Source organism: Topomyia yanbarensis, chromosome 2 (assembly GCF_030247195.1).
Source record: "Topomyia yanbarensis strain Yona2022 chromosome 2, ASM3024719v1, whole genome shotgun sequence".
NCBI classification, from domain to species: domain Eukaryota; kingdom Metazoa; phylum Arthropoda; class Insecta; order Diptera; family Culicidae; genus Topomyia; species Topomyia yanbarensis.
Genome location: NC_080671.1, coordinates 293,153,625 through 293,224,149, shown reverse-complemented (window position 1 = coordinate 293,224,149; position 70,525 = coordinate 293,153,625). Strand labels below are relative to the sequence as shown.

The window sequence follows — 70,525 nt, the reverse complement described above, 5'->3', positions numbered from 1 at the left end:
AATTTCTGCATAATTTGTTTCGGAATTTTGGACTGCAGTTTTTGAATTTTCTAGTTGTTTAATTGTTCGATTTTTCAGTTGTACTTATTAACATTAGTAACAGTTATACAATGCTCTGCCAAGTGATGTTATGCAGCAAAGTTAGTGTGATGCAGCTTGGCCACACAGCTGAGGCCAAGTTTCCGCTGGAGAACGTGTTTGTAAATCATCCGTCGGAAGTGCAATCAAATCTGTGATCCACTCGTTCGTCTGGTTTATTCAAACATAGGTTATGGCTAGTTTAAAGCCGACTAAGCGGACGTGAAGATGTATAACGCACATAAATGCAATGTAACGTTGCTACAGATGTAGTTAGTACTTTGATATTTTGTATAAATGATATGCTTAGGCACAATCACAGTGCGTTTTTGTGAATACCAAGTTACTGCAATTTGATTCGGAATCCTGAATAAATGCAATATGGAATCCAGTTGAAAGGCAACAACCGATTTCGAAACCTACTGAGTCAGAATAGGTTATTGCATTTGAGCTAAGTTGAAATCCTTATTGAATTCATTCAAGATACCGAACCGGTTTCGGAATCGGTTTGACTGAGTATATTTGAGTAAACCGAAGGCGTTAGTATAAAGGTGCGCAAAGAGTGTGCAGAGAGTGAAGCCAAAAAAGTCTACTTATCGAGCAAAATTGCTACAAAGACGGATTCCAATTGTGCACGATAGGTAGATTTTTTTGACTTCACTCTTTGCGCAATTGTTCTCTATAAACTACGGAGTAAACCGGACAAATAAGTGAATCACAGGTTGGTTTGCACATCCGCCGGCGGGTTTGATAACACCTCTTCAGGTGGTACCTCAGCGGCTTTGTGCAACTTGGTATCCTTCGCTGCGACTATGTGGTCCAGCCACACAACGCTAGTTTTGCTGCATAACATCACTGGCAGAGCACTACGTCACTGTTACCAGTGTTATTAAGCACAACTGAGGAATTATAAATTCAATAATTTGTAAATTCAAAAACTGAACGAAATTCTAAAACGGGATAAATTATGTACATTATAAAAATCAGAAATACAAGACGTTGACAAATTTATAGTTTTTTGAAAATGAATGACACAAGTAACAAAAATATATAAATTGCTTGCTAAAAATATCTAAAATTCAAGATATCTGTAATCAAAAATTTAAAAATTTTGAGAATAGAGAATTCCAATAACAACAAGAAACATCCAGAAAAATTAAAAAAATTGAATATTCCAAAATTAAACAATGTTTTAATTAAAAAAGTCTAAAATTCAAAAATCAAATCTTCAAAAATTCAGGAAAGTTGAAGAATTCAAATGTTAAAAATTCAAAACTTTAAACTTCAAAAATCGAAATGTTCATAAAGTAAGACCCAAAAATTCAGGAACACAATGATACAAAAATTCATGTAATGCAATTCAAGTATTACAAATTCAATAGTTCTAAAATACAAAGATGCCAAAATTCCAAATCAAATTAATACAACCACAATAAAAATACAAATACAAAAAGAAAAAATAAAAATACAGAATTACTAAAATTCAAAAGCACTAAAATACAAAAAAAAATGAAAAGCCCTTTTAGCACAAAATTCTCAAATTCAAAAGATCAAAAATTGAAGACATCAGAAATTCGAATATTCGAAAATTCAAGAATTCGAAGATTTTTAAAATCCAAAAATTGAAAAAGAAATAAAAATTCAAAGATCCGGTAATTCAAAGGTTCAGAAATTCAAAAACTCGAAAAATCAATTATTAAAACATGCAAAAAATTGAAAATTCTGGTTTCAAAAATTCAATAACTCCAATATTCAATTATTAAAAATTCGAAGAGCAAAGAATTCAAAAATTCTGTAATTCAGAAATTCAAACATTCAAATATTAAAAAATATCAAGAATTCAGCAATTAAAAAATTCTTGTATTCTAAAATTAAAAACTTCTGCAATTCAACGCAACAACAACATAAAAATTTACTAACGCAAAAACACAAAAATACAACAAAAACAAAATACAAAAATCTATAAATGCAAAAATTCAAAGGATCAATAAATTTAAAATTCAAGATAACAAAATACTAAATATTCAGAAATTGAAAAATTCATAAATTCGAGTATTTAAAACTTCAAAAAGTCAAAGATTCAAAAATTCAAGAATATGAAAATTTTAGAAATATCAATAACCAAAAATTCAATATTTCGAAAATGCAACCATTCAAAAATTCTAATGTTTAAAATTAAAAACCTCGAAAATTTATAAAAATCCGATATTGAAAAATTCTTAAGTTCAAAAATTCAAATTTCAGAAAAAAAACAAAATATATAAATCCAGAAATTCAAAAACACAATAATGCAAACATTCTGAAGTACAAAAATACTAAAATTCTAAGAACATAAAAATTTCAAAAATACAAGAATCCATAAGCACAAAAAATATTAAAATACAGGGTACAAGCACAGAGAACAGACATATAAGCTAGAACAAACTTTCCCGAAAAACCTGTGTAAACATTTAAATGAAAATACGTTGAAAATCACCATCGCATTCAGGTTCGCATGCGTGAGTCACTGTTGTATCCAAGTTTGCATACAAGTCCCGTATAGCGCTTGTTGGCTGATCGAAGCGCCGACCAGTGGCAAGTTGCTACTTGCTGTTGTCATTTCAAAGCGACAGTTTAATTTCTTACACAAGTTGAAAACTTTACTTGTATGTCAGTTCTCAGTGGTACAAGTACAAAAATACAAAAAGTACAAAAATGCTAAAAGTACAAAAATATTCAAATACAGAAATACAACAATCCAACAATACTAAATTACTAAAATTCAGAAATGAAACAATACAGAAATACAAAAAACCCATACAAAAATATAAATAAAAAAATAGAAAAACTCAAAAATATCATAATACAAAAATACTGAAACACAAAAATACAAAAGCACAAAAATACGAAAATGTAGAAATACAACAGATAGATAGATACTACAATTAAAAAAAATCAAAAATTCGAAAGTACGAAAATATTGTGTATTTACTCGAAAGCTGAAAGCAAATATGTATTTGGCTGAAAGTAAGCGTTCGAATACAGGGGATGTGTGAATGGTGTCTGGCTGTTTCGCGCTGTATGAGGTATTGAATCATTACAATTCACATATATGTCTGCAGAAAAAGCAATACTTTCAAAATGCTTACAATGAAATTTAATGTGAATATAATTTATTTCCTAGAATAATGCTTTTATTGATAATGCTTCTCATAATTGCCGGGATTGCCCCCCCCCGTGCGGTAGAAGTCAAACCAAAACAATCATCACTCACTGGCGGCTGTTTCATTCATTTCGTATAGTCTAATTCATGCGTGGTTGTGTTAGTGCGACAGTTGAGGTTAAATGTTGTTGGACCTTGGGGGTTGAGGTTAAGTTAGCTGAAGGATAACATACTCATTCCACGCCTTTATGCATTATATCTGTGTGCAATTCACAGACAGTGAATGACTCGATTAATTTTTGACAAACTGGTTGACAATGAAGTGTCAGCGACTATTCTCGCGACTACTCAACCGAACGAATACTTTAACCGTCCGTGTTCAGATAGAGATTAAACGCACAATACAAAGATTCAAAAATACAGGAATACTAGAATACAAAAAATGCAAAATACAAAAATACTAGAATACTATACCACAAAAATACAAAAACACAATAATATAAAAATACGAGAACACAAAAATACAAGAGCATAAAAATATAAAAATACAAAAAATTCAATAATACAAAAAAACTAAAGTACAAAAAATACAAGAATACAAAAATACTCAAATACAGAAATACAACAATCCAACAATACAAAAATACCAAAATACAAATATATATATAGATACGAAAGTGCTGAAAAAGGCAAATACAAAAGTTTTAAAATACAAAAATAAGAAAATGTAAAAATACAAGAATGCAATAATAGAACACATACAAAAACACAAAGATACAAAATCACAAAAATATAAAAACTCTAAATCACAAAAATATCAAAATACAAAAAACAAAAGAGTAAAAAAACGAAAATACAAATATACGAAAATACAAAAACACGATATAACTAAAAAATGCAAAAATACCAGAATACAAAAATACTGAAACACAAAAAAACGAAATGCAAAAATACGAAAATATGAAAATACAAAAATTCAATAATGCAAAAATACCAGATTACAACAATACAAAAATGCTAAAAATCCAAGAATAAAATAATGCAAAAATACTCAAATACAGAAATACAACAATACATCAATTTAATAATACAAAAATAACAAAATACCAAAATACGAATATATTAAAATACAAAACTACGAATACGAAAATATAAAACTTAAAAAATACAAGAATAGAAAAATTCAACATACTGAAACCCAAAAATACAAGAACACAAAGATACAAAGACACAAGAATATAAAAATACAAAATCACAAAACTATAAAACACAAAAATTCAAATATACAAAAATACAAAAACACAAAATTTCATAAATGCAAAAGTTCAAAGGATCAATAAATAAAAAATCAAGAGATGAAAATATCAAATATTAAAAAATCCATAAATTAAATTATTTAGGAATTCAAAAAGTTAGATTCAAAAATTCAATATTTAAAAACGCTTTTAATCCACCTAACAGTGTGATGAGACATTTCTTATAACTCTTATCACTCTCTTCGGATATTATATCGTTTGAGAACATTTAGAACTATATGCTTCGCGATGTTTTTGATAACACATACTACATGGGATTGTGGCAGGACTCAGAGAATCGCTCAAATCAGCATAGGACAACATCAGTGCTAGAAATCTCAAACCAAATCAATAGGAAAGCGAAAAAATGGCCCATAAAATAGACATACCATCGAATTATTGTTAATGCCCTGTTAATAAAATATCTAAATTGTGGTGGGAAAACTGAATTTTCCTAAAAAGGTTATTTATTAATCATTCGCATGTATGAAAAAAAGCCTTATGTTTACATTTGTGAGTATCGCCCTTTTCACAAAAAAGCGTTGAAATGAAATCGCAGCTCCTGATATCACGCTATCTCTGAAGTGCATGCGTGCATAGTTCCAAATTTTACTTCGACATCGACTTTTTCTAAAGGTGACTTCCCAGTAGTATCCTTGATTTGAATTATTATCGCTAATCCTAATGCCAAAGAACAAATAAAAACCTCTCGAAAACGAACCGTTTGGGAAAACCATCATCATTACTGAAATTTTCATTTTCACGAAACTTTTCGATAACCTTCCGTGCACTGGGTGCACTGTGCTCTGAAAATCTAGCGAAATCGTCTTAGGGCACCAGCGGGTCTAATTCAGAGCTATCTGCGCGGCGAATTAAATCTGTAAAGAACACTAAAAATTAATTTCTATTCCATAATTTTCAGTTCAGCAATTCGAGAGATCGTGCTCACCGAAAGCCATGAAAAATAGACTACGTTGTTAAGCGATGGTCACTATTTATTAAAAAATCACGGTTAAATAAAAAATTAAACTATTAAAATATTTCAAATAGTTTATAATTTTCACAAACATATTAGGAAAAATTGTTTAATAAGCTTTCGTAATATTGTGTAGGAAAAAAGCTGAAAACTTTAGTATTTTCTCTATCTGCAACATATAAACCCTCAAGTATACCAAATAATTGATATACGAATTGGAATAGGTTCGCCAAATTTTGGAAGAAGTCTATAAAATAACCCCTTGACAGCTGCCTAAAAATTGTTGTAGTTCGATGCAATAAAAAAATCATATTTGGCAATTCATATTTGGCTGATAAAATTGGGGTGTCAATGTATTATAATAGATATTCAGCATTAGAAGAAGTTTCTTTCGAGTGTAGAACGACTTTGTTTCTACCAGAGTTTTTAATAGTAGAGTTGCGTAAAGAGGATTGGCAACATTGGACCAATCATTGGTCTTTTTTAAATTTTGGCAACCTTTTATTTTTAGTTAAATTTCAAATGACTTCACCCGAACGCTTCAGTTAGAAGTTAACTTTGCGCATTTAAAAATTTAAAATTAAGTGTTTAGTTGTATTTTGTAAAAATCAGTACGATAAATAACATCGTATAAAGAATTTAAGCTTTTTCCGGTTCTCAACTGATCCGCAACTAAGAACGAAATGCATTGATTTTTGCCGCTTGCCGTCTGATTGGGGTGTGACAAAAAACAGTCGAATTTGCAGCGTAAGATAAATTTGAAACAGGTACATAAGTGGAATGCATACACAAATTTGTCAAAATTTTAGCTGCACTTTAACTATGAGAAATACCTTCATATTTCCACTGTCGGTGGAAGAGCTGTTCCGGTGTTTAAAATAGTGCCAAATTTGAATATCAGTGAACATATATTTTTTAATAATTGTCATTAAGCAAAATATTAACATTATTTAAATGTTAATATTACATCATTGAATTTTTTCTCATAATTATAATCACATAATAACGATACTCCCCACGCATTCGAGCATTGTTATTCTTCGTGTCCGATAGGTAGACGTTTTGAGTGTCCAATAGGTAGATTTGCTTCAGTCTTTGCGCAACTGTTCTCCACTCAACCAAAATATCACTTACATTTCATATGCAAAAACATGTAAATATTTTCCATAATACTTTTCACATGAATGTTATTATTTTCACACATAATCTGTTCTCTCTTCCGCCGTATAAAAACCAGTATTGATTACAGATATATCTTACGTGAGGTTCAGTTACTTGCCATCGGAATGCCACATATTTTCTATTTGAAACTTATATACCTTTTATATGATATTCAGATGATTGTTAACTGAATGTATAATAGCAATCGTGTTACATGAAGTGGGTTTATCTGATATTCATGTGATTGTTAGTTGCTTGTATAATAGTATTCAAATGCTTTGGTAGGTAATGTATAGCTTGGTTTAATAAATGTGCGGATAATCCTAGTAAAGTTCAGTTGGAAATTGAGCCGGTATTCTGACTGGCTCTAGTTAATAACCGATTCCAGTGACAAAACAATCACTGGAACCAGGTACTAACTGGAGCCAGCCAGAACTTTGGCATTTTCCGGCTGGACTTACTGGCCTGTGTTGATTATTGATTTGTAATGCATTCTATACCATCTTGGAATCTTCAACCTGGAGCAGAGATAGCGGATATATATGTATTTCTAACGTCTTCACATTTGATTAGAAAAATCAAAAGTCCGGGAGCAATGTATTCACCGCCGTGCTGTGCCTTGACGGCATGTTGAATGTGTCTGATTTTTTCACATTGTATGTTCCCGTAATAATAATGTGTTTTACACATAACGCTAGAAGCATGTGATAGACACATAACGTGTATGTGGGGCACGGTTGAAAGTTATTCATTTTGTATTTGAAATTCATCGGTGATTGTATAAGTTTTATTTGATGCATATGAATCTGATGTGCATAATCGTTTTTAAAATTTGGGTGTTTTTTCACATGAAACGTATGTGATTTTTTGGCTCAGTGTTTATAAACTGTGGTTTCTACACTCAAAAAATAAATAACGTTACTTTTACATGAAAACATATGTGAATCTCATCCACCACACTTTTCACGTACATTATATAGGATAGACCGATATATCAGTACCTGGCTCATCAAATAATATTTATCTAGCTCACCAGGTCAAAGTTACGTGTTTTTCATATACCTGGGAAAGGGAATTCACGTATTAATTACATGAAGTCAAACATATTATGCATGTTTGTGTTTCAGTAATTATTACGTGAATCTCCGTTGCGCAGTATACAGAAGACATGTAAGTTCTATTTGATGAGCCAGATAAATTTTATCTTTGAAACAGATAGTTTAATTTGCATGGTACTAATATATAACAATAAAAGTATTTTTAATTTTCAAACACTAAGATGTCTATATTTATTTCTTTGATTATTTTACAATTTATTATAACGCATGCTTTTAAACTTGAACTTTAACATTAAATACTGTGCTATGGAACATACCGCACTAAAAAGTAATTGATCCGTAACTTTGGACCGAGAATTTGGCCATTCGCCCAATGGATCCCTGAAATTAAAGTAAATGGAATATCAGATTTATCTATCATGCAAATAAATTCAACAATACAAACCTTTCGAAGAACACAACACCAACCCAGCAAGTTGTCGGTTCACGGTTGATTTTTTCGTACATGAAATTCATATAAGCTGGATTATCAAAGATTGACGTCAGTTAAAACTTATATGCTATTCACATAGCCGCTACATAGTTGTTAGATGTGATTTATATGAATCACGTAATCTATGTCGAAATTGAAAACATTTGTATTTATGTGAATAATCACATGAATTCAAAGTGATTTATTTTTTGAGTGTACTTACTTGAAGTCAGCGGCGTAGCCAAAAATTCGGTTTGGAGGGGGTTTGGTGAAAATCGATCTTATTGTCCAAACGGCATAATTCTGAAACCATAAATTTTAAAGTTTTAAAATTATGCAGAATTATTTTCCAGAAAATAGTAACAAGGTTCGTGTCTTTAGCGAATTTGTTGAGACTTTATTGTAGTCATGAATATTAACCTGAGAAAATTCACCATAAATACTTCTTGGACGATATACCGTCAAAATTATTTTATCAAATGATGCGCTGTTTAACGTTTATATAACTCATTGAAGATACTAAACCTCCGAAATTGGCGGTTTCAAAATGATGCTATCTTGACCTTAAATTACTGTTTTTAAACATTTGACCTATACATATAATTGGTCATACAACAAAAATCAAATGCTCATCAAAATTGATCAGAACCTGCTAGAGTCGAATGGAAATCGTCATTTTTCATAAATTTCTCTCTACATACGGAAAGTGTCATCCTCGTTATTAATCATATTACGTTTTCGTCTCAACTCGACGCATTCCCAAAATATAAACCTGTTTTAATCCACCTAGTGGTGCAATTGTGCTTTTCTCATTTGTCCTGACTACGATTCCATGGCTGGTTATGTTCAATACAATGGTGGAAATGAATATTACATGTTAAGTACGATTTGCACATACATACAATCGATCGACAGCCACGATCTTGAGATACTATGTGATATTGAAACATCGCTTGAAACCAGCGGCGGATCATGGAGAAAGATCCGGGAGGTCCAGGTCTTGCCGAAAATTTTCAACTTGTTAAGAAATTTTAAACTAGTTTTAATTTTAAAGTAGCAACCCCTCACTGCATACCCCCCCTCGGGCCGGTATAATTGAAGATTTTTAGAGTGATTGCATAACCTTTCTATATGAGAAAGGCAAAAATGTACCAAAGTCTAAAAAAGTCAATTTTTGTCAAACATCTCAATGTTTCATGCATTTTAAAGTCATTTGGCATCAAAAATACAAATTTGGTTTTGAAATTTTTTCATTTCAGTTTATATGGGAATTTGCTGCGTGATTGCACTCTTCAACTCGTAACCCCGGAACCGGAAGTCCAATCAATAAAAAATTCAATAACAGCCGATGGGAAGGTTGTAACTTTCATTTGAGACTAACTTTGTGCAAATCGGTCCAGCCATCTCTGAGAAACACATACACACATACATACACAGATATTTTCTGATCTCGACGAACTCAGTCGATTGGCATATGACACTCGGCCCTCCAGGTCGGGTTAGATTGACGAATTTTAGAGTGAATGAGAAAGGCAAAAACATTTTTAGCAAATGTTGAAAGTTATGCATTTTTTTGGTGAGCAGTTCTATGTTTCATTAAATCAATTTTAACTTCGCTTCCTATTAAATAAAGACCCTTATTACAATACATCTCTACAAAAACGAGCTCAATTTGAAAATAAATCTGAGGATTATGATTGATTACAGAACTCTGGAATTTTCTATTGGAATGTTTTCAGGCAGGAATTTGATATTGATGCAATTGGACAACTGTGAAATCAAAACCAATAGATCAGTTACATATCAGGACCGCATTCCGACAATTTATCAAACGTCCTCATGATGTCTACAACAACAGGTTATCAATCTACGGATCAGATAATTGTTATTATAATATTGAATTAAATCAGTCAGCATCAATAAATTTTCAACTTCAATCCAATTTTTTTCGGTGTGGTGGGGGGGGGGGGGGGGTGTTGTATGGTGGTAAAAACCCCAAAACCTTCTCGTGGCTACGCCGTTGCTTGTAGTTATTTATTTCGCTTTTCATTTTCCGATATTTTTCAGATCGATCCGATGGTAATAAGTTAGAAAAATTGCAGTCAGAAGGTTCGTACAAATGAACATTTTTGCACTGATAAGTTATCAAGTTCCTTCCAGACAACTTGGAAGTGTTCGGTGATTATTTCTAGCGGTTGTAGATAGAAAAATGAAATACAAAATTCGTTTTATTGAAATAATGTTTGGCTTATTTCAATGGATTATTACTATATTGAACAATAAATAGGCGACAAAGAGTAATCCACAACAACAAGCCATAACTTTTAAAGTATTCAAAATAGATATTTGAAGTCTTCAGTAAAGTTATTCGTAAAAGTAAGAGCTACAAATTTGCTGAAGACATCATTTCGATATAATCATTTCCAAGAAAATTTGTGACTATATCTCACTCATAGGGGGATTAATCAGCAAAAGCACAATACCAAAAGAAAGGGAATATTGCCCTCATTAAATTCTTCAAAGATACTATTGACCTAAAATAAGCCGTTTTGGCGTTAATAATAGATTACATGTTTTTGGTCATATTTCTGGCAATGGGAAATGATAAAAACTTTTCGTCCGCATTTGATGTTAAATATCTCTTTTGATAATAGTTCGATTTAAACAATCTATAGCTTGTTCGAAAGGTATTCGTTGAAGCTATCTAAAAACATATAAATTGTTAATCTATATTGTCAATTTCGGCAGATAATTAAAAAAAAACTGCAAAAAACGCCATTTTTACGCAATCAAACAGTCATATCTTGGAAACTAAACATCAGAATCAAAAACAAATTAATAGCGTTCATACTGTTTTTTAGTTCTTTCATTTAAAATTGGATTGGATAAGATCGGTTCAGCCATTGCTGAGAAACACGAATGAGAATTTGTCCGTTACATACACACACACAGACACACACACACACACAGACATTGTCCCAAATCGTCGAGCTGAGTCGATTGGTATATAAGACTCGGTCCTCCGGGCCTCGGAAAAAATCTTGAAAGTTTGAGCGAATTCTATACAATTCTTTTATAAGAAATGTAAAAATTCATGAATTTTAGAATTTTAGAAATTTCAAAAATTCAATAATTCGAAAGTTCTAACATTCAACAATTTAAAAAATTGAATATAGAAAAATTTCAAAATTCAAAAATGAAAATTTCAGAAATTCACCACTATACAATACAATAAAAATAAAAATTTAAATTTCAAATGATTCAGAAATGCAGAAATACAAAAATGCAAAAATTAAAAATTCAAAAATATGAAGAAACAATAATACAAAAACACAAAAATGCTATAATACAGACAAAAAAATCCAAAATTACAAAAATACAATAACAAAAATGCAATAATTCGTAAAGGTAGAAATACAGAAATACAAAATTTAAAAATACAAAAGTACACACACACACACACAAGTAAACACAAAAATATAATAATACAAAAATAGGAAAACACAAAAATGCAATAAAACCTGTTAATCCACCTAGTGGTGTAATTGTGTCTTTCTCATTTATCAAAGCTGGTTACGTTCAGTATAATATTGAGGAAATGGCTATTACATTCTTATTGCACTTGGTAAGTATATATGAGTGCACGACTGCTACGAACCTGATGAGCAACATGTCGACGCTGACACACTTGAGATAAACAAAAATATAATATTTAATTAGCGAGCTGTTAAGCGAGTTCAATGTTGTCTTCACATATTTTGAAATGCGCAGTGGTGGGAAAGGGTAGGGGCATAATTAGTGGGAGGGGAGGATGCGTTAGGAAAAACCTAACATATTTGGGGTGAAGGGATTGCGGGTGTGATGTTGGTCAAAGAGAGTGGGAGGGGGTGAAGGTAAGAGAGTTGGAAAGGGGTATGAGAGGGTGGAGGGGTACATGGGGGGGGGGTGCAACTTCATACTATGTCTTCCATTTGAGACTAGGTTAGTGAAAATTGGTTCAGTCATCACCGAAGTGGCTTTAGTTCTGAAATATGTCCGGAACCCGGGACTTCCGGAATTATCGATAGTGGACAATATATTCCAAGAATCTAGGCCAGCGAATCGAAGTATTTTGATGTTCATTTCAATAGATTTTTAAACTATGAGGTGTTACGATTGTACCGGTTTATATGAGAAATTCCTTTGCAACCGCAATAACCAAACTGTAACTCCGGAACCAAAAATCAGGACTGAATGAAATTCAATGGCAGTCAATGGAAGTATTATGTCTTTAATTTGAAATCAAGTTTGTAAAAATCGGTTAAGAGTTCGCTGGAAAATAGGGGGATATTAGCTTAGGAACTTGGCGAGCTCCCCGGGGGCATCAATAACCGTCATAGGTGACCAATGTGGTCAAAACTACTTTGATTGCACTATGCTATATTTCACCCTAAGGAGGAAAATTTGGTAAAAACCAAAATTTCTCACTAGGGTGAAAATTTGTTGGTATAAACCAGTCTTTGTACAGGAGGGCACAAATCCTTATTTCATACTATGTTGCGTTTCGGCTTCGCCTCATCAGAAACCGACACTAACGTATTGTCGGAATAGATTAGCGCCGGCTTGACGCAAATCCCTTAAAACTAAAACACACTATGTGTTTCAGCAGAAGTTCTGTTTATGCCGATGAGACACAAGTGAAGCCGAAACTTGTCTTGGCTTAGCAGGCCTATGCGAAAGCACTATGCTATATTTCACCCTAAGGAGGAAAATTTGGTAAAAACCAAAATTTCTCACTAGGGTGAAAATTTGTTGGTATAAACCAGTCTTTGTACAGGAGGGCACAAATCCTTATTTCATACTATGTTGCGTTTCGGCTTCGCCTCATCAGAAACCGACACTAACGTATTGTCGGAATAGATTAGCGCCGGCTTGACGCAAATCCCTTAAAACTAAAACACACTATGTGTTTCAATCAAACGACTGATCAAACGTGATGTCCCGTTAGAGCAGAAGTTCTGTTTATGCCGATGAGACACAAGTGAAGCCGAAACTTGTCTTGGCTTAGCAGGCCTATGCGAAAGCACTATGCTATATTTCACCCTAAGGAGGAAAATTTGGTAAAAACCAAAATTTCTCACTAGGGTGAAAATTTGTTGGTATAAACCAGTCTTTGTACAGGAGGGCACAAATCCTTATTTCATACTATGTTGCGTTTCGGCTTCGCCTCATCAGAAACCGACACTAACGTATTGTCGGAATAGATTAGCGCCGGCTTCGATTGGTTATTGATATAGAACCGCAAATCCAAGTAATGTTGAACCTATTTGAATATGTATTATATCATTCGGGCATCATGGTGTTACCAGTTTATAAGGGAATTTGCTGTGTGACCGTACTCTTCAATTCGTAACTCCGGAACCGGAAGTCGGATCAACTAAAATTTATATAAAGCTTATGGGAGCATTATACCGTTTATTTGAAACTAATTTTATGTAAATCGGTTTAGCCATCTCTGAGAAAATTAAGTTAAATTATTTGACACACACATATATACACACACGCAGACATTTTGCTATCTCGAACTGAATCGAATGGTATAAGAGACTCGGCCCTGCTGGCCTCGTTTAATGGGTCGCAATTCCGACCGATTGCATAACCTTTCTATATAAGAAAAGCAAAAAGGTGCGAAATCAGCAAAGTCCCAAAAAGTCTATTTCTCTCAAAAACATTTTTTTCGGTGTAACATAAAATCTCGACGTTTCATGAATTTTACGGACATAAAAGGAAATACGAATTAAATTTCTGAAATTACATGGGGTCCCCCTTCGAAATAAAGATGTAAAAATTCAAAAATACAACAATGCAGATAACTAAAACACAAAAATGCAAGAATATAAAAATACATAAATACAAAAATACAGAAATCCAAAAATACTTGAACACAAAAATATACAAATACAAAAATACAGCAATACAAAAATTCAATAATGCAAAAATACAACAATACAAAAATTTGAAAATACAAAAATGCAAAAATAGAAAAATATAAAAATGCAAGAATACAAAAATACAAATATACTAATATACAAAAATATAAAAATACCAAAATACAAAAATGCAAAAATACGAAAACACAAACATACAAAAATGTAGAAATACAAAAATACAAAAATGCGAGAATACCATAATACAAAATGGTAAAGTACACAAATACAAAAACACAATTATGTGTTATTAATTACAAAAATATAAAAGATACGAAAATGCAAAAGTGCAAGAAAACAAAAAATTTAGAAATACAAAAATATAAATTGATAAAAAGTACAAAAATTCAAGAGATAAAAATTTAGAAAAAGCAAAATTTTCAAAAAAACCAAAAATTTAAAATCAAAGAGCTTAAAAATTCAACAACTCTGAATACAAATAGTCAAAAATACGCAAAAAAATTGAAAATTTCCAAAATTCAACAGCTCGAAATACCAGAAATTGAAGCTTTTAAAAATTTTAATACTCAAAAAAATTTAAAATGATGGATTTAAAAATTCCTTACATTATTATATTTTCAAATTCTTGAATTTTTAAACTTTTAAATATTTTTTTCTTAAATTTTTAAATTCCTGATAAAATGTTCACAAATTTTTAAATTTTTAAATGCTTAGATTTTCAAGATTTGAAGCGTTTAAATTTTTAAATTAATTAACTATTAACTTTTTAAATTTTTGAATTTTTTTTTTAAATGTTCACATTTTAAAATTTTTGAATTTTTAAATTTAAAATTTCTTAAATTATTAAATTTTTAAATATTGAAATTTATGAATTTTCCAAATTTTTAATTCTTAAATTTTTAAATTCTTATTTGAAATTTTTTAATATTGAAATCTTTAAATTTCAAAATAATTTGATATTCAAATTTCTTAAATTTTTGTTTTTAAATCTCTACATTTTTGCATTCCTTAATATTGAAATCTTTTAATTATTAAATACTTAATTTTTTTTAATTTTTAGATGTTTAAACCATTAAATTTTTAAAATTTTTAAGTTGCTCAATCTTTAAATCTTAAAATTTTTAAATTTTCGAATATATAAATTTTGAGATTCTTGAATTTTTAAATTGTTAGTATCCTTAAACTTTTTAAATTAATTTTTTTTGTATTTTTTTTGCTTTTCCATTTTTTAATATTTAAACTTGAAAATTTTTAAATTCATAAATTTTTTATTTTTGATCTTCAAATTCTTTTCAATTTTGATTTTTCCTAACTTTTAAATTTTTGTTTTTGAAATTACCTTTCAATTCAAAAATTTCAAAAAAATTAAGTTTCGAAATTTTAAACATTAAAATCTTTAAATTTCTAAACCTTTAAATTTAAAAAAAATTAATTTCAAAGGTTTGAATAGTTAAATTTTTACATTCCAAGATTTTAAATTTTTTGAATTCCCAAATTTTTTTTTAAATTTCTAAACCTGTAAATTTTTCCAATCCTCAAATTTTCGCATCTCTAACAAATCTTCTTATCGTTTGATTTGCCTTGAAGCGGAGAGTACTATGCAATATTAGGAAGCTATTCCTCCTGACAATTCTGATAAACTATTTCACAATTGTACATGAAACCCTTCACCTTGACTAGGACAAAGAAAATATTAGGTTTGTTGCAGTACACGAAAGTTGCTCCGGAGCAAAACATACTTACCCCTTTTTACTCCGGTTTGCTAGCAGAAGAAGAAAAAAGAGAAAAGTAATTGTCTAGTTTAGTGACTATAGTGATAGAGGTCCATTTTCAATGAGGTTTTTTGCCAATTGGGTGTATTTTAGCCTGAATAAACCGAATCCGAGAGCGGAAATGTGAAATTTTTAACCAATGTTCAATAAATTGAAAAAATAAGTTGTGATTAATAACACTCATGACAATAACAGTGCTTACACAAGTGAGCTTATACAGTGGAGCTAGTGTGATGTGGCTTGGTCGCATACCCGAGGGGAAGGATCCGAAGAGGCGCAAAGCCACTGAGAATCCGCCGGACGAGGAATTGATTAACCCGTTGCTGGAATTGCAAGCAAACCTGTGATCCTCTCGTTTGACAGGTTTACTCAAACATAGGGGCTATAGTTAGTTGAAAGCTCGTACATCAGAAAGTGATGTGGCATAGCCACATTAGTCAGTAATTTGGTTGACTAATGTGGCTACCCCACATCGTATTCTGGTGTAATGTCAGACTTCGCTGCCGCTCAGTCGGCTTTAAACTACCTATAACCCTTATGTTTAAGTAAACCGGGCAAACGAGATGATCACAGGTTTGCTTACAAAATCCAGCAATGGGTTAATCAATTTCTCGTTCGGCGGATCCTCAGCGGCTTTGCGCCGCTTCGGATCCTTCGCCTCGGGTATGCGGCCAGGCCGCATCACACTAGCTCCGCTGTGTAAGCTCACTTGTTAAAGAACTGCTATTGTTAAGACTGTTATTAAGCACAACTTATTTCTTCAGTTTATTTAACTACGGTTGAAAATTTCACATTTACGCTCTCGGATTCGGTTTATTTAGATAGATATACATTCTTTTGGCAAAAAACCTCATTAAAATTGGACATCTTTCACTTTCTAAACTAGATTTTCTCATTGTTTCCTAACACTTTCTACGCAATATTACTCACCGGACAAAAAGGCATGAAACGAGAAATTTCCACAATACATCGTGCAGCACCTCCAGCGAGGGTTGCTGATGTACGAAGCACCGCGGTGGAACAGTCCACCCTCCGGGTACTAGATCACAATTCCTCAAGGTGAATATTTGAGAGCAAAGCAAATGACAAACGAATGCAATAATCAGTGGATACAATTTAGTTTGCAACACTCCGTGAACTAGCAAGTGGTTACCGACTACTTTTTTTCCAACACGCAATCCACAATGAAATTTCTTCGCCGAATCAACATCTGAATAATCTTGGCTCTACTGGCTACTTTACTATCAATATAATACTTCGCTCACTTTTGGAAGAAACAAGTATTTTCATGCAGAAGAATTTGACAACGACATCAACATCTATGATCGAATATCACTATTTTGCACAACAGCAACTTTTCTTATTGAAAACACTTTTGATTGCGGAGATTCGGCTCGATCCGTAAATCACTTGAACTAGCAGTATAATCCGCTCCCCCGAGAACGGGAGGAATCACCACCGAAATTCACTGCTGTACATCTCCAGTAAAATACCGTAAAGTCCCATAACAAAAAAATCGAAAAAAAAACTATGTCCCGAAAAAACACAAGTCCCGAAAAAATCGCGAAAGCGGCTAAGTGTCAGCCGTCGATGAAAAAAATACAAGTCCCAAAAGCGGGCTGCGCTATTACGATGTTCGCCCGCCGTTTACTAGCTATGGCAGACGAAATCAAAATTTCATTAGCCATCATGCCTCAGCAGAAAGTGGGATAGAACGGCGTCGTATAACAGTTTTAAACTTTGAAACAAAACTGGTCGAAATAATAAAACAAAACACTTTGCTGGGGATGTGATTGTTTCAGTTCCAGTTCTACTTTGAAACTCCTATATAAAATAACACGCTCCTGAACATGCCCTAAGCATTGACTCTTTATCGTCCACAAATAATAGAGAAAAAAGATAACTCTTTATATGTTAATTTAATCTTAAGTCAAAATGTCACATATAGTATACCAAAGCTTTGCTAATATTTTGTAGATGTGATGTTTTGCGTTGTGATGTTTCTCCAAGTCGACTGTAGTTAGTATGTTTTTCCAATGCCAAACCTCATATCTACACTCTCGGCTGCAATACAGCACATGAAATATATCACAACTACAAGCCCGTCTCTCAAAACGTCACGGTAAAATGCACCATCTACAAACGGTGTTGCCAAGACCACATATGTAAAAGAGCATAATAGCAAAAGTGATCGGCAAAATGTAATAAAATAATAGTTATCAATTATCTCCCTATTATCTTCGCGAAAAACATGTAATATGCTTATACGATCCTGCAATGAGTAAATGCAGAGGCGATAGAAGAATTAATAGCCTTCTGCGTGCTTTAATTGTTAAATAAATTTAAAAGTTGCAAGGAAATTTTTGCACGCGATTTTCTCCGTTTCACGTTTCTGTTAGATATGATGTAATGAAAAAACGCTCTAGAATTTGCTCTTTTGCGACCCCGGACGCCATACTTGTTTTACCACGTGCTTACCTAAGATAAGACGTGACAATCGGCTTCTTATTTTTCCTTCGGCATTCTTCTTTTCGCACATTTTCACCCTGCCGAAATCTTCCGAACAGTGTTGCTGTTTTTATTAATGAAAATATAGTCTTGTTAATTTATTTTATGCCGACAAAATTTTGCGTCTTTAATTCACTATATTGATGAAGGACACGTTTTTTCCATGTCATGGTTGTTTAGTAAGGTTTGACGAAGCCATTTTCTGAATAATTTTAGATTACAGTGTGATTTCTGTCTTATTTTTGTTAAAGTTGATCAACCACGTATACGGTAAATGCATGATAAATACTTGTTTCACTTTGCCGCGCAATTTCAGTTCAATTTAGTCGTTTTTACTTTTTTAACGATAATAATTTTATTTGTCAAAAGTAATGACAATCTTTTCCTATAAATATAGCAACACTGCAAAACATAATTTCGATATCCCTGCAGTAACATTACGTACGGTGCAAAACGTCAGAATCTACCAATCAGGAGCTGGAACATTCTGACATAAAATTGGAACAAAAACGGCCCCCCTTATTGTCACGTCTTGTCATAGGTGCTTACAAGCTTCGTTTCGATTGGTCGGTTTGTTGATTATGTGCTTCGCGGTCCTGGGCCACTTGGGTGAAACGAACCACCAAAAAATCAATCCGCCAAAATATTTTAGAGGTACTCGTTGCGACATCTAGCGGTAAATAGCTAAACTAAAATAGCGCCACCTGTATTTCGGATATGTAAGCTTGTGAATTAAACCACCAAAATTTAACCACCATTTTTTTTTTTAAATTCAATTTTAATAAAACTAATAAAGCAATGGCAATTTTTTTTATTGAATCCAACGAGAAACTAGTTTAAATATCACAAAATTACAATTTTATTGCCAGTGGCCTATAAAATATATAAAAACATAGATATGTAAACAGAACAGTAAAAATGAAAATACATGTACTGAGATGTCTAGAATAGATCTCTGCAAATCTAAAAACATAACGCAGTCGGCCCGTAGCATACGCCCCCCGGGATCTGAAAAATATGGTGCAGCTGGTTTGCATAAGGTAAAAGGCTTTTCCCTTTGCATGTAGAAATCGTTCATAAGAAGTGACCAGGGAATCTGTCGGCACAGTAGAAATGAACTACCAAGTGTTTAGATATTTAGTATAGGTCCCTAGGGATCTGAAAAGTATAGTGTAGTCGGGCCCAAAGAGCTCTTTGATACCCTTGGGTGGCATAAGGTAAAATGCTTTTCCCTTTGCATGTAGAAATCGTTCATAAGAAGTGACCAGGGAATTTGTCGGCGCATTAGAAATGAAACAACAAGTGTTTAGATGTTTAGCATAGGTCCCTAGGGATCTGAAAAGTATAGTGTCGTCGAACCCAAAGAGCTCTTTGATACCCTTGGGTGGCATAAGGTAAAATGCTTTTCCCTTTGCATGTAGAAATCGTTCATAAGAAGTGACCAGGGAATCTGTCGGCGCAGTAGAAATGAAATACCAAGTATTTAGATATATAGTATAGGTCCCTAGGGATCTGAAAAGTATAGTGTAGTCGGGCCCAAAGAGCTCTTTGATACCCTTGGGTGGCATAAGGTAAAATGCTTTTCCCTTTGCATGTAGAAATCGTTCATAAGAAGTGACCAGGGAATTTGCGGGGCAGTAGAAATGAAATACCAACTATTTAGATATTTAGTATAGGTCCCAAGGGTTCTGAAAAGTATAGTGTAGTCGGGCCCAAAGAGCTCTTTGATACCCTTGGGTGGCATAAGGTAAAATGCTTTTCCCTTTGCATGTAGAAATCGTTCATAAGAAGTGACCAGGGAATTTGTCGGTGCAGTAGAAATGAAATACCAAGTGTTTAGATATTTAGTATAGGTCCCTAGAGATCTGAAAAGTATAGTGTAGTTGGGCCCAAAGAGCTCTTTGATATCCTTGGGTGGCATAAGGTAAAATGCTTTTCCCTTTGCATGCAGAAATCGTTCATAAGAAGTGACCAGGGAATTTGTCGGCGCAGTAGAAATGAAATAACAAGTATTTAGATGTTTAGTACAGGTCCCTAGGGATCTGAAAAGTACAGTGTAGTCGGACCCAAAGAGCTCTTTGATACCCTTGGGTGGCGTAAGGTAAAATGCTTTTCCCTTTGCATGTAGAAATCGTTCATAAGAAGTGACCAGGGAATTTGTCGGCGCAGCCGAAATGAAGTATCAAGTGTTTAGATATTTAGTATAGGTCCCTAGAGATCTGAAAAGTATGGTGTAGTCGGGCCCAAAGAGCTCTTTGATACCCTTGGGTGGCATAAGGTTAAATGCTTTTCCCTTTGCATGTAGAAATCCTTCATAGGAAGTGACCAGGGGATTTGTCGGCGCAGTAGAAATGAACTACCAAGTGTTTAGATATTTAGTATAGGTCCCTAGGGATCTGAAAAGTATAGTGTAGTCGGACCCAAAGAGCTCTTTGATACCCTTGGGATGCATAAGATAAAATGCTTTTCCAATTGCATGTAGAAATCGTTCATAAGAAGTGACCAGGGAATTTGTCGGCGCAGTAGAAATGAAACAACAAGTGTTTAGATGTTTAGTATAGGTCCCTAGGGATCTGAAAAGTATAGTTTAGTCGGGCCCAAAGAGCTCTTTGATACCCTTGGGTGGAATAAGGTAAAATCCCTTTGCATGTAGAAATCGTTCATAAGAAGTGACCAGGGAATTTGTCGGCGCAGTCGAAATGAACTACCAAGTGTTTAGATATTTAGTATAGGTCCCTAGGGTTCCGAAAAGTATAGTGTAGTCTGGCCCAAAGAGCTCTTTGCTACCCTTGGGTGGCATAAGGTAAAATGTTTTTCCCTTTGCAGGTAGCAATCGTTCATAAGAAGTGACTACGGAATTTGTTGGTGCAGTATAAATGGAATCACAAGTATTAAGATATTTAGTAGAGACTCCTAGGGATCCGATTAACAGTAACCTGGCCGCGATTGGTTGGAAAAAAACTAAAAGGGCAGCCCTTTTTTACCATCTGTGTTAACTGAATGAGGAAAAAATCTATGAAAATCTGTGATAAATTTCCGAAAAATCTGTGAAAAATCACAATGTTTCCAAAAACCTGTGAAATTTTCATCAAAATGTCAAAAATCTGCCACCTGTGAAAAAAAAAATCTGTAATCAGAAAATTGTGAAAAAAATTAGTGACATTACATAAAAATCTGTGAATATGGTAACCCTACACATTCGCCTCAAACATTGCACCCAAGCGCATAAGGCAAAATAAGTCAACGATGATAATGATGGGTAGAGCGAAAGAGACAACTAGTACCACGACACTACGTTAACCGTGTCTGCAAATGGAGCTCAAATGCACAAGCTATTTTGTGCACGAACGGACTTCTAACTCAGCTACACTGGCTGCGAAAACACACAGCGCAGTGATCTGCTCCGGCGGCTGTTCAACAGAGAACTGAGCTTGTCCGGCCAAATCCGTTCTTTAAATAGTCGATGATGACGTCATTCATAGAGGCGTAGCGCGCTAGGTACACGAATCTGTCGTGCCGGACTTGGGAAGCGCTATCTTCTGTGTAAATGCGTGATATTTTGACTAGGTTGTACATTTTTTATGTTTCTAATGCCGCTATATCAATAATCTTTGGGTTTATCTATTGGAATCTATTCTTAGAAATATTTCGGAGCGATATGCGCAAAAAATTTGAAAATTTATCGTGAGATGGCTGAATTATATGCGTTGAAAATTGGACCACTTTTCATTACATACCATTTATGTAGAATTTGCAAAGTGCACCCCCATATCGAAAACAAAGACGTAGTCCTACGTCAAAATTTCAAGATAGCCAACAAATAGGAAAACACTTTGTTCCCCCAAACTATGTGATTCAACACCGCAAGCTACTTTGTGGAAAAAGAACGTAGGAGAATGACTAAAAAAGATATCATGGAATAACTAATTTTAAGGGGCCACCCGAATAGAATTTTACAATATTATTTACCCTACAAACAATCATAATACGATAAATATTGTAGTTATTACTGTTTCAACATTGTTCGACGCTGAGTTCTTGCAGTAGATTTGCAATAAAATTCCATGTAATAATCAATTTTTCTGTTCCAGTTTTTGCTGAATACAGTAAATTCAGATTAAATTTTACTGTTTTCGAGAAAAAAATGTAAGGAGAAAATCAATTTTTTTATGTTAAGATACATAACGTTAAAATTTATTGTTTTTGTATTGTAGAATTTACTGTAAATTATTGTGAAATTATTGTACTGCCACAGTGAAAATTATGGTTTTGTTATTGTACATTTCTATTCGGGCATTCACATAGCATGTTATATAACTCGAAAGCTATTAAACTTATGTATCGTGTCTTCAGAAATTTCTTTTGTAGTAATATTTCCTACAACTTTGAAGAAGACACAAAGTTTCTATCTTAGTCAGTTCAGGAAATAAATTTTGTATATCACTTATAGGTGAATTAATCACTGAACAATATATTCCTGTAGATTCGCAATCATAAAAGCAAAAACTTCTCCGAACAAACTATACTACTAAAGTTAACGGTTTAGGTCTAGGGGCAGATCACTTGTGATGCATTTTTAAAAATCAGCGAAATTTAATGCATTTCTTTCCATCAAAATAGAAATTCATAATGTATTTTGCGTTGCGTGTAATGTATTTTGCGATGCGTGTAAGACGTCAAAACCCTACAAAAACTTGCCCTACATTCAGCAAAACGTCGAACAAAGTGGATCAGCGTAGGACGTTTGTTAAACAAACTTTCTTTTCTGTGAGGGAGTGAAAAGTTGATGCAAAAATGGAAATTAAATACATTTTTTTTAAATTTGATGAAATATTTTTTTTACATTCTTAGAGTGATCTGCCCCTAGGCTGAGGCGCTATTAATTTTGAACTCGAAAACAACGTTTTAAAACACTGTGCAATGCAATAGCATGGGAGGCATGGTCCTAGAAGCGGCTGGGCCCACCATATGTTGACTACTGTCTCAATAGAAAGGTATTGCAATTACCCTGAAACCCATTTTTTCACAATTTTTGATCACAGATGGCAGATTTTTGGCATTTTAATGAAAATTTCACAGATTTTTGGAAATTTTGTATTTTTTCAGTTTTTTTGAAAATTTATCACAGATTTTTTTTCCTGATTCAGTTATCACAGATGGTAAAAAGATATTATTGACCGAAACACAGATTTCAATGTGGCATCCCTGTTCGTTAGCGGTTGCATGCGTAACCGGCATGATAGCAATGTGTGCTTTCGTTGAGCAATGACGAAAACATTCTTATCAACAAATTTACGCGGATCGATGGAAAGCACAACGCACAGTGGTCCAGGAAGCGAAATTAGCGGGAAACAACTGTTAACGCATTCATCTTTAGGTTTAGAGATTTGGTGTCTTAGAAACATTTATTGTGCGTGACAAACTGCATCTTTTGGCTAAAACGGTTTTAGGGTGACCCTTAAAATGTCGAAGTTGTAGACATTATTTCAAATTATAGTTCAGAGAGAATGATAATTTCTTCTGCAATATTGTAGAACAATCAATTCTGAGCAACTTTGTTGAAGATACTAACTTTGTATCTCAAACCGTTTTCATTTTATAGTGAGTTCCATATCATAACTTAGGGTGTCTCTCAATAAAGCAGTTTTCTCCGTAAGTTTTTTAATATGATTTTTCTCACAAAAGTACCCTTCAGTGCACTTTTGGAGCAGGATTAGAGGCAACTTTTGCTGAAGAAAGAAAAATTTTATCTTGTCTGGTTCAAAAGTTATACTTAATTTTCACTTAAAAATACGCCCTTTTTAAATGTCGATATCTCAAAAGGGGGCAAACGAAAATTGATAATTTTGATTGCATTTGAAAGGCTGCACTTTTGCCTACAATATATTGAAAAATTGGAGAACGCTTTTTTGTCTGTCTCAAATAAATCAAATTTAAGTAAAAGCATTTTTGCGTATAATCCTACATCGTTCATATAAAAAAAAATATTTTTTTTTACGCGGATTCTGTGAATTCTTGTCAAGCCATTTCAAGGATCACATACATTTGCACGCTTTTCATAATGCAGATAGTGTAAAGACCACCAATCACCAATGACTTGACCTATAATTTGTTTCCAATTATTGCCAAGATTTCCCAAAATCTACACAAATTTACAATCGATTTCGTTCATTTGCAGGAACGGTTTCAGCAGGTAGCAGTATCAAGATCTGCAATCTACTAACCTCAAACCAAAAAACAAAATTGACCTTCATATAACAGTATTGTTCAAGTAAAAAAACTGATATCCTTCTGTTATCTAAACGCAACAAATTATTCAACATAGTTTTTAATATTTTTAAATGAAATAAGAGAATCAAGTACTTTAAACCGACTGTCGTAGATTTGGTAGACCACTCTGCAAAGCGCTTAATTGAGTACATCAAGTGCAATACTGAAACCCAGAAACTAAGCATGATTTTGATTATCAAATGGGAAACTGATGAGAGTTCGACTCATTGCAGCTAAGATGTTTTGTTTGGTAACGATTTCCAGTATTACACACACTAGCAGTAATCTTTAAAGACGCGCTTATTGTGGTTTTTAAATCATCAAACTAATCTTCTACTACAAAAATTAATAGGTATGATCAAAGATTTATCGACGAAGATGAAAACAGAGAATTGCGTGAATGCAACAATTCCTATATACAGTATGTAAAAAATTAAAGACTCCCCTATATCGTTTCAGTAGTTTTGGTCATAAGAAAGGTTTGTTGTATTGTACGATGAGCATTCTTTTAAAATTTTTGATTTACCGTTTCACAGCCAACAAATAAAAAACTGAATAAGTTAGTCGTCGTAATAAAGTGTGGCAGTCTAGTAGTAGTAATGGGATTAAATAGAAAAAACGAGGGCGTCTCCAATTATTTTACATACTGTACACTTCTCGGTTGGGTTTTCAAAAGGTCCTAAGCGACAAAAGTAAACAAATTGTGTTATCCACATGTTACCACTCCTCTCTAAACTTACTATCGCAGTACACGAACAGGATTCTCAAAATAAAACTTTTAACCAAGTTATAAAATAAATTATAAAACGTCGTATACGTTCTATCCACTATATTTTCCCAAATAACGTATACGTCCTTTTGGTTTCCCACGGTCGTATGTACATTTATTTTGGAATCCCTAGAATGAAAAGATACGCGCGTAGTAAAAAGTCGTAAGTGACATTTATTAAATTACTATTGAAACGTCACATACGCTTGTAGTAAAAGGACCTAAGTCCGATTTTTTTAAAATTATTTTGTAACTTAACATAAGCTCATTAAAAATGAATTAGTCTAGTTTTTTTACGAATTTCTTATGGTTCTTCAGTACATAATTATAAATTGCATTGCTATGCCTCCAACCAGCATAATTGCATTTAACTTTTCGTACCTAATGACTCTTATACCGACAGAACTATTATTCAATCATGGTCTCGCGTCTATAGCAAGATTAGAATCAGTCAACTGATACGTTTGTTGGGGACGAAGAAAGTTCTCACAGCTATATTTGAAAACGCTCATGTCGGCATTGGACCGACGAAGACACCTGTCCATCACATAAAATATGTCGACGCGACTGACTGGCTAAAGGACAAAATCGCCAAGAAATATTTGACAAGTTTGGCGTAACTTTGCGGAGGGCCCGAGATGAAAAATAACTAGTGCTGTAATTTTTATATCTAATAAATCAATACTCAGAGGGATAATGGAATTATACTAGGCATCTAATAGCACATTGAATTAAACAAACCCTCACGGCTTTAACACCTTTGAGTCGTTCTCATTGACCTGTTTAGATAACTACATCGACACTACATACTCATTACATACAGCTCGTTTTCCAATATGAACCAACGATGTGTTCCGTTACCAACCGAGAGAATTCAGATTAAATAAGTTCCCACCGGTAGCATCCAAATGTAAGTTACTTGACCGCAAGAACACAGATGCGCTTTGTAATGGATATCTTACCAAATCACGAGAAAATTTTCCTTCTCCCCGACACAGACAGTGCACTAAACTTGTTAACAATTGTTCTTTGGGAATAATTATAAAAAACACGCGAAATCACATAAAACTTATAAAACTTTCCTAGGTCGTATGGACAAAACAAAATAAATTTAAACAAACGTCCCTTTCGTCGTTTGCCTTATTGTTTACATCGTGCGTATGAGAAGAAACAGAGGGGACAAGATTATTTTGACGTTTCGTCTTTCTACAGTACTACACTATTACATCAAGTTCCCCTCTTTTTCAGTAAACTCGATTAAAAGTGTCGCGCGCTCTCTCGGGAAGTAGATGAACATTGAATAATGGTTGCAAGATTTGATTTAAATCGAAACGTTGTTTTATTTTAATAACAGATTAAATTATTTTTTTCAATAGTCGTATGCACTCTGTTGAACAGAAATCAGTCCAAAGTGCTACGACGTATATGAAATGTTTACAGGAAAAACGACGTATCTTAAACTATTAAAATGTCGCATTGACAACGAAAGGCCGTATTGTCAAATTTTATTTAAAACTCATAATAAACGGAAAAATTTCTTTTCGACTAAATGACACCTTTAAAGCCAATGAAGAAAGATAACTATAACTATGAAAATTGTTATCTGAACCACTTTAGTTACGAAATAGGATTTAAAAGTATGTTCGCAAAACTTCAACCTCATTTTTCTCTGTTCAAGCAAAATGTCAATACGGCCTTTTGAAAAATCATCCGGGACTTAGGCTTCTTTATGTAGGGGATGCGCGCATAAAAAAGCGCCTAAAAAGACTTCAGTGTATATTTGCATTTTCGATAGCTCCATTATGTTTGTTGGTGGTATGGTAGGGTGGAAGTAAGAGGAAAGCGATTCTAGTTTCTATTGCACTCGTATACAAGTTATTTAATATACTGGTTCTCAGGAATAAAGTAAATATATTGACCCTAACGCATTGATTATAATTTATATGCATTTTTTTTTTGTACATAGGTCGAGTAATTAATGATAGAGTGCTTCACCCTAACGAGTTAGCCCAAAATAGGGTCATCACCCTATTTGCAGTATGAAAAGCCTGCAAATGTATGTGATCCTTGAAAAGTCTTGACAAGAATTCACAGAATCCGCGCAAAAGAAATATTTTTTTAATATGAACGATGTAGGATTATACGCAAAAATGCTTTTACTTAAATTTGATTTATTTGAGAAAGACAAAAAAGCGTTCTCCAATTTTTCAATATATTGTAGGCAAAAGTACAGCCTCTCAAATGCAATCAAAATTATCGTTTGCCCCCTTTTGAGATATCGACATTTGAAAAGGGCGTATTTTTAAGTGAAAATTAAGTATAACTTTTGAACCAGACAAGATAAAAATTTTCTTTCTTCAGAAAAAGTTGCCTCTAATCCTGCTCTAAAAGTACACTGAAGGGTACTTTTGTGAGAAAAATCATATTAAAAAACTGTACGGAGAAAACTGCTATGATATGGAACTCACTATAAAATGAAAACGGGTTGAGATACAAAGTTAGTATCTTCAACAAAGTTACTCAGAATTGATTGTTCTACAATATTGCCGAAAAAGTATCATTCTCTCTTAACTATAATTTGAAATAATGTCTACAGCTTTGTCATTTTAAGAGCCACCCTAAAACCGTTTCAGCCAAAAGATGCAGTTTGTCACGCACAATAAATGTTTCTAAGACACCAAATCTCTAAACCTAAAGATGAATGCGTTAACAATTGTTTCCCGCTAATTTCGTTTCCTGGACCACTGTGCAACGTAAGTTTATTATTTACGTTCGATCAATTCATTGATTCATTTTCACTTCACGTGATTCATTTCCACTCAGCCTATCCAATTTTTGATTTTGCTAATAGGTACATACTACAAAGCCTGTTTATGAATGAATACAGTGGCACTCGAAAAACCGTTGCAAAAACGCACACACAACCTATGTCCAACCAAATACAAATTAAATACGCCAAGGTCCCATACAAACGGGTCGCCACTTTTTGGTTTACCGAATAATCAAATTACTCTACCCTATTCATCTGTTTCGCGATGACAGCCTAGAATTGCCTGAAAAGAATTAAACTGGCAACGCTATCGGATGAAAATGCACTGTGGCCACCCGTTGCTACAACAGTTTGTTGTTTTTTCAGAACAAAAAACTACACGCTCATCCAACATAACTCAAAAGTGAGTGGCCAGCCACTCAATTTCATAAAAAGTGCACATAGTCAAAGGAGAGTTTTTCTCGCTTACTCAGTTTTGAGTTCGAGTAGAACATGTCAAAATTTGAGTACTTTTTACTCAAAAACTAAATATGAGAAATAACCACTCCATATTTAGAATATAGCTATATGAAAATTCAACGGAATTTAAAATGTTATTTACCTGTACCTCCCGGTGTTAACACGATGCCTGGATCTCGGTCCATATATTCCGGGAGCTTTTCTCTTCCTAGATAGCATGCAGATCATAATCTCTTAGTAACAGCTGGATCTAAAAAAAAATCAAAAGGAATTAGGTTAAAGCAAAAATAAAACTTGGCGAAACTTACGATTGATTTTCCTGAATGTTTCCGCGCCTTCCTCTTCACAGCAAGGTCTTTTTTTAAGTTCTGGTCGACACCGAACTTTAGTCAATTGTTCAAAGTAATTTTTTCATCAAAAACTTTAAAACTTAGTGGTTACTCAAGAGATGAGTTAATTTCACTCAACTCAAAACTCATTTTTTGACAGTTTGCCTCGATTATTGAATTTGAGTACTCGGAACTCAAATTTTGAGTAGTTCTGAATGAGCGTGTAAGTGCCAAACAATTTTCTTATGGCGATTTCGCTTGAACCTGAAACTGAGTCAGGTTCTAACCCCAACTGCTGTCAGTTCATACATTTTGACAGCAGTTGGGGTTAGGAACTGACTCAGTTTAGCTTCAAACGAAAACCACATTAAAATTTATTTAAAAGCGCGTAGAACAATCTATCAATCATCCCTCCATCCCGATAACGCTTCGGGATTCAAAATAAATTCTGTATGGATTCCGTGCAGCTTTTTGTTGCTATCAACATTCGGTTAGTATCTTTCATTTACAGTATTACTTGTAACATGATTGCATGCCGTTCTGAATGAGTGTTATTTTTACTTATTTCGCAGAAGTTACAGCAGTAGATAATCAATGTCGGCGCCGGTAGTTGAGTGGTAAGCGGGGCCACTACTCGCCCCTCAATCCCAGCCGAGGTCATTAAGTTTTTTCTGAGGTGAAAGAAGTCATTTAAATCTCGGTGATATAAACCATGCTCTCTATCATGGGCATTGTATTACAGGACCGGAACTCGAATGCTGCGGTGGCAAGTAATACGGCCGGTGGACAACAAGGAATGCCCCTCGATAATGCGGAGTATAGTCTAACCAACGTCGTAAGTTGTTTTAGAATTTTATGACTGCGTGTGACCCTAACGAATTTCTGCTTATAGTCAAACATTTCAAATGTCTCTTGACCTTACAGACGTGAGCTGAAAATCGACCAGTCCAATCACATACCCTTTCTCCATGAGCCCAACATAGTGACGAGGAAGAGTAAGGATTCAAGTATGGTGCCCAGTACATAAACTCTTTTTTTGGTATGCATAGTGGAGGAGGTGGCCATTAGGAAGTGATCAAATCTCTAGAAACGACGTTAATATTTGTGACTGGGGATTATGTCCTCGCTGATGCTATTGTTTTACTCAGCTATCTATATTTGGAGTGAGTTATGTGTTATATGCCAGAATCAATATAATTATGTATATAACTCTAACCCGTAGGAAGATACTAGGAGCGTACACTGTTTCCTTTCGTTACCTGATGACCTGTTATACGAAGTTTTAGAGTACTAATCTATTCATTAATCCACTGGCAGGATCTACTTCATACAAAGCCATCGTACTTTTGTTTTATTAGTGATATATGTATTGCCTATAATCGGCAGTCAATCCAATGTGAATAGGAATTCCCATAGAACATAGAAAAAATAATTTGGCACCATTATTTTTTCAACATATTTTGGACACCATTTTTTTATACTTCTGAGCAAAACTTTACAAATGAACCATTTTAAATACATAAAATGATTCTTCCAAATTTGGAGGAATTGGCACCAAAGGAGACAAATGTATGAAAAGCTTCTTAAATAAGGAGCAGTCCAAATTAGGCTTATTACTCTATTCGTGCTTCAATATCGTATTTTTATTTCTTTTGATTTCTGTGTAAATTCATTGTGAATTTTTCTGCAGTCTACTTCTTAAGACTCTTTCTCAAATAGGATTCTTTATAACTTTTTTGGGAAAGGAAAACTAGGAACATTTTCTTCCAAATTAAGTCCTACTATTTTTCAGTTAAGAGTATTTTTTGATTCTTTTTAGGTAAAGTTATTCAAGGTTAGTATTTTTATAGCTTGGGCTATTGTGATTTTTTTGTATATCTCAAAGCCCGCTTACTTTACCGTTCAGGCTAGAGCCTTGTTGTCTCTTGCTGTATGCAGATGCCGTCTCCACTCCACTCTGTCCATTGCTGCTTATCGCTAGCCTCGCAATCTTCGAAGGGTCCGCAGGCACCGCAGGTCGTCCTCTATCTGGTCGTTGTGCGCCCCGTCTTCTTGTTCCTGTAGGGTCGCCCTCAAGAATCATTTTCACCGGGTCGTCGTCCGACATTCTTACGGCGTGTCCAATCTCAAAGCCCCCCTTTATACTAAAACAAGTCTCAAAGTTAGCTCAGATAACAAAAGTTCACATAGTTTAAATACTTCAATTGAAGTTTTTGCGAATGGAACTAAAGAAAAATATTAGGAAAATTGCATTAAATACTAATACTTTCGAATAGCTAGTTCGTACCTTTAAAGCGAAAAATCCTGATTAGAATTTATGTATAGAACATTTTTTTTCAGCACGAATTTGAACTTTTGCCGATCGTACGACGAAGAATTCCGATCTGAAGGAGAACATTCACAAGGATCGTTACCCGGATATTGTCTTACGATCAGACGCGCGTAAAGTCGACGATGAACGGACTGTCCGGGTTGGATTATATCAGTGCGAGTTTCGTCATTGGTTATGAGTGTAAGAAGTTTATCTGCGCGCACAGACCAATGGAAAGCACTATTGTGGATTAAAAAAATGGTTTTTTTGCAATTACAAAAAAAAATTAAAAGGTTTTTTTTTACAATTACAAGCTATCAACTTATCCTCCTTCTTTCCCAGAGGAACGGCCGCTTCTAATTTTTCGATGATTTCCAGAATTTTGCTTCTGACCAGTTCCAAGTAAGCATCAATCGACTGCTTGTTATTTTCGTAGACCTTTGGCAAGGTGAATAGTGCAATGAATACAATGATGACACACGTCATTCCGTTGAAAATGGCACCGACATAGGTAGCAGTAAAGGACAACGCCAAACTTGATAGAATCGATTACATCTTCCATCAGAAACAGACGGCGTAACTCCGACAGCAGAGCGTTGACATGCGCTACAGCAACCGTGGTCAGCTGCTGTACTTTCTCCTGCGATAGGGTCAAATCATAGTCCAGGTATTCTTTGAACGGGTGTCCTTCGGAGGTCTTTTGTACGGCCTGAAGCACGTTCTTGTAGATACGGAACGAAACGGTTCCGAACAGGACCAGCAGCGAAACGTACGAGAAAACGCTGATCAACGAAATTAGCGACATGGCGGGCAGGATTGTTAGGCCACTGCCGAACTCGATTGCTGATTTCTTAACATTGCGCCAGTAGATCAGGGATTCCACTTTCGGGTGCAATTTCTCCGGCTTGAACCAAGCATCCAAACCAAACTGCTTGAATAATTTCTTCGCCTGTATACACTGCTCAGCAGGTTTACTGCAAGAAGCTTTACCGGTTTCGGCATTTCCTCCGATGGTCGTCTCACCGCTTTTGGAGTAACTGCTTTTGGGGTGACAACTGGCGGCGGGGCCGCAACTGGTTCGGGATCGAGAGTAGCAACAGCCGCTGTCGCATCTCGCTGGCTCCACGAATTGGTTCTTTTTGTTGTGACTGGCGAAAGCACTGCATATATCTTCTTTTTCTACACTATCGGAAGCAGCAGCAGGAGCACCGGATAGCTCTTCAAGTTTTTGATTTTGTGCGGTTGTGCTTGAACGAACCTCGATATACGAGTTCATGTTCATTTAAAAGTCATAAATTTTCAAACATACACGGTAAAAAATCCTCACGTTGATGGAAAGTGATTTGCAGTCGATTTCGCACTACTTGCTCAACATTTCAATGCGATGTGTCAATCTGTTGGAATGGATCATTTAAAAGCACTACGAAATCAACAGCAAATCACTTTCATTTGAAATGTGTTGTACATTGCTTCTAATAGATCTTGCATTTAACTATATACGTACTCCTTACGGTATATCCCATTATGGATTACCTGAGAACAAATAATTACATAATTAATTAACTACAAGTAAAATATGCAATGCTCACGTTCTACATTACTTTAGAAATGCAAATTTTCCATTTTTGCTCCTATTTCCGAGCATACGTTTGTAGTCGATTAAAGACTTTAGTGTTTTGACACTTGTAATTAAAGATGGAACCACTCAAATTCAATAGATTAGTACAGTGGTGCGAATTCAACGGATATTCATTTCAATTTAAAGATCATTTCTATTAAATAGCTTTCAAAGACCAGGTCATTCTGATACGAGTTATAAATCCTTAGAAAATCAATGCTAAATCACTTCAATTGTTAGTAGGTTTGTTCCAGTACACGGAAGTCACTCCGGAGTAAACAGGAGCAAAAAATCTTTGCTCCTTTTTACTCCGGTTTGCTACCTGAAGAAGAAAAAGGAGAAGAAGAGAGTACAGGAACGATTTTCTCCGGAGTACTTCCAGTTTCTCCTGGTACTGGAACAGACCTAGTGATACATGATAAACTGAATCAAGTGCAACATCATTTGAATTAGACGTGACAATTTTTTACCGTGTATAACAACAAAGCAAAAGCTGCACGCTCATCCAACATAACACAAAAGTGAGTAGCCAGCCACTCAATTTCATAAAAAGTGCACATAGTCAAAAGGAAAGTTTTTCTCGCTTACTCAGTTTTGAGTTCGAGTTGAACATGTCAAAATTTGAGTACTTTTTACTCAAAAACTAAATATGAGAAATAACCACTCCATATTTAGAATATAGCTATATGAAAATTCAACGGGATTTAAAATGTTATTTACCTGTACCTCCCGGCGTTAACACGATGTCTGGATCTCGGTCCATATATTCCGGGAGCTTTTCTCTTCCTAGATAGCATGCAGATCATAATCTCTTAGTAACAGCTGGATCTAAAAAAAATCAAAAGGAATTAGGTTAAAGCAAAAATAAAACTTGGCGAAACTTACGATTGATTTTCCTGAATGTTTCCGCGCCTTCCTCTTCACAGAAAGGTCTTTTTTAAAGTTCTGGTCGACACCCAACTTTAGTCAATTGTTCAAAGTAATTTTTTCATCCAAAACTTTAAAACTTAGTGGTTACTCAAGAGATGAGTTAATTTCACTCAACTCAAAACTCATTTTTTGACAGTTTGCCTCGATTATTGAATTTGAGTACTCGGAACCCAAATTTTGAGTAGTTCTGAACGAGCGTGTGTGTTGCTAGTTTGGCAATATTTCATCAAAGTATGCTGTCACTCTGACAGTGTACCTTTATCGGTGTACCTATAAACACTCATAGTAACCCAGTTAAACTCAGCCGGAAATGAACTGGATTTCCGGCTGGTTCCAGTTCGTATTCCGGCTCCAGTGACACAACCGATTCTAGTTAGAATCGGTTGTGTCACTGGAGCCGGAATACGAACTGGAACCAGCCGGAATTCCAGTTCATTTCCGGCTGAACTTTACTGGGAATAGACTCGCGGATATAAAAATCGCAAAACTGGCAACTAGAAAAACAAGCATGTTAAACTGGCATCACCCAAAAATGTGCAAGCTCGAACGTGCTCGACTGTTTTTATCAAAATAATTTTTCAAGTGGTTCAATATATGAATCAAAAGAGAAGTTATATGTTTGGTACTGAGCAACAAGAAATTGAGAAAAGAAAGAAACAAATCTAATTTCTTCAGAAACACAAAGTTGATGAAAAAGAGCATAAGTAAAATGCTTTTTGTGTAGTTATATTGAACACAATAAATATCTTTCTAAATAACATTGTGAAATACTAATACGAACACGAAAAGTGAAGCCTACTGTGAATAACAAAATATATTTTTTTAACTAAAATCGCAATACTTGTTCTGCTTGTTTGCATTGAATGACGTCATGCTCGTTTGGCTCCGGATTTTGACAGTTCGTTTGGCTCGATAAAAGTACCTTCGCTGGTCTATTACTATGAGTGTCTATAGGTGTACCCAGAGTTATAAAATGTGTCCTTGAAAAATCGTTAGAGCATTCCGTATTAACATATTTGTATTTGGTCCAACTAACGAATTTAATTCGCTGATTGGACCGACTGACAAATGTCAAAAACTCTCCAAAGAAGACATTAGTAGTGTAAAAAATTAGATTGATTGTTAAAGTCAATTTGACATGAGGTTTTGACGTTCAGATGCTTTTTAGTTAAACAACGGTCCAACTAGCGGAGGTCCAACTAAAAAGCGGTCCAGCTAAAAAGTGTCCAACCAGCGAATCACTACTGTATATTTATAGTTCCGATATATGATAATGGGAAAATATAACTAGAATGCTTGGTCTATACATAAAATATGATTATTGGACTGCCCAGAAAAATAATGAATTTTTGAAAATTCAATCGGCCCACCCCTGAGTCGATTGCTAGTCCCACCAGGATTACTTGTACCAAATTTGAAGCAAATCGAACAAGTCTAGCTACCGAACCAACGTGCTTGAAGTTTGTATGGGATCTTTCGACAATTTGCATGGAGAAAACACACTAGTTCGCATTTTCGCTACTAGGTGACACATTTAACTTTTAGCGAAGTTATGTCTGAGTCCGTTTTACATAGGGCGTAGCAGTGCATGGTTGTGTATCAGGACTCGATTCCCACGAACTACACATTTTTATGAAATTAGTTAGCTAATTTCCATCGCGCGTTGTTACGATTTTCAGCGAAATTGGAGGAAAACACAATTTAATAGCAATTAATAGCACACAAACACGCCCCACACCAAATACCTACTGTGTGCAAATTTTTCCGGAAATCGGTTAAGCCGTTTGGGAGTCTATAAATCATATACATACAAACTTTGACTTTTATATATATACTAGCTAATGCCCGTCGCGCGTTGCTGCGACTTTCAACGAAATAGTAGAAAAACACAATTTGTTCTGAAGCGCCATCTGGCAGGCAGATAAACCCCAAACAATAGCACACAAACACGCTCCATAACAAATGCCTACTATGTATAAATTTTTACGGCAATCGGTTAAGCCGTTTGGGAGTCCATAAATCATATACATACAAACATTGACTTTTATACACACACACACACACATATATATATATATATATATATATATATATATATATATATATATATATATATATATATATATATATATATATATATATATATATATATATATATATATATATATATATATATATATATATATATATATATATATATATATATATATATATATATATATATATATATATATATATATATATATATATATATATATATATAGAATAGATAGAAATAGAATAGAATAGATAGATAGATAGAAATCTTTGATTTGGAAAAAATTGTGTCAGTTTTTCATATGTATTGCAGTCTGCTTCCTCATCTCGTACAGATCAGAAGCCAAAAAAACGCTCCGCTTGCGAACAGCATACAAACAAAAATAATACCCGCGCCGTGCCGCTCTAACGTGTACGTGTAACATATAGACACAGGAAAGTTCCGTTGCACCTAACTGTGAGTGAAATGAGTGCACCGCAAAATAAATTTCGCCCGTTACTGGAGAACACAATTGCGATTGATTTTTCGCAGACTCGTCTTAGACCTTCAGTGCGCGAGGTGGAACAGTTGGTCAAGGTGAAAATGGAACTTAATCTTACAGAGGTTTCACACGTCCAGCTTCACCACACGAGGCAAGTAGTTCTTATAACGTTCAACTCCTTAGCCGAGGCAGAAAACTTCGTAGCAAAGAACAATATGCAACATGACGTTGAATATGACAACGTCAAAACTAAGATTTCCGTGTATATGGACCTCGATCTAACTGAAATAAAACTCCATGATTTGGCACCTCGTACGTAGATTCATGTCGAAGTATGGAGAAGTGGAATCTGTCACAAACGATACTTGGAGAAACTTTTTCCCTGGCATACTCAACGGTGTTCGGGTGGTGCGAATGCGGCTGTACCAACCTATACCGTCTTACTTGACTCTCGAAGGCAAATCATCCCAAGGTGTTAACTACATACAAAGAACCCTATGCACATACGGCTACGTGCCAGTTCTGTAACCAGACGGCACACTACGGTAAGCCATGCGCCAAAACAACTAAAGCCAACTCATCTACAACCACCACTACCAAACAGCCTTCAACATCTTCTGATACACAACAGACAGCCGGCCTAAAACTGAATTCCGAACAAACAATATTCCACGGCATCTCAAAGCCAACAGTTAACGTGCGCAGGGAAGAAATAAACCAGAAAGAAGAAGGCTATATCAAAGTCACTCGAAAACACAACAAGTACCAAAACAATAGTGACAACCAGAGCCAATCTAGCGATGACGATATGGATACAAACACGAGCGAGGGGGAAGACAGACAGAATTATCAGCAAGCGGCAGAGGGTACACCCAACCATCGCTCACCACCAAGAAAGAAAATCAACACAAGAAGCGGAAAGCAGTGCGCCCAGGATAGTCGACAGAAATGATATTTGGTGATTTATACTTTGTTTTAAATTTATTTTGAAGTAATATTTGAATTTTTCTGAAATGTATATTATTTTTTAAAAAGGCGAATGACCCTAGAGGTTAAAGCCTTAATAAATAATAATAATAATAATAATAATAATAATAATAATAATAATAATAATAATAATAATAATAACAATAATAATAATAATAATAATAATAATAATAATAATAATAATAATAATAATAACAATAATAATAATAATAATAATAATAATAATAATAATAATAATAATAATAATAATAATAATAATAATAATAATAATAATAATAATAATAATAATAATAATAATAATAATAATAATAATAATAATAATAATAATAATAATAATAATAATAATAATAATAATAATAATAATAATAATAATTCATATGTATTGATAGCGGGTACACGAGTACACTCATACCATTCTTAACCTTTAATTAAATTAATCTTTTCTGATATTTAAATTTAAAAAAACCTAATTAAATTTAACAAACAAACCGACAGTTGTTCTACTAAATGACGTATCTGCAAATATCTTGTTCGCCTCATTGTTAACCGGGACAGCACCCCACACAACATGATCTGGCACCTTTGCAATCCGCTAGCAGCCTGCTATCCCAAGTTTCATCTGAAAACTATGGTAGATCTGATAAGGCAACCTATAGAGTCGTGCAAGTCGCATGAGTTTAGATGTGTTATTGTCCTAAAAGGAAACAAACAAAAATAAAATTTTCAATGGTTTCGGGCCTAAAAATTGAAAATAGACTGAGATATCAACTCACGGTACTAATCTGCATCAGAATATGCCTTAACCCGCACACACCTAATGATCCCTATTGTTAGGTTTAGCTCAATAGAATGTTCAGAAGAATTGTAGTACATAATCTAGGGGCAGATCACTTGCGATGCATTTTTAAAAATCAGCAAAATTAAATGCATTTATTTCCATCAAAATAGAAATTCATAATGCATTTTGCGTTGCGTGCAATGTCTTTTGAGTTGCGTGTAAGACGTCAAAATCCTACGAACAAATTAGCCCTACATTCCACAAAACGTCCAACAAAGTGGATCAGCGTAGGACGTTTTTTGAACAAACTTTTCAGCGAGGGAGTGCAAAGTTGATGCAAAAATGGAAATTAAGCGCATTTTTCCTAATTTGATGCAAATTTTTTATACATTCCTAGAGTGATCTGCCCCTAGTACATAATACTAGGTATGTTTTGGTTATAAAATATTAGTTCCACCTGTGGCCGCATAGAGGTCGCCAACGCTAACTTTTCATAAAAGAGAGATAGAATATGTTGAAGATGTTCCGAAGAATTATTGAAAATACCTGTTCTACAACTTTGTGGAAGATAATATAATATCTATTTCTCTCCGTTGAAAAGTTAGTGGAGTTAAAATGTTCTAACCAAAATATATATAATTCTTCTGTACATACTATTCAGCTAAACCTAACCATTATTTCACAAAAATGTTTAGTTCGTGCGAATCGAGTACTGATACACAACCATGCACTGCTATGCAGAACTGACTCAGACATCACTTCGCTAAAAGTTTAATAACTTCTTTCAACAAAACCGGATTGACTAGCAGTCTTCGACAAAGTTGTAGATAATTAAACTATCGTTCTCATTACAGTGATAATACGATGTATACTGTGCCACCCAGCGGCGAAAATGCGAGCTAGTGTGTTTTCTCCATGTAAATTGTCGAAAAATCCCATACAAACTTCAGGCACGTTGGTCCGGTAGCTAAACTTTTTCGATTTACTTCAAATATGGTGCAAGTACTCCTGGTGGGACTAGGAATCGACTCAGGGGTGGGCCTATGGGTAATTTTTTTTAGTGATTATATTGCCTAAAATTTGATTTTTCTTTACCGATCCGGGTTTTTTACCACACACAATCGAAAAGTTTCTATAATTTTTAAAAGTTTATCTTGTGCTATAAAAATTTAGTTCCAGATATTAGTTCGGTCACGGTTTTCTGTCTTCTTTCTTCTGATCATCTCAAATAAGTTAAATCGGATTTGATCACCTACTACAAATGAAATGACCTGATAACCAAGGTTTGGTTCAATATGTAATATTCGATGTTGATTGGTTGTGTTTAACCACAGAGAACAGACATCCATGATCGAACAAAAATATTTAAAAAACGTGTGTAAACATTTGAATTAATATACTAAAAACACTAGCGCCGCCACACCAACCTATCCCAACTATCCGTCAAATCGATTCCGGAACCGGTTCGAAATCCTGGATGGATTCTGCATGGAATCTAGCTCAAAGAAAACAACCGATTCCGACTCTATCGGTTGACGCATTTGAGCTGGAATTCATGCTGGAAGTCCGAATCGGTTCCGGACTAGTTTGACTGGGTAGAGGAATAACCGCTGTCAATTCTGTCGCACTCAGCCACAAAAAAAAAATGACGACAGTAGCGCACCTGGTTTAGATATCCAAACTACCTTCGAAACCGTTAGAGATTTTACACAAGTTGAATGCTGAAGATGGACGTCTGTTCTCTGTGGTTTAACTATACGTAAGAAATATATTTGATTTATTATTACTCTAAATGTACTAAGAAAATAAATATCTTTCATTAGGTAGTATAGTCCAACGTCTACAGTTCGTGCAACCACATAGGGCTGCCCCTTGTAGTTTTTTATTTCGATTATAGAGGTTTTAACCTTAAGGTCATTCGCCTCTGCGGGTTAGAAAAATCTATTATGAAAAATTTCTAACCCTATTGCGGGGCCGGGGCTCGAACCCAGGTACGCTGCGTACAAGGCAATCGATTTACCAACTACGCTACGCCCACCCCAGGCTGCTATTGAATTTCTAATGGATCCGATTTCCGGTTCCGGAATTACAGGGTTATGAGAGCAATCCCACGAAAAATGTCGATTTTTACAATTTCTGCAATGTGAAATTTTTTCCAAAATGTGGCCACATCTGCTTGGATTTGTAGTACTAGGTCACTAACAGCCATTCAAAGTCTCTTTGGCCATCATCATCGGTTCCACAAGCCCCGGCGAAAGTATCCAAATTCAGAATAGCAGTCACATCGGTGTCTCAAAGATGGCTTGACCGTTTCGACCAAACTTAGTCTCAAATGAATGGTGTTTTATCCCCGTAAATGGTTTTAAAATTTTATCCCTATCCGACTTCCGGTTCCGAAGTTATGGGTTGTGGCGTGCGGTAACAAAACCAACTCCGATTCAAACCGATACTCCGATGAAAGCAAAAAAGGTAAAAATTTCACTAAAATGTCTCTCAAGCAACTTAAATTTGCAGTTATATGTCACTGACGGCCAACCAAACTTTCGTTGACTACATTGATCACCATAGACGGTTCCGGAAGTGCCCGGGAAAAGCGGCCATCTTTCAAAACTAGCATTCATATCGGCAGCCCTAAGTTTGCGCCGCTAAAGCAACAAAAATGATCCATAAAAAAGTTGTTCATGTTCCATAAAAACAAAACTGAAAACCCGTAAATCGATGTGAATGATCCATAAAAATAGGTGATTTGATCCATCCCACTTTCTGCTGAGGCATGATGGCTAATGAAATTTTGATTTCGTCCGCCATGGCTAGTAAACGGCGGGCGAACATCGTAATAGCGCAGCCCGCTTTTGGGACTTGTATTTTTTTCATCGACGGCTGACACTTAGCCGTTTTCGCGATTTTTTCGGGACTTGTGTTTTTTCGGGACATAGTTTTTTTTCGATTTTTTTGTTATGGGACTTTACGATATTTTACTGGAGATGTACAGCAGTGAATTTCGGTGGTGTTTCCTCGCGTTCTCGGGGGAGCGGATTATACTGCTAGTGCAAGTGATTTACGGATCGAGCCGAATCTCCGCAATCAAAAAAGTTTTCAATAAGAAAAGTTGCTGTTGTGCAAAATAGTGATATTCGATCATAGATGTTGATGTCGTTGTCAAATTCTTCTGCATGAAAATACTTGTTTCTTCCAAAGGTGAGCGAAGTATTATATTGATAGTAAAGTAGCCAGTGGTGCCAAGATTATGTGGATTGCGTATTGGAAAAAAGTAGTCGGTAACCACTTGCTAGTTCACGGAGTGTTGCAAACTAAATTGTATCCACTGATTATTGCATTCGTTTGTCATTTGCTTTGCTCTCAAATATTCACCTTGAGGAATTGTGATCTAGTACCCGGAGGGTGGACTGTTCCACCGCGGTGCTTCGTACATTAGCAACCCTCGCTGGAGGTGCTGCACGATGTATTGTGGAAATTTCTCGTTTCATGCCTTTTTGTCCGATGAGTAATATTGCGTAGAAAGTGTTAGGTTTGTTCCAATGCCAAGAGAAACTTAAAGTACTCCGGAGGAAACAATGAGAAAATCGTTCCTGTAGTCTCTTCTTTCTCTTGATAATTATCTAGTTTAGAAAGTGAAAGATGTCCAATTTTAATAAGGTTTTTTGCCAAAAGAATGTATTTCAATCTAAATAAACCGAATCCGAGAGCGTAAATGTGAAATTTTCAACCGTAGTTAAATGAACTGAAAAAATAAGTTGTGCTTAATAACAGTCTTAACAATAGCAGTTCTTTAACAAGTGAGCTTACACAGCGGAGCCTGGCCGCATACCCGAGGCGAAGGATCCGAAGCGGCGCAAAGCCGCTGAGGATCCGCCGAACGAGAAATTGATTAACCCGTTGCTGGAATTTGCAAGCAAACCTGTGATCATCTCGTTTGTCCGGTTTACCTAAACATAAGGGTTATAGGTAGTTTAAAGCCGACTGAGCGGCAGCGAAGTCTGACAATACACCAGAATACGATGTGGGGTAGCCACATTAGTCAACCGAATACTGACTAATGTGGCTATGCCACATCACTTTCTGGTGTACGAGCTTTCAACTAACTATAGCCCCTATGTTTGAGTAAACCTGTCAAACGAGAGGATCACAGGTTTGCTTGCAATTCCAGCAACGGGTTAATCAATTCCTCGTCCGGCGGATTCTCAGTGGCTTTGCGCCTCTTCCTTCCTTCGCCTCGGGTATGCGACCAAGCCACATCACACTAGCTCCACTGTATAAGCTCACTTGTTTAAGCACTGTTATTGTTATGAGTGTTATTAATCACAACTTATTTTTTCAGTTTATTCAACATTGGTTAAAAATTTCACATTTCCGCTCTCGGATTCGGTTTATTCAGGCTAAAATACACCCAATTGGCAAAAAATCTATCACTATAGTCACTAAACTAGACAATTACTTTTCTCTTTTTTCTTCTTCTGCTAGCAAACCGGAGTAAAAAGGAGTAAGTATGTTTTGCTCCGGAGCAACTTTCGTGTACTGCAACAAACCTAATATTTTCTTTGTCCTAGTCAAGGTGAAGGGTTTCATGTACAATTTTGAAATAGTTTATCAGAAATGTCAGAAGGAAAAGCTTCCTAATATTGCATAGTACTCTCCGCTTCAAGGCAAATCAAACGATAAGAAGATTTGTCACACATGTGATGAAGTATTTGTAAGTGTTAAGTAGAATCACATAATTAAAGAGAATTCAAACCTAATACATACTCATTGCCAGGTACTTTTGCAAATGACTATCAGAACCAATCCCAATTATAGCGACTTCCTTAAATTCCATACTGACGTATTCTAATCAAATGCGTACATAGAAACTCGGCAAAAAAATTAAAGAATCTAAAAATTTGGAAATTTTAAAATCAATAAATTTAAAAATTTGGAAATATTAAGTTTCATAAATTTAAAAATATGTGAATCTAAAAATTACCGATTCAAAAATCTTGAGATTTGAAAATTTATTAATTTGAAAACCTAAAAACTTGAGGATTGGAAAAATTTACATGTTTAGAAATTTAAAAACTTAGGAATTCAAAAATTTTAAAATCTTTGAATGTAAAAATTGAACTATTCAAACTTTTGAAATTAATTTTTTTTTAAATTTAAAGGTTTAGAAATTTAAAGATTTTAATGTTTAAAATTTCGAAACTTAAATTTTTTGAAATTTTTGAATTTAAAGGTAATTTCAAAAACAAAGATTTAAAAGTTAGGAAAAATCAAAATTGAAAAGAATTTGAAGATCAAAAAATAAAAAATTTATGAATTTAAAAAATATAAGTTTAAATATTGAAAAATTGAGATGTAAAAAAATCCAAATATACAAAAAAATTTAATTTAAAAAGTTTAAGGATACTAAAAATTTAAAAATTCAAGAATCTCAAAATTCATATATTCGAAAATTTAAAAATTTTAAGATTTAAAGATTGAGAAACCTAAAAATTTTAAAAATTTAATAGTTTTAACATCTAAAAATTTAAATATTTAATAATTAAAAGATTTCAATATTAAAGAATGCAAAAATGTAGATTTAAAAACAAAAATTTAAGAAATTTGAATATCAAAATATTTTGAAATTTAGAGATTTCAATATTAAAAAAATTTCAAATAAGAATTTTAAAATTTAAGAATTAAAAGTTTAAAACATTAAAAATTCATAAATTTCAATATTTAAAAATTTAATAATTTAAGAAATTTTAAATTAAAAAATTCAAAAATTTTAAAATGTGAACATTCAAAAAAAAAATTCAAAAATTTAAAAAGTTAATAGTTTAATAATTTAAAAATTTAAACGCTTCAAATCTTGAAAATTTAAGCATTTAAAAATTTGTGAACATTTTATCAGGAATTTAAAAATTTAAGAAAAAATATTTAAAAGTTTAAAAATTCAAGAATTTGAAAATTTGAAAATATAATAATGTAAGGAATTTTTGAATCCATCATTTTAAATTTTTTTGAGTTTTAAAATTTTTAAAAGCTTCAATTTCTGGTATTTCGAGCTGTTGAATTTTGGAAATTTTCAATTTTTTTGCGTATTTTTGAATATTTGTATTCAGAGTTTTTAAATTTTTAAGCTCTTTGATTTAAAATTTTTGAATATTTGGTTTTTTTTGAAAATTTTGCTTTTTCTAAATTTTTATCCCTTGAATTTTTGTACTTTTTATCAATTTATATTTTTGTATTTCTAATTTTTTTGTTTTCTTGGACTTTTGCATTTTCGTATCTTTTATATTTTTGTAATTAATAACACATAATTGTGTTTTTGTATTTGTGTACTTTACCATTTTGTATTATGGTATTCTCGCATTTTTGTAATTTTGTATTTCTACATTTTTGTATGTTTGTGTTTTTGTATTTTTGCATTTTTGTATTTTGGTATTTTTATATTTTTGTATATTAGTACACTCAAGTTTTTTTTACGCGGTTTTTTTTTGCGCGGTATTTTTTTACGCGGTTTTTTTACGCGGATTTTGAAATTTACGCGGTTTTCATTTACGCGGATTTTGAAATTTACGCGGTTTTCATTTACGCGGATTTTGAAATTTACGCGGTTTTCATTTACGCGGTTTTTGAAATTTACGTGGTTTTCATTTACGCGGATTTTGGAATTTACGCGGTATCCATCAATGAGGTTCCCTTTATCGCGGATTCTTAAATTTAAGTGGTCTTCATTTACGCGGATTTTTAAATTTACGCGGTTTTCATTACGCGGATTTTGAAATTTACGCGGTTTTCATTTACGCGGATTTTGAAATTTACGCGGTTTTCATTTACGCGGATTTTGAAATTTACGCGGTTTTCATTTACGCGGATTTTAAAATTTACGCGGTTTTCATTTACGCGGTTTTCATTTACGCGGCTCGTATCCCCCGCGTAAAAAAAAACCTGAGTGTATATTTGTATTTTTGTATTCTTGCATTTTTATATTTTTCTATTTTTGCATTTTTGTATTTTCAAATTTTCTTATTGTTGTATGTTTGCATTATTGAATTTTTCTATTGCTGTATTTTTGTATTCGTATATTTTTGTATTTAGAATTTTTGTATTTTTGCGTTCAAGTATTTTTGGATTTCTGTATTTTTGTATTTATGTATTTTTATATTTTTACATTTTTGTGTTTTAGTTTTCTGCATTGTTATATTTTTGAATTTTTATATTTTGCATTTTTATTTCGAAGGGGGGACCCAATGAAATTTTAGAAATTCGTATTTCCTTTAATGTCCGTAAAATTCATGAAACGTCGAGATTTTATGTTACACCGAAAAAAATGTTTTTGAGAAAACAGACTTTTTGGGACTTTGCTGATTTCGTACCTTTTTGCTTTTCTTATATAGAAAGGTTATGCAATCGGTCGACCTATTAAACGAGGCCAGCAGGGCCGAGTCTCTTATACCATTCGATTCAGTTCGAGATAGCAAAATGTCTGCGTGTGTGTATATATGTGTGTGTCAAATAATTTAACTCAATTTTCTCAGAGATGGCTAAACCGATTTACATAAAATTAGTTTCAAATAAACGGTATAATGCTCCCATAAGCTGCTATATAAATTTTAGTTGATCCGACTTCCGGTTCCGGAGTTACGAATTGAAGAGTATGGTCACAGAGCAAATTCCCTTATAAACTGGTTTAAACACCATGATGCCCGAATGATATAATACATATTCAAATAGGTTCAACATTACTTGGATTTGCGGTTCTATATCAATAACCAATCAAAGTAGTTTTGACCACATTGGCCACCTATGACGGTTATTGATGCCCCCGGGGAGCTCGCCAAGTTCCTAAGCTAATATCCCCCTATTTTCCAGCGAACTCTTAACCGATTTTTAAAAACTTGATTTCAAATTAAAGACATAATACTTCCATTGACTGCCATTGAATTTCATTCAGTCCTGATTTTTGGTTCCTGAGTTACAGTTTGGTTATTGCGGTTACAAAGGAATTTCTCATATAAACCGGTACAATCGTAACACCTCATAGTTTAAAAATCTATTGAAATGAACATCAAAATACTTCGATTCGCTGGCCTAGATTCTTAGAATATATTGTCCACTATCGATAATTCCGAAAGTCCTGGGTTCCGGACATATTTCAGAACTAAAGCCACTTCGGTGATGACTGAACCAATTTTCACTAACCTAGTCTCAAATGGAAGGCATAGTATGAAGTTGCACCCCCCATCTACCCCTCCTTCCTCTCACACCCCTTTCCAACTCTCTTACCTTCACTCCCTCCCCCTCTCTTTGATCAACATCACACCCGCATTCCCTTCACCCCAAATATGTTAGGTTTTTCCTAACGCATCCTCCCCTCCCACTAATTATGCCCCTGAGGGATTCCATGAGAAACCGGCCGACCGCAAAATATGACCATCGTCGATTCGAACGAAACTTTGCAGGTGTGTTCGCTGTATGAGTCTCCATGATATTCTCTGGCAATTGGAATATTTTGATACAAGAGTAATTTTTCAAAAGGGCGTAAACGTTTCTACGTGTATGAATTTCAAATTTTTTTTGTTCGATTACTGTATTTTATACAGCAAAACTATCTGAGAACAAGTTACAAGGAATGAATACTTCTGTCCGAAATAAATATACACTGAAAAAAATGTGTCATTTTTCAAAAAAACAAAAGTTTATGATGAAAATTCAAAATTTCGAAAAAACCCATTTTTTAAATTTTTTATATTTTGTTACCAAAAACCTAAAGAGAAAAGAAACATTTTGATTGTGATTGCATCATGGAGAAAAAATCTGTAAAAAAGTTTTTCTAACAATAACTTCGTACATGTTTTTAAATTTCATACTAATTGACATACAAAATTGTAATTTTATTACAGAATATAATTCTAAGCACCATTTAAAATCAAAATGCATTTAACAAAAATCTTCCAAAATGCGATAGTTTTCGAGATATTTGAAATTTTGCTACTTCAAAAACAATTAATTTGTGTAATTATGCCCTTTTTAAAAGTTATTCGCGTTACCCCATCAAAAAATGTCAAAAATTTAATGTTTATCGTTTTAAAGACGTAAAAGCAACCTTTTTAGTGTATTTGGATTCAAATTTCAAATGGTTTACAATATCGCCTTGATGTCAAAGAGAAAGTTGCACGAAAGTTTACGGGCCTTTTGAAAAACCTATTATTGTTGATGGAGAAACGCGACTAACTTATGAAAAGGTCGTAATAAAACAAAATAATTGTGTTGTTAAAACAAAAGTTAAAATATCTCGAGAACTACTACATTTTAGAAAATATTTGTTAAGAGTATTTCGATTTAGAATAGCGTTTAAAATCATATTTAAAAAGAAAATTGTATTTTTGACTGCAAATAATAAGAATTATAAAAAAATGTCAAAAGTTGATGTTAGGAAAACTTTTTTATTGAAAGCTTCTCCATGATCCAAATACACTAAAAACTGCTTTTACGTCTTTAAAACGATAAACATTAAATTTTTGACATTTTTTGATGGGGTAACGCGAATAACTTTTAAAAAGATCATAATTACACGAATTAATTGTTTTTGAAGGAGCAAAATTTCAAATATCTCGAAAACAATCGCATTTTGGAAGATTTTTGTTAAATGCATTTTGATTTTAAATGGTGCTTAGAATTATATTCTGTAATAGAATTACAATTTTGTATGTCTATTAGTATGAAATTTAAAAACATGTACGAAGTTATTGTTAGGAAAACTTTTTTACAGATTTTTTCTCCATCATGCAATCACATTCAAAATGTTTCTTTTCTATTTAGGTTTTTGGTAACAAAATATAAAAAATTTAAAAAATGGGTTTTATCGCAATTTAAATTTTTATCATAAATTTTTGCCTTTCTCATATAGAAAGGTTATGCAATCACTCTGAAAAACGTCAACCTAATCCCGGCCCGGAGGGCCGAGTGTCATATCCCATTCGACTCAGTTCGCCGAGATCGGAAAAAGTGTGTATGTGTGTGTGTATGTGTGTATGTATGTATGTGTGTGTATGTGTGTGTATGTGTGTGTGTATGTGTGTGTATGTGTGTGTGTGTATGTATGTGCGTATGTGTCAAATAATTTTACTCATTTTTCTCAGAGATGGCTGGACCGATTTGCCCAAACTTAGTCTCAAATGAAAGGTGCAACCTTCCCATCGGCTGCTATTGAATTTTGGATCGATCGGAATTCTGGTTCCGGAATTACGGGTTTAAGAGTGCGGCCACACAGAAATTTCTCATCTAATCTATAGGAAAAATTAAAAATAGAATTTTTATTTTTGATGCTAAATGTCTTCAAGGTGCATGAAACGTCGAGATTTGATGCAAACTCGAAAAAAAAATTTGACGACTATTCACTTTTTTGGATTTTGGCACATTTTTGCCTTTCTCATATAGAAAGGTTATGCAATCACTCTGAAAAACGTCAACCTAATCCCGGCCCGGAGGGCCGATTGTCATATCCCATTCGACTCAGTTCGTCGAGATCGGAAAAAGTCTGTATGTGTGTGTGTATGTGTGTATGTATGTGTGTATGTGTGTGTGTATGTGTGTGTATGTGTGTGTATGTATGTGCGTATGTGTCAAATAATGTCACTCATTTTTCTCAGAGATGGCTGGACCGATTTGCCCAAACTTAGTCTCAAATGAAAGGTGCAACCTTCCCATCGGCTGCTATTGAATTTTGGATCGATCGGAATTCTGGTTCCGGAATTACGGGTTTAAGAGTGCGGCCACACAGAAACTTCTCATCTAATCTATAGGAAAAATTAAAAATAGAATTTTTATTTTTGATGCTAAATGTCTTCAAGGTGCATGAAACGTCGAGTTTTGATGCAAACTCGAAAAAAAATTTGACGACTATTCACTTTTTTGGATTTTGGCACATTTTTGCCTTTCTCATATAGAAAGGTTATGCAATCACTCTGAAAAACGTCAACCTAATCCCGGCCCGGAGGGCCGAGTGTCATATCCCATTCGACTCAGTTCGTCGAGATCGGAAAAAGTCTGTATGTGTGTGTGTATGTGTGTATGTATGTGTGTGTATGTGTGTATGTGTGTGTATGTGTGTGTGTATGTATGTGCTTATGTGTCAAATAATGTCACTCATTTTTCTCAGAGATGGCTGGACCGATTTGCCCAAACTTAGTCTCAAATGAAAGGTGCAACCTTCCCATCGGCTGCTATTGAATTTTGGATCGATCGGAATTCTGGTTCCGGAATTACGGGTTTAAGAGTGCGGCCACACAGAAATTTCTCATCTAATCTATAGGAAAAATTAAAAATAGAATTTTTATTTTTGATGCTAAATGTGTTCAAGGTGCATGAAACGTCGAGTTTTGATGCAAACTCGAAAAAATTTTTGACGACTATTCACTTTTTTGGATTTTGGCACATTTTTGCCTTTCTCATATAGAAAGGTTATGCAATCACTCTGAAAAATGTCAACCTAATCCCGGCCCGGAGGGCCGATTGTCATATCCCATTCGACTCAGTTCGTCGAGATCGGAAAAAGTCTGTATGTGTGTGTGTATGTGTGTATGTATGTGTGTGTGTATGTGTGTGTGTATGTGTGTGTGTATGTGTGTGTGTATGTATGTGCGTATGTGTCAAATAATGTCACTCATTTTTCTCAGAGATGGCTGGACCGATTTGCCCAAACTTAGTCTCAAATGAAAGGTGCAACCTTCCCATCGGCTGCTATTGAATTTTGGGTCGATCGGAATTCTGGTTCCGGAATTACGGGTTTAAGAGTGCGGACACACAGAAATTTCTCATCTAATCTATAGGAAAAATTAAAAATAGAATTTTTATTTTTGATGCTAAATGTCTTCAAGGTGCATGAAACGTCGAGTTTTGATGCAAACTCGAAAAAAAATTTAACGACTATTCACTTTTTTGGATTTTGGCACATTTTTGCCTTTCTCATATAGAAAGGTTATGCAATCACTCTGAAAAACGTCAAACTAATCCCGGCCCGGAGGGCCGAGTGTCATATCCCATTCGACTCAGTTCGTCGAGATCGGAAAAAATCTGTATGTGTGTGTGTATGTGTGTATGTATGTGTGTGTATGTGTGTGTGTATGTATGTGCGTATGTGTCAAATAATGTCACTCATTTTTCTCAGAGATGGCTGGACCGATTTGCCCAAACTTAGTCTCAAATGAAAGGTGCAACCTTCCCATCGGCTGCTATTGAATTTTGGATCGATCGGAATTCTGGTTCCGGAATTACGGCTTTAAGAGTGCGGCCACACAGAAATTTCTCATCTAATCTATAGGAAAAATTAAAAATAGAATTTTTATTTTTGATGCTAAATGTCTTCAAGGTGCATGAAACGTCGAGTTTTGATACAAACTCGAAAAAAAATTTGACGACTATTCACTTTTTTGGATTTTGGCACATTTTTGCCTTTCTCATATAGAAAGGTTATGCAATCACTCTGAAAAACGTCAACCTAATCCTAATTTTTTTTGACTCTGAAAAGTTTTCTGGATTTTAACAGGGGCGCAGTTGATGGTTTAAGGAAAGGGGTTACACCCCGCGCCCCCTCTACCGTTCACTCCCCTCTCTTAAAAATCTCCTTAAATCACCCCTCAGCCCTCATACCCCTCCCCATCAACCCCATCATCTTTAAACCATCACTATATCACAAAGCAAACCAATTTAAGCTGGGGAGTCGTTCGTTCATGGAACTTTCGCCCACCTCACATACCCACCCCCGCATGACAAAATGAGTTAGCAAGCAGATAACATTGATCTAATACTGATTAGGCTAATGAAGCACGATATTTTTTGTTTCAAGTGTTTCACCGTCGACACGTAGCTCATCAAGTTCGTGGCTGGCAAGCTATTGTGTATAAATGCAAAGTGTACTAAGAATGTAATGGACATTTCCACAACTATGTTGAACATAAAAAGCCTCCGTGCTATAGTTTAGAGAAATGAGAAAGGCACAATTGCACCGCTAGGTGGATTAAAACAGGTTTGTTTTTTCGAAAAATGACACATTTTTTTCAGTGTATATTTTTTTCGGACAGAAGTATTCATTCCCTGTAACTCGTTCTAAGATAGTTTTGCTGTATAAAATACAGTAATCGAACAAAAAAAATTTTGAAATTCATACACGTAGAAACGTTTACGCCCTTTTGAAAAGTTGCTCTTGAGTCAAAATAATCTTATTACCTGTGGAAAATATTTAGTCTTGCATGACGGTGAAACGTGTAAAGTTTCATTGGAATCTATGATGGTCGGTCACGATTTTAAAGATTTTCGAACGGATCTTCGTGGAATTCCTCCCCTACCCTTTCCCACCACTGCGCATTTCAAAATATGTTAAAGTGAAGACAACATTGAACTCGCGCTGTTAAGCTAATTAAATATTATATTTTTGTTTGTCTCAAGTGTGTCAGCGTCGACATGTTGCTCATCTGGTTCGTAGCAGTCGTGCACTCATATATACTTACCAAGTGTAGTAAGAATGTAATAGCTATTTCCTCAATGTTATACTGAACGTAACCAGTTTCGATAAATGAGAAAGACACAATTACACCACTAGGTGGATTAAAACAGGTTTTATTGCATTTTTGTGTTTTCCTATTTTTGTATTATTATATTTTTGTGTTTTCGTACTTTTGTATTTTTAAATTTTGTATTTCTGTATTTCTACCTTTCCGAATTATTGCATTTTTGTTATCATATTTTTGTAATTTTTGGTTTTTTTGTCTGTATTATAGCATTTTTGTAGTTTTGTGTTTTTGTATTATTGTTTCTTCATATTTTAGTATTTTTAATTTTTGCATTTTTGTATTTCTGCGTTTCTGAATCATTTCAAATTTGAATTTTTATTTTTATTGTATTGTATTGTGGTGAATTCCTGAAATTTTAATTTTTGAATTTTGAAATTTGTCTATAATTAATTTTTTAAATTGTTGAATGTTAGAACTTACGAATTATTGAATTTTTGAAATTTCTAAAATTCTAAAATTCATGAATTTTTGAAATATTGAATTTTTGAATCTAACTTTTTGAATTCCTAAATAATTTAATTTATGGATTTTTGAATATTTGATATTTTCATCTCTTGATTTTTTATTTATTGATCCTTTTAACTTTTGCATTTAAGAATTTTTGTTTTTTTGTATATTTGAATTTTTGTGTTTTATAGTTTTGTGATTTTGTATTTTTATATTCTTGTGTTTTTGTATCTTTGTGTTCTTGTATTTTTGGGTTTCAGTATGTTGAATTTTTCTATTCTTGTATTTTTTAAGTTTTGTATTTTCGTATTCGTATTTTAGTATATTCGTATTTTGGTATTTTGTTATTTTTGTATTATTAAATTGATGTATTGTTGGATTGTTGTATTTCTGTATTTGAGTATTTTTGCATTATTTTATTCTTGGATTTTTAGCATTTTTGTATTGTTGTAATCTTGTATTTTTGCATTATTGGATTTTTGTATTTTCATATTTTCGTATTTTTGCATTTCGTTTTTTTGTGTTTCAGTATTTTTGTATTCTGGTATTTTTGCATTTTTTTAGTAATATCGTATTTTTGTATTTTTGTTTTTTTACTCTTTTGTTTTTTTGCATTTTGATATTTTTGTGATTTAGAGTTTTTATATTTTTGTGATTTTGTATCTTTGTGTTTTTGTATGTGTTCTATTATTGCATTCTTGTATTTTTGCATTTTCTTATTCTTGTATTTTAAAATTTGCTTATTTAGTGCCTTTCGTATTTATATATATTTGTATTTTGGTATTTTTGTATTGTTGTATTTCTGTATTTGAGTATTTTTGTATTCTTGTATTTTTAGTATTTTAGTTTTTTTGTATTATTGAATTTTTTGTATTTTCATATTTTTATGCTCTTGTATTTTTGTATTTTTGTGCTCTCCTATTTTTATATTATTGTGCTTTTGTATTTTTGATTTTTTTGTGGTATAGTATTCTTGTATTTTTGTATTTTGCATTTTTTGTATTCTAGTATTCCTGTATTTTTGAATGTTTGTATTGTGCGTTTAATCTCTATCTGAACACGGACGGTTAAAGTATTCGTTCGATCGAGTAGTCGCGAGAATAGTCGCTGTCACTTCATTGTCAACCAGTTGGTCAAAAATTAATCGAGTCATTCACTGTCTGTGAATTGCACACAGATATAATGCATAAAGGCGTGGAATGAGTATGTTATCCTTCAGCTAACTTAACCTCAACCCCCAAGGTCCAACAACATTTAACCTCAACTGTCGCACTAACACAACCGCGCATGAATTAGACTATACGAAATGAATGAAACAGCCGCCAGTGAGTGATGATTGTTTTGGTTTGACTTCCACCGCACGGGGGGGGGGGGGGGGGGGGGTGACATCATTCTAGGAAATAAATTATATTCACATTAAATTTCGTTGTAAGCATTTTGAAAGTATTGCTTTTTCTACAGACATATATGTGAATTGTAATGATTCAATACCTCATACAGCACGAAACAGCAGACACCATTCACACATCCCCTGTATTCGAATGCTTACTTTCAGCCAAATACATATTTGCTTTCAGCTTTCGAGTAAATACACAATATTTTCGTACTTTCGAATTTTAGATTTTTTTATATTGTAGTATTTATCTATCTGTTGTATTTCTACATTTTCGTATTTTTGTGCTTTTGTATTTTTGTGTTTCAGTATTTTTGTATTATGGTATTTTTGAGTTTTTCTATTTTTTATTTATATTTTTTATGGGTTTTTGTATTTATATATATATTTTATATATATTTGTATTGTTTCATTTTTGAATTTTAGTAATTTTGTATTGTTGGATTGCTGTATTTCTGTATTTGAATGTTTTTGTATTTTTAGCATTTTTGTATTTTTGTATCCCTGTATTTTTATATTTTTGTGTTCATGGATTCTTGTATTTTTGAAATTTTTATGTTCTTTAGTATTTCTGTACTTTAGAATGTTTGCATTATTGTGTTTTTGAATTTCTGGATTTATATATTTTGTTTTTTTTTCTGAAATTTGAATTTTTGAACTTAAGAATTTTTCAATATCGGATTTTTATAAATTTTCGAGGTTTTTAATTTTAAACATTAGAATTTTTGAATGGTTGCATTTTCGAAATATTGAATTTTTGGTTATTGAAATTTCTAAAATTTTCATATTCTTGAATTTTTGAATCTTTGACTTTTTGAACTTTTAAATACTCGAATTTATGAATTTTTCAATTTCTGAATATTTAGTATTTTGTTTTCTTGAATTTTTAATTTATTGATCCTTTGAATTTTTGCATTTATATATTTTTGTATTTTGCTTTTGTTGCATTTTTGTGTTTTTGCGTTTGTAAATTTTTGTGTTGTTGTTGCTTTGAATTGCAGAAGTTTTTAATGTTATAATACAATAATTTTTTAATTGCTGAATTCTTGATATTTTTCAATATTTGAATTTGAATTTCCGAATTACAGAATTTTTGAATTCTTTGCTCTTCGAATTTTTAATAATTGAGTATTGGAGTTATTGAATGTTTGAAACCAGAATTTTCATATTTTTGCATGTTTTAATCATTTCGAGTTTTTGAATTTCTGAACCTTTGAATTACCGGATCTTTGAATTTTTATTTCTTTTTCAATTTTTGGATTTTAAAAATCTTCGAATTCTTGAATTTCTGAATTTTTGTTGTCTTCAATTTTTGATCTTTTGAATTTGAGAATTTTGTGCTGAAAGGGCTTTTCATTTTTTTTTTTGTATTTTTAGTGCTTCTGAATAATTTCTGTATTTTTGATTTTTTTTTTGTATTTGTATTTTTATTGTGGTTGTATTAATTTGATTTGGAATTTTTGCATCTTTGTATTTTAGAACTATTGAATTTGTAATACACTCAGGTTTTTTTACGCGGGGGATACGAGCAGCGTAAATGAAAACCGCGTAAATTTCAAAATCCGCGTAAATGAAAACCGCGTAAATTTCAAAATCCGCGTAAATTGAAACCGCGTAAATTTCAAAATCCGCGTAAATGAAAACCGCGTAAATTTCAAAATCCGCGTAAATGAAAACCGCGTAAATTTAAAAATCCGTGTAAATGAAGACCACTTAAATTTAAGAATCCGCGATAAAGGGAACCTCATTGATGGATACCGCGTAAATTCCAAAATCCACGTAAATGAAAACCGCGTAAATTTCAAAAACCGCGTAAATAAAAACCACGTAAATTTCAAAATTCGCGTAAATGAAAACCGCGTAAATTTCAAAATCCGCGTAAATGAAAACCGCGTAAATTTCAAAATCCGCGGAAAAAAACCGCGTAAAAAAATACCGCGCAAAAAAAACCGCGTAAAAAAAACTTGAGTGTACTTGAATTGCATTACATGAATTTTTGTATCATTGTGTTCCTGAATTTTTGGGTCTTACTTTTTGAACATTTCAATTTTTGAAGTCGATAATTTTTAACATTTGAATTCTTCAACTTTCCTGAATTTTTGAAGATTTGATTTTTGAGTTTTAGACTTTTTTAATTATAACATTGTTTAATTTTGGAATATTCATTTTTTTAAATTTTTGTGGATGTTTGCTGTTGTTATTGGAATTCTCTAATCCCAAAATTTTTAAATTTTTAATTACATCTTAATCTTGAATTTTAGATATTTTTAGCAAGCAATTTATATATTTTTGTTACTTCTGTCATTTATTTTCAAAAAACTATACATTTTTCGCTCTTAACGTATTAACGTCTTGTATTTCTGATTTTTATAATGTACATAATTTATCCTGTTTTAGAATTTCGTTCAGTTTTTGAATTTACAAATTATTGAATTTATCATTCCTCAGTTGTGCTTAATAACACTAGTAACAGTGACGTAGTGCTCTGCCAGTGATGTTATGCAGCAAAGCTAGCGTTGTGTGGCTGGACCACATAGTCGCAGCGAAGGATATCAAGCTGCACAAAGCCGCTGAGGGTCCACCTGAAGAGGTGTTATCAAACCCTCCGGCGGATGTGCAAACCAACCTGTGATTCACTTATTTGTCCGGTTTACTCCACAGTTTATAGAGATCAATTGCGCAAAGAGTGAAGTCAAAAAAGTCTACCTATCGTGCACAATTGGAATCCGTCTTTGTAGCAATTCTGCTCGATAAGTAGACTTTTTTGGCTTCACTTTCTGCATACTCTTTGCGCACCTTTATACTAACGCCTTCGGTTTACTCAAATATACTCAGTCAAACCGATTCCGAAACCGGTTCGGTATCATGAATGAATTCAATGAGGATTTCGACTTAGCTCAAATGCAATAACCTATTGTGACTCAGTAGGTTTCGGAATCGGTTGTTGCCTTTCAACTGGATTCCATATTGAATTCATTCAGGATTCCGAATCAAATTGCGAATGGTTTGACCAGCTACCGAGTAAGCCGACTGCGCGGTATCGATTTGATCTGCAGTAACTTGGTATCCACAAAAACGCACTGTGATTGTGCCTAAGCATATAATTTATACAAAATATCAAAGTACTACATCCGTAGTACTTAGTCGGCTTTAAACTAGCCATAACCCATGTTTGAGTAAACCAGACGAACGAGTGGATCACAGATTTGATTGCACTTCCGACGGATGATTTAAAACACGTTCTCCAGCGGAAACTTGGCCTCAGCTGTGTGGCCAAGCTGCATCACACTAACTTTGCTGCATAACATCACTTGGCAGAGCATTGTATAACTGTTACTAATGTTAATAAGTACAACTGAAAAATCAAACAATTAAGCAACCAGAAAATTCAAAAACTGCAGTCCAAAATTCCGAAACAAATTATGCAGAAATTATCCACACAAATCCAGAAATACAAAACTTTAAGAACTTTTTTTTCAGACTAATTAATATTAAATGTACTTTGTAAAACATTTTCAATTTTTCCTGAATAATATTTCTAAATCGATGAAAGGAGTATGAGCTTTCATTAAACGTCAAATTTTGACGTTTACAGACAGCTTATACACGTTTCATTGATTTAGAACAACTTTGAATTATTTGTTACTCTATGGGAGGCGGGATGCCCCACCCGAAGGTACCATCCGCCGGCAGGCATGCTGGCGACCGGATGGCGTGCGAACGGCAGGCAAAAGGCATGCGAATGGCAGGGTTAATATTCATAGCAAAGAACGCAGCCATCCGCCTGGTTGTTGCATCTGAGCCTGCATTTCGTTCGCCCGTCACTTGTCGGCATGTATTGAGGCGATCGGTGTTGGCAGTTGGGGCATCTCGCCTCCGGTTAGCTATCCATCTGCCGTGGTAATGTGGGATAGATTATGTAAAATTGAACCATAAAATTGTCGCAAGAGAGCACTAAAATTGTAATAAAAGAGCAATTAAAATCAACCAATGCCCTATAAAAATATTGGAAATGTTCCATGAAATGCTACATTTTGCGCCATAAATTAACTGACATTGATCCATAGAATATTAACAATGAGCATTAAAACACATCGATATGTTCCATAATATCGACAAAAATGTTCCACGGTATTACAAAATGGAGCAATAAAATGCTAGAAAAAGTTCCATAAATTTGAGGAAAATGTTTGCTAAATATAATTTTTCTTGGTCAATAGAAGATGTAAAAATGAACATTAGAAATGTTATGTATTGATTCATATATCGAAAGTTAATTTATGGTTCATGGATATTTACAAAACGAAACGAAGAAAAGAAAATGTAAAACGATTCACTAATATGTGCTTATGCACTATGCACTATGACAATTAAATTTAATGAATTCATGCGAAATTTTTGCTATTCGAACTAATAATAAAGCATATTACATTTGGTTCAAATTCCAAACTACAACAAACAATGCATACATTATAGTTAGAAAACTTAAGCCTCCATATCCCACTAGTCAGGTAACTGACCTTCGCTAACTTGAATACACTGTGGCAAATCTTTAAAGGGCAGAGTATCTATGACATTAGCGCGCTGAGAGTTATTAGACCACTGATACAGGCAGGCATGAGTCGCAAATACCAACTATCTGAAGCGAAAACGGACACTTTATACACGAACACTGACTAATGTGGCTACGCCACATCGCTTTCTAGTGCACTTTCTGACTTCGCTACCACTCAGCCGGCTTTTACCTAGCTATAGCCTCTATGTTTAAGTAAACCGGGCAAACCAGAGGATCACAGGTTCGCTTACAATTCCAGCTACGGGTTAATCAATGCCTCGTCTAACGGATCCTCAGCGGCTTTGCGCCGCTTCGAATCCTTGGCCTCGGATATGCGGCCAAGCCGCATCACACTAGCTCCCAGTATAAGCTCACTTGTTAAAACACTGTCACTGTTATGAGTATTATTTAGCACAACTTATTTTTTCAGTTTACCATACTTTGGTTAATAATTTTACATTTCCACTCTCGGATTCGGTTTATTTAGGTTAAAATAGCGTCCACAATGATTTCAGGTTAGCGAAGGTCAGTTACCTGACTAGTGGGATACGGAAGCTTAAGTTTTCTAACTATAATGTATGAATTGTTTGTTGCAGTTTGGAATTTCAACCAAATGTAATATACTTTATTATTAGTTCGAATAGCAAAAATTTCGCATGAATTCATTAAATTTAATTTTTCTGGTGCATAAGCACATATTAATGGATCGTTTTACATTTTTTCTTCTTATCGATCGTTTTGTAAATACCCATGAACCATAATTTAACGTTCGATATATGAATTAATACATGACATTTCTAATGTTCATTTCTACATTTTCTATGGACCAAGAAAAATTATTTAGCAAACATTTTCATCAAATTTATGGAACTTTTTCTAACATTTTATTGCTTCATTTTGTAATACCGTGGAACATTTTTGTCGATATTATGGAACATATCGACGTGATTTAATGTACATTGTTAATATTCTATGGATCAATGCCAGTTAATTTATGGCGCAAAATGTATCATTTTATGGAACATTTCCAATACTTTTATGGGGCATTGGTTGATTTTAATTGCTCTTTTATTACTATTTTCGTGCTCTCTTGCGACAATTTTATGGTTCAATTTTACATAATCTATGGATCAAATCTCCCGTGTTTATGGATCGTTATCACTGTTTTATGGATTTTCAGTTTTGTTTTATGGAACATGGACAACTTTTTTATGGATCGTTTTACAATTCTTTATGGATTATTTTAAATATTTTATATGCAAAAGTATATTTTCCCAATTCATATCAGTTTCTCGGAAATGGTTGGGCCGATTTTCACAAACTTAGTCCCAAATGATAGCTATATTATCAGATAATCTATAACATTTCGTATAGATGGCTTATATGGTTCCGGAAATGTAGACTGAACCGTCCGATTACATATGAAATTTCCATATCAGCCAGAACTCAATTTTTTTTTCAATGGGGGACCCCATGAAATTTCAGTTCTGAAATTCTAATTTTTAAATCGAATTTCTATTTTTGATGCCAATCTTTAAAATGCATGAAACGTCGAGATTTTATGGTAGCTCGAGTTTTTTCTTTTTTATAAATATCGACTTTTTAGGAATTTGCCGATTTCGAACCTTTTTGCCCTTCACATATAAAGAAAGGCTATGCAATCACTGAAAAATCGACTTCTTAACCGAGGCCCGGAGGGCCGAGTGTCATATACCATTCGATTCAGGTCGTCGAGATTGGAAAATGTCTGTGTGTATATGTATGCATGTGTGTATCGATGTACGTGTGTATGTGTCAAACAATTTTCTCAGAGATGGCTGAACCGATTTGCACAAACTGAATTGAATATGGAATTTTTAGTTGATCCGACTTCCGGTTCCGAAGTTACGGGTTGATGAGTGCGGTCACATAACAAATTCCCATATAAATTGGTACCACCATGATGTGCAAATAATGTAATACATATTACATGGATTTGCGGGTCTAGATAACTAATGATCAATTGAAGTAGCTTTTACCACACTGGCCACCTATGACGACTCATGAGCAGGTATGGGAAAATTCACTCATTCGTTTGATTCCAACTGATAGACATTCATCCTTGGTTCAGCCGCTCACAATCAGTATAGTGAGCATGGAGCAGCGAACCACGAGAGAATGCGATGAATCCTCTCTCCACCACCATGTATGTGCAACCTGAACGGTCAGCGAACGCACTTTGTGAGTGAGTGGTTAAAAAATACTAGTAACGAAGCGAACAGGCAGGAATTCAATTCCAGATGAACCAAATTTTGCTCACTCATCGAATGCATTTGTTGACTCATTCAGAGGGTTCCTTGCATGTAATTCCAATAATAAGCATGAGGCGCTGTATATATGGTTTAAGTAGAGCTGTAGGAATTGGATTTTTCTTTAAATTTCTTGTTCGGCTTGGAAGCCTTTCGGTGATTATTAGCCGAAGAATTGCATGAAAATATAACACAGTTTGAATACTATTTCACATATGACTTCTATAATAATCGTTGCTTCACAGGTGTGGACTCGACGTCGCTTTTGGGAATGATTTGAGATAGTAGCGTCGCATTCGGAAAGCGATATAAATTGTGAAATTTAAAATTAACTCTTTTGAAAGGCTAACGCGATGTTAATAAACAAATTCATTATACCACTGCAGAGCGTATTTTCCTTTCTCTTCGTAGTAGCAATTGCACAAGTGTTTATTATAGTATATTAAGAGTAATTAACGAAATTATAGTTTGTTTGCAGCTATTGCAAAGATTATATTGATTTGTATACAGTGCTACACTAAATAGTTTTGAGTGTTGGATACGTTGTATACAAAAACGTATTGACTCCAAGAATACGTATGTTGAACAATTTTTTTCATAACTAGCTCATCGGGATAATGTCGGATATCAATATTTTTCCAAGCCCTTTTAATTTTCTTTGTTTTTGGAACGAGCTTGACGAGTGGGTTTTGAAATAATCTTTTTAACGTTGTTTTAGGATACAATAAATATAGTGACATCCGTGTAGTATTTTTTCCAAAACTTTCATTTGTTGGACAGACTCAGCGAGACACAGTGCAATTAGAACCACTGGCCGAATCAGAAACGAACTGTTCCTTAGTCATGGTAATATTACAAAACGAACATTTTCATGGCTGTCAGAAATTTGACATTTCGTTGTTGTGCTTTATCGGAAATGCTAAATCTGGTAAAAACATAGCTAGTTTTTTATTTTCGGCAACAACTAATAGAAGTGAGTGCATTATCATGTTGAAATTCTGCTAGATAATATTTATTGTAAATTTTAAAATATGAAAGAAAAACATTTCATTTCGAAATTGAAAATTCAGTCAATAGCTTTTTGCACGGAAATTTATCGAATCGAAAATAATCGAATCGCAAGCTTTTTGACTTATTAAATTGTCCAAAGTCGTATCAGATAGATATTACTAATTAAATAATCATTAAATCAGTACAGCGTTTAGTAGTTTCCGGCATCTACTCTAAAGCCTGTTGAAAAAAAATATGATGGGGGCAAAAAGAATTTTCTCAGCAGATGGCATTTTTATTGACGTCCGATATCTATTGCTGGCAACTAGTCGCTAAACCCGCATCAAAAATATAATTTCGAAAGATATTCGCCCTCTAGGATTTTAATATGGCATCATTCGACTTTCTGCTTAAACTCTTTAATCGCGTATAAACACCTTATATGGGGTTGGCTCTATCGGTAGTTGCCGAAAAAGATGATTTCATTCCCATCCAGAATTTGAGCTCGTTTGAGGTTTCTGTCAGAATTTCGGACCAAATAAAACAAACGATCACGGCTCACTATCGGTTGTTTCATTTGAAACTGGTTGTGGCTAGTTTGACTAGGATTAAATAATACTTACAGGTGTTCCGTTGGGATGATTTTAGATGTTTTGATGCATTTATTTTTTTTAAATTTACCCTTTTTGGATGTTATAACCTTGAATTTCATGTGCGCCATGATATCTAAAGAAACATTGTGGTTACAGTTGAAAACTAGAAAATCCAACCAGCCACAATCGTATTTTCTCTGGTTTTGAACAATGGAATCACGTCGGAAGTAGTGCGAATTTTTCATATAATTATGCGCTATAATGCACACTACTCCCGACGTCGTGAATTAGCATTGAACAAGAGAAAAAATTGTCGCTGGTTACATTTTCCAGTTTTTAACTGTAACGATGATATTTTAAGTGTACAAAAGATAGATAGATTAATAAAATACACTTAATAATAATAACACTTCAACATTATACAGAAGAATGAAGTCAGTATCTGGTAGGTCACGCTAGCCGTTAAAGGATAAGCTTACGCATCCTCCCTCATGAGCTATTTTACCTTTACACTTCTAACCATAAATCTTTCCATGTAGGGTGTTGAGCCCATTTTCGCCATGTTTCTATTAGCACCCTACCCATTTGAAGCCGTTGGTTAGAGCAGTGTCTGCTATCTTTGTTCAACGCATTGAGTCAAATGGTAGCGCAACAATAGGGGCACTCGATTCGAGTTCTCGTTGCGCTCAAACACGAGAATTTCACTGTTTTCAGCGCATTTGTGTTATTATATTGGTTCTTAACAACGAAGCAAAGCTGTTGATGTCAATATTTTGGCATTCCATTGATTGTAGGCCGAGAAATTAATGAATTAGTGAAGCACCCTGCTTAGTATGGTGAAAATAGGCACTTTACCCTATTACCTCTACAAAGGATAGAGAACCGATTGAACGATTCAATGATTGAATTTTTTTTATATTAATTTTCTATTTGATTATATTGTTTTGTTGGCATTACATTTCTAATTTAGTATATTGGGTGTTCAGCCACAAGTGGTGACTTTTCATCCTTATTGTTTACATGATTCAGTTAATTATTATTAAGTTATAATATGCTTTCGCAGTTAAGTATTTTTTTTCAGTAGGATGTTTTAAACCTACTTGTCTACTGAATAAGGAGCTAAACAAATCTTATAAACTAACTTATAAACTATAAAGAGAGCTAATCGTTACAATTGAAGATTGTAATGATTTTTATCGGAAGTTGCTTCTAATACTGTTCGTCATAATTTCTAATGTTACTATGTTTGCAAGTCTGTGCAACTCATTTGTGCTAAACCAGGGAGGACGCTTCAAAATCATTTTCAGAATTTTATTCTGAATCCTTTGAAGCGTTTTCTTCCTAGTAGCACAACAACTTGCCCAGATTGGCATTGCATATAGCATAGCCGGTCTAAATATTTGTTTATAAATTAATAGTTTGTTCTTTAGGCAGAGCCTAGAATTCCTATTTATAAGAGGGTATAAACATTTTATGTATTTGTTGCATTTTGTTTGGATTCCTTCAATGTGATCCTTAAAAGTGAGTTTTTGACGTAGGACTACGTCTTTGTTTTCGATATGGGGGTGCACTCTGCAAATTCTACAAAAATGGTATGTAACGAAAAGTGGTCCAATTTTAAACGCATATAATTCAGCCATCTCACGATAAATTTTCAATTTTTTTGCACAAATCGCCCCGAAATACTTCTAAGAACAGATTCCAATAGATAAACCCAAAGATTTTTGATATCATAGCATTAAAAAATTAAATAATATACAACCTTGTCAAAATATCGCGTATTAACACACAGAAGATAGCGCTTCCCAAGCCCTGTACGACGGATTGGTGTACCTAGCGCGCAACGCTTCTATGAATGACGTCATCATCGACTATTTAAAGAACGGACTTGGCCAGACACGCTCAGTTCCCTGTTGAACGGCTGGCGAAGCAGATCACTGCGCTGTGTTTTTTACAGCCAGTGTAGCTTAGTTAGAAGTCCGTTACACTGGCTGTGGAGGGACGCTACCCTGTGTCGTCTATTTGCGCTTGAAATTATGTAATGTAGTGGTAGTCATAAGCTTCCCATTTTGGTTTAAACGCAAGGACAGTTTTTAAAACAGGATTTGATAAATTAGTTTAGCTCATCTAAGCAATGTTATCAATTCTGTAATTTAAAAGGAATTTTACGGAACTTGGTGAATTTGGCCCCACTTGCAACTGGTATAATCAACCTGCACAAAGTGTTGCATAACGCAGGGCTGTTTTTTGGAACAAAATGTGTTATCATTCAGCTCTTCGCTACGCAAATTCACGATATTATGACAGATGGGCTAACCCGATCAGAAATACATAACAGAAATATTTCAAAACTATATCTCGCATTGTTACTTGTTATAAATTTTTGTTATTTTAACTACTAACGAGACCTAATTTATAACACAATATGATACAAAAATTGTGTTCTGATATAATCTTGTTATTTCATTCTGATCGGGAAGCGCGACCGTTCCTTTCAATCGGGAAAGGCCGCGTGGAATTTTGGTGAAATGCGCTAATAGTGTCGTGGTGGTACTAGTTGTCTCTTTCGCTCTACCCATCATCATTAGCGTTGACTCATTTTGCATTTTACGCTTGGGTTCAATGTTTGGGGCGAATGTAATGTGGCGGTAAAATGAACACGTTAAGCAAAGTCATTATTTTCTAACTAATAAGTGAATGAGATATTACAATCACCTTATATGTTTCTTGTTAGACATGTTTTGTACATATCTGGTAAAAATACTTCGTCATAATCATATTTTTTCAAACATGATTCTTGATTTCCAAACATGTCCAAAAATGAGACATGTTTATAGCGAGTGGGTAAAATGAACATGTGGCGGTGGTAAAATGAACAGCTTCTGGTGACCTGCAAAATATCCTGTATGTATGCAATGCGCAGCGTTGGAAAGTATTTTCCGATCAATGCTAATATCCCAACAAATCATGAGCTTTGCATACACACAGGGCATTTTGCAGACAAAAACAATTGTCACGGAAGAATTCTTGAGCGTTTTTTCATAACGTCATATCTGCAATGAGTTACTCTCTTTGTTTACTTTCTCTTTCGATTTTTACGGCGTCACTATAACACTTTTCACTTATTTTACAGTACAGATCGAAAGACGGTGATTTTAACTAGCATATTATGCAAAGTGTTGAGGGATAAATGTTAAAGTGACCGAATTATTAACAGAAGAGAAAGTAAACAAAGAGAGTAACTCATTGCAGATATGACGTTTTGAAAAAACGCTCAAGAATTGAATTTTCATGACGTAATATTAACCATTTTACAATCCTGTGGCATCGAAACACATCTACAAACTTGGGGATATCCATGGGTGTTTGAACTTTTAGGATCTGTTTGAGAGCAACTAGAAAGCTTGTTCTATACATGAGATGTGATTATATTGTCTAAAATTTGATTTTTCTTCACCGGTCCGGGTGTTTTTTCCCACACACTAAGTACTATATTTTACATTAAGTAGTATAGTCCTACGTCTACAGTTCGTGCAACCCCATAGGGCTGTCCCTTGTAGTTTTTATCGTAAATCAAACCCAAGTATCTAACTTGATCTGTCTACGTTAAATTCAAACCATTAAATTTAATAATATGGTTATTATTTGGTTAAAGAGAAGAAGCTCTTGGCTTATGCGGAAACACAATCAATTGTGTTTTTGCCGCATTAGTGGAAATTTTCCATTTTTTTCAGGTAATCATTGAAAATATTCAAGCTTTGTTGCAGTCGACTGCAGATAATACGAAGACTCCTCCCAGTGGCTGAGATGCTAGTATCATCACAGAAAAGTGACTTTTTACAGCCTGTAGGTAGATTTGGAAGATTAGAGTTAAAAATATTGTAAAGTATTGGTGCGACGCTTGATCCTTGAGGGACGCCTGCTTTAACGGGTAGCTTATTAGATTTACAATTCTGATAAGAAACCTGTATGGTACGGTTAGTAAGATAATTTTTAATTATCTTTATTATGTAAATTGGAAAATTGAAATCCCACATTTTGGCAATTAAACCTTTGTGCCAAACACAGTCGAAAGCTTTTTCGATGTCTAGAAGAGCAACTCCAGTGGAATAGCCCTCTGAGATATTTGCCTTTATCATGTTAGTTACTCTCACAAGTTGATAAGTAGTTGAATGTCCAATACGAAATCTTAACTGCTCAGGAAGAAAAATAGAATTCTCATTGATATGTGACATCATTCTAGTTACGATGATTTTTTCAAATAACTTACCAATAGAAGAGAGTAAGCTAATTGGTCGATAGTTAGATGCTTCTGCTGGGTTTTTATCTGGCTTCAAAATAGGAATAATCTTGGCAAAAAGTTACTGGAAGATGATCAGAATCAAAGTCAGCATGTGTAATCAATTCGCTACAAAGGTGATTTTGATCTGTCAAAACCAAATCAATTGTTGATGGATTCCTTACAGACGAATAGCATGTAGGACCATTCGGGAACAAAATTGAATAATAACCAGCAGAGCAATCATTAAAAAGTAGTTTATCGTTGGAATTGCTTTGAGCATTATTCCAGGCTCGGTGTTTGGCGTTAAAATCACCGATTATGAAGAATTTCGACCGCTTTCTTGTAAGTTTTTATAAGTCTCCCTTCAAGAAATTAATTTGCTCGCCAGTGCACTGAAAAGGCAAATAGGCTACAGCAATAAAAATGATACCAAGATCAGTTTCAACTTCGATACCCAAACTCTCAATCACCTTGGTGTCAAGAGACGGCGTAACGGAATGTTTGATCCTGCGATTAACCGCTATTGCGATTTCTCCGCCGAAGCCAACAATTCGATCAAATCGATGAATAACAAAATTAGAATTACTCTTCAATTTAATATTTGGTTTTAAAAAAGTTTCGGTCACAACGGCTATATGCACATTATGTATCCTCAAGAAGTTGAAAAATTCGTCTTCGCACGTTTTTAATGAACGAGCATTCCAATTTAATAAATTTAAATGATTATTTAAAGTCATTGTTAAACTTTAATTTCATTACAATTTTGTTAGCAAATTCCCAACTCGCTTGAAAAGCTTCAAACATGGAGGTAGAATTTAACATGGAAATTATCATAGGTAACATAGCCTCCTGTAGGTATTTTAATTTTTCTTCCGTTACGCTACCTAGATCCATTGGACTAAAGGAAGCGTTGGGTGCAAACGAGATTGAGGGCGTGGTAGTTGTAGGCGTTATTTTGGCATTGCTACCTGCCACTGAAGCATAAGATGACACACGATGTAGGATGGTGTGACGGAGGTAGAAGAAGTTGTTAATCTATTTTGAATCGGATTAACACGTTTGGGCGTGTTTTCTTGAAGTGTACCTAAAGAAGTAGGTACATTTTTTATTTGTTGTTTTTGTTGTCTAGAACGAGAATTTATAATTTTTTCTCGATTAGGACAACCCCAGAAATTCGATTTACGATTTTCGCTACAGTTAGCGCATTTGAAACTTTTTGTGGTTTTTTTCACCGGACAAGTATCTTTCGTGTGCGATTTATCACCACAGATCATACATTTGGAATCCAAATGACAATTTTTTGTGCCGTGCCCAAAGCCTTGGCATCTACGACAATGGGTCAGATTTTGAATTCTGCCCCCATGTCCTCTATAATGTTCCCACTTTACTCGCACGTGGAACATAAAACGTGCTTTTTCAATTACTTTCAAATTATTAACCTCATTACGGTTAAAATGAATTAAATATAGCTCCTGGATAATTCCAGAGCGTACTGGCGTGTCATCGCTGGTAGCCTTTCTCTTCATAAGAATAACTTGTGAAGGAGAAAAGCCAAGTAAATTTTTCAATTCGTTGGATATTTCATCCAAACTTTGACCTTGAGGTAGCCCTTTCAAGACAGCCTTGAATGGTCTATCTGTCTTGAAATCATATGAATAAAATTTATATAACTTTTCCGTAAGATACTGGAGTAGTCGTTCGTGGCCAATCAATTCCTCCGCTGTAACTCGACATTCTCCTCTTTGGCCAATCTGAAAAGAGACTTTTACGTCCGTTTTACTCATCGAGTGGCTCGCAAACCAAAATAATAATATTCCAATCTGATTCACTCACACCCAAACATCATTCTTAGAAAATATTGAGAGAATGAGAGGCTCTCCGACATAGATTGAACGGGAGTCAATTGAGTGCCGCACAGCTGCTTTCGCGAATGAGCTTTGCGACGAGCTCAGTGTATACTTCCTGGCGTTCACTTCGTGAGATAAACACAGCAATTGGAAGCATGAGATGTATCAGAAGATGAATGCAGTGGAGTGAATTTCGAATGTATTTTTCCCATACCTGCTCATGAGACCCCCGAGGAACTCGCTAAGCTCCTAAGCTAATATCACACTAATTCCCCAGCGAATTATTGACCGATTTGTACAAACTTGATTCCGAGTGAAACACACAGTAATCCCAATAACTGCTATTGAATTTCACGCGGTTCTGACTTTTGGTTCCGGAGTTACAGGGCGGTTAGTAAGGTCACATTGGAATTTCTCATATAAACTGTTAGAATCGAAATACCTCATAGGCTAAAAACCTACTGAAATGGTCACCAAATTACTTCGATTCGGAGGTCTAGATCATTGATCAATCAAAATTTTTTTAAATATATTGACCACTATCGAAAAATTCCATGATCCCTTCCAATGAACGATTTCCACATGCCGAGGGAAAAGCATTTTACCTTATGCCACGCAAGGGTATCAAATATACACTATACTATTCAGATCCCTAGGGACCTATACTAAACATCTAAACACTTGGTAGTTCATTTCCAATGCGCCGACAAATTCCCTGGGCACTTCTTATGAACGATTTCTACATGCAAAAGGAAAAACATTTTACCTTATGCCACCCAAGGGTATCAAAGAGCTCTTTGGTCCCGACTACACCATACTTTTCAGATCCCTAGGGACCTATACTAAACATATAAACACTTGGTAGTTCATTTCTACTGCGCCGACAAATTCCCCGGGCACTTCTTATGAACGATTTCTACATGCAAAGGGAAAAGCATTTTACCTTATGCCACGCAAGGGTATCAAATAGCTCTTTGGGCCCGACTAAATATCTAAACACTTGGAAGTTCATTTCTACTGCGCCGACAGATTCCCTGGTCACTTCTTATGAAGGATTTCTACATGCAAAGGGAAAAGCATTTTACCTTATGCCACCCAAGGGTATCAAAGAGCTCTTTGGTCCCGACTACACCTTACTTTTCAGATCCCTAGGGACCTATACTAAATATCTAAACACTTGGTAGTTCATTTCTAATGCGCCGACAAATTCCCTGGGCACTTCTTATGAACGATTTCTACATGCAAAAGGAAAAACATTTTACCTTATGCCACCCAAGGGTATCAAAGAGCTCTTTGGTCCCGACTACACCATACTTTTCAGATCCCTAGGGACCTATACTAAACATATAAACACTTGGAAGTTCATTTCTACTGCGCCGACAAATTCCCTGGGCACTTCTTATGAACGATTTCTACATGCAAAGGGAAAAGCATTTTACCTTATGCCACGCAAGGGTATCAAATAGCTCTTTGGGCCCGACTAAATATCTAAACACTTGGAAGTTCATTTCTACTGCGCCGACAGATTCCCTGGTCACTTCTTATGAAGGATTTCTACATGCAAAGGGAAAAGCATTTTACCTTATGCCACCCAAGGGTATCAAAGAGCTCTTTGGTCCCGACTACACCATACTTTTCAGATCCCTAGGGACCTATACTAAACATCTAAACACTTTAGTTCATTTCTAATGCGCCGACAAATTCCCTGGGCACTTTTTATGAACGATTTCTACATGCAAAAGGAAAAAAATTTTACCTTATGCCACCCAAGGGTATCAAAGAGCTCTTTGGTCCCGACTACACCATACTTTTCAGATCCCTAGGGACCTATACTAAACATATAAACACTTGGAAGTTCATTTCTACTGCGCCGACAAATTCCCTGGGCACTTCTTATGAACGATTTCTACATGCAAAGGGAAAAGCATTTTACCTTATGCCACGCAAGGGTATCAAATAGCTCTTTGGGCCCGACTAAATATCTAAACACTTGGAAGTTCATTTCTACTGCGCCGACAGATTCCCTGGTCACTTCTTATGAAGGATTTCTACATGCAAAGGGAAAAGCATTTTACCTTATGCCACCCAAGGGTATCAAAGAGCTCTTTGGGCCCGACTACAGTATACTTTTCAGATCCCTAGGGACCTATACTAAATATCCAAACACTTGGTATTTCATTTCGACTGCGCCGACAAATTTCCTGGTCATTTTTTATGAACGATTTCTACATGCAAAGGGAAAAGCATTTTATCTTATGCCACCCAAGGGTATCAAAGAGCTCTTTGGGCCCGACTAATCTAAACTTTTCAGATCCCTAGGGAGCTATACTAAATATCTAAACACTTGGTAGTTCATTTCTACTGCGCCGACAGATTCCCTGTTCACTTCTTATGAAGGATTTCTACATGCAAAGGGAAAAGCATTTTACCTTATGCCACTCAAGG

At 34.2% G+C, this 70,525-nt stretch overlaps 1 long non-coding RNA gene and 1 pseudogene across 3 annotated transcripts; one reads left to right on the top strand and one right to left on the bottom strand.

Annotated features, from left to right (window-relative positions):
* Positions 1 to 29,263: 29,263 nt before the first annotated feature.
* On the top strand, positions 29,264 to 31,404 carry LOC131683281 (uncharacterized). 3 transcript variants are annotated; one of them, XR_009304465.1, is made up of 4 exons: positions 29,264 to 29,476; positions 29,559 to 29,821; positions 29,879 to 30,149; positions 31,327 to 31,404. It is a non-coding gene; the product is annotated as an uncharacterized LOC131683281 (long non-coding RNA). The 3 variants fall into 3 exon arrangements; XR_009304463.1 differs by lacking the exon at positions 31,327 to 31,404 and adding an exon at positions 30,209 to 30,607; XR_009304464.1 differs by lacking the exon at positions 31,327 to 31,404 and adding an exon at positions 30,209 to 30,604 and having other exon boundaries at positions 29,266 to 29,476; positions 29,911 to 30,149.
* A 3-nt stretch (positions 31,405 to 31,407) lies between these two features.
* On the bottom strand, positions 31,408 to 32,826 carry LOC131683277 (reticulon-1-A-like; annotated as a pseudogene).
* Between the last annotated feature and the right edge of the window lie 37,699 nt (positions 32,827 to 70,525).